The sequence below is a fragment of the Onthophagus taurus genome, chromosome 6 (assembly GCF_036711975.1).
Source record: "Onthophagus taurus isolate NC chromosome 6, IU_Otau_3.0, whole genome shotgun sequence".
In the NCBI taxonomy this organism is placed as follows: Eukaryota; Metazoa; Arthropoda; class Insecta; order Coleoptera; family Scarabaeidae; genus Onthophagus; species Onthophagus taurus.
The window spans coordinates 26,573,586-26,645,674 of NC_091971.1; the positions used below are offsets into that span (position 1 = coordinate 26,573,586).

Consider the following 72,089-nt stretch of genomic DNA (forward strand, 5'->3'; position numbering starts at 1 on the left):
ACTCTTCTATTTTACACATTCTTGAAAAATTCTCGATATTGATGCATCTGGGAGCAAAAATGTTACAGACCATTACGTTACGGGTACAATTTGCTACAATTTTTGTTGTACAAGTTTTTCTGTATTATGCTCCGGATACCGTTTTTTTTCAACACTCTTCTATTTTACACATTCTTGAAAACTTCTCCACACTGATGCATCTGGGAGCAAAAATGTTAGAGACCATTACGTTACGGGTACAATTTGCTACAATTTTTGTACTACAAGTTTTTCTGTATTATGCTCCGGATACCGTTTTTTTTCAACACTCTTCTATTTTACGCATTCTTGAAAAATTCTCGATATTGATGCATCTGGGGGCAAAAATGTTACAGACCATTACGTTAAGGGTACAATTTGCTACAATTTTTGTAGTAAAAGTTTTTCTGTATTATGCTCCGGATATCGTTTTTTTTCAACACTCTTCTATTTTACACATTCTTGAAAAATTCTCGATATTGATGCATCTGGGAGCAAAAATGTTACAGACCATTACGTTAAGGGTACAATTTGCTATAATTTTTGTAGTAAAAGTTTTTCTGTATTATGCTCCGGATATCGTTTTTTTTCAACACTCTTCTATTTTACACATTCTTGAAAAATTCTCGATATTGATGCATCTGGGAGCAAAAATGTTAGAGACCATTACGTTACGGGTACAATTTGCTACAATTTTTGTAGTACAAGTTTTTCTGTATTATGCTCGGGATACCGTTTTTTTTCAACACTCTTCTATTTTACATATTCTTGAAAAATTCTCGATATTGATGCTTCTGGGAGCAAAAATGTTACAGACCATTACGTTAAGGGTACAATTTGCTACAATTTTTGTACTACAAGTTTTTCTGTATTATGCTCCGGATACCGTTTTTTTTCAACACTCTTCTATTTTACACATTCTTGAAAAATTCTCCACACTGATGCATCTGGGAGCAAAAATGTTAGAGACCATTACGTTACGGGTACAATTTGCTACAATTTTTGTACTACAAGTTTTTCTGTATTATGCTCCGGATACCGTTTTTTTTCAACACTCTTCTATTTTACGCATTCTTGAAAAATTCTCGATATTGATGCATCTGGGGGCAAAAATGTTACAGACCATTACGTTAAGGGTACAATTTGCTACAATTTTTGTAGTAAAAGTTTTTCTGTATTATGCTCCGGATATCGTTTTTTTTCAACACTCTTCTATTTTACACATTCTTGAAAAATTCTCGATATTGATGCATCTGGGAGCAAAAATGTTACAGACCATTACGTTAAGGGTACAATTTGCTACAATTTTTGTAGTAAAAGTTTTTCTGTATTATGCTCCGGATATCGTTTTTTTTTCAACACTCTTCTATTTTACACATTCTTGAAAAATTCTCCACACTGATGCATCTGGGAGCAAAAATGTTAGAGAACATTACGTTACGGGTACAATTTGCTACAATTTTTGTAGTACAAGTTTTTCTGTATTATGCTCGGGATACCGTTTTTTTTCAACACTCTTCTATTTTACATATTCTTGAAAAATTCTCGATATTGATGCTTCTGGGAGCAAAAATGTTACAGACCATTACGTTACGGGTACAATTTGCTACAATTTTTGTAGTACAAGTTTTTCTGTATTATGCTCCGGATACCGTTTTTTTTCAACACTCTTCTATTTTACACATTCTTGAAAAATTCTCGATATTGATGCATCTGGGAGCAAAAATGTTACAGACCATTACGTTACGGGTACAATTTGCTACAATTTTTGTTGTACAAGTTTTTCTGTATTATGCTCCGGATACCGTTTTTTTTCAACACTCTTCTATTTTACACATTCTTGAAAAATTCTCCACACTGATGCATCTGGGAGCAAAAATGTTAGAGACCATTACGTTACGGGTACAATTTGCTACAATTTTTGTACTACAAGTTTTTCTGTATTATGCTCCGGATACCGTTTTTTTTCAACACTCTTCTATTTTACGCATTCTTGAAAAATTCTCGATATTGATGCATCTGGGGGCAAAAATGTTACAGACCATTACGTTAAGGGTACAATTTGCTACAATTTTTGTAGTAAAAGTTTTTCTGTATTATGCTCCGGATATCGTTTTTTTTCAACACTCTTCTATTTTACACATTCTTGAAAAATTCTCGATATTGATGCATCTGGGAGCAAAAATGTTACAGACCATTACGTTAAGGGTACAATTTGCTACAATTTTTGTAGTAAAAGTTTTTCTGTATTATGCTCCGGATATCGTTTTTTTTTCAACACTCTTCTATTTTACACATTCTTGAAAAATTCTCCACACTGATGCATCTGGGAGCAAAAATGTTAGAGACCATTACGTTACGGGTACAATTTGCTACCATTTTTGTAGTACAAGTTTTTCTGTATTATGCTCGGGATACCGTTTTTTTTCAACACTCTTCTATTTTACATATTCTTGAAAAATTCTCGATATTGATGCTTCTGGGAGCAAAAATGTTACAGACCATTACGTTAAGGGTACAATTTGCTACAATTTTTGTACTACAAGTTTTTCTGTATTATGCTCCGGATACCGTTTTTTTTCAACACTCTTCTATTTTACACATTCTTGAAAAATTCTCCACACTGATGCATCTGGGAGCAAAAATGTTAGAGACCATTACGTTACGGGTACAATTTGCTACAATTTTTGTAGTACAAGTTTTTCTGTATTATGCTCCGGATACCGTTTTTTTTCAACACTCTTCTATTTTACACATTCTTGAAAAATTCTCGATATTGATGCATCTGGGAGCAAAAATGTTACAGACCATTACGTTACGGGTACAATTTGCTACAATTTTTGTTGTACAAGTTTTTCTGTATTATGCTCCGGATACCGTTTTTTTTCAACACTCTTCTATTTTACACATTCTTGAAAACTTCTCCACACTGATGCATCTGGGAGCAAAAATGTTAGAGACCATTACGTTACGGGTACAATTTGCTACAATTTTTGTACTACAAGTTTTTCTGTATATGCTCCGGATACCGTTTTTTTTCAACACTCTTCTATTTTACGCATTCTTGAAAAATTCTCGATATTGATGCATCTGGGGGCAAAAATGTTACAGACCATTACGTTAAGGGTACAATTTGCTACAATTTTTGTAGTAAAAGTTTTTCTGTATTATGCTCCGGATATCGTTTTTTTTCAACACTCTTCTATTTTACACATTCTTGAAAAATTCTCGATATTGATGCATCTGGGAGCAAAAATGTTACAGACCATTACGTTAAGGGTACAATTTGCTACAATTTTTGTAGTAAAAGTTTTTCTGTATTATGCTCCGGATATCGTTTTTTTTCAACACTCTTCTATTTTACACATTCTTGAAAAATTCTCGATATTGATGCATCTGGGAGCAAAAATGTTAGAGACCATTACGTTACGGGTACAATTTGCTACAATTTTTGTAGTACAAGTTTTTCTGTATTATGCTCGGGATACCGTTTTTTTTCAACACTCTTCTATTTTACATATTCTTGAAAAATTCTCGATATTGATGCTTCTGGGAGCAAAAATGTTAGAGACCATTACGTTACGGGTACAATTTGCTACAATTTTTGTACTACAAGTTTTTCTGTATATGCTCCGGATACCGTTTTTTTTCAACACTCTTCTATTTTACGCATTCTTGAAAAATTCTCGATATTGATGCATCTGGGGGCAAAAATGTTACAGACCATTACGTTAAGGGTACAATTTGCTACAATTTTTGTAGTAAAAGTTTTTCTGTATTATGCTCCGGATATCGTTTTTTTTCAACACTCTTCTATTTTACACATTCTTGAAAAATTCTCGATATTGATGCATCTGGGAGCAAAAATGTTACAGACCATTACGTTAAGGGTACAATTTGCTACAATTTTTGTAGTAAAAGTTTTTCTGTATTATGCTCCGGATATCGTTTTTTTTTCAACACTCTTCTATTTTACACATTCTTGAAAAATTCTCCACACTGATGCATCTGGGAGCAAAAATGTTAGAGAACATTACGTTACGGGTACAATTTGCTACAATTTTTGTAGTACAAGTTTTTCTGTATTATGCTCGGGATACCGTTTTTTTTCAACACTCTTCTATTTTACATATTCTTGAAAAATTCTCGATATTGATGCTTCTGGGAGCAAAAATGTTACAGACCATTACGTTACGGGTACAATTTGCTACAATTTTTGTAGTACAAGTTTTTCTGTATTATGCTCCGGATACCGTTTTTTTTCAACACTCTTCTATTTTACACATTCTTGAAAAATTCTCGATATTGATGCATCTGGGAGCAAAAATGTTACAGACCATTACGTTACGGGTACAATTTGCTACAATTTTTGTTGTACAAGTTTTTCTGTATTATGCTCCGGATACCGTTTTTTTTCAACACTCTTCTATTTTACACATTCTTGAAAAATTCTCCACACTGATGCATCTGGGAGCAAAAATGTTAGAGACCATTACGTTACGGGTACAATTTGCTACAATTTTTGTACTACAAGTTTTTCTGTATTATGCTCCGGATACCGTTTTTTTTCAACACTCTTCTATTTTACGCATTCTTGAAAAATTCTCGATATTGATGCATCTGGGGGCAAAAATGTTACAGACCATTACGTTAAGGGTACAATTTGCTACAATTTTTGTAGTAAAAGTTTTTCTGTATTATGCTCCGGATATCGTTTTTTTTCAACACTCTTCTATTTTACACATTCTTGAAAAATTCTCGATATTGATGCATCTGGGAGCAAAAATGTTACAGACCATTACGTTAAGGGTACAATTTGCTACAATTTTTGTAGTAAAAGTTTTTCTGTATTATGCTCCGGATATCGTTTTTTTTTCAACACTCTTCTATTTTACACATTCTTGAAAAATTCTCCACACTGATGCATCTGGGAGCAAAAATGTTAGAGACCATTACGTTACGGGTACAATTTGCTACCATTTTTGTAGTACAAGTTTTTCTGTATTATGCTCGGGATACCGTTTTTTTTCAACACTCTTCTATTTTACATATTCTTGAAAAATTCTCGATATTGATGCTTCTGGGAGCAAAAATGTTACAGACCATTACGTTAAGGGTACAATTTGCTACAATTTTTGTACTACAAGTTTTTCTGTATTATGCTCCGGATACCGTTTTTTTTCAACACTCTTCTATTTTACACATTCTTGAAATATTCTCCACACTGATGCATCTGGGAGCAAAAATGTTAGAGACCATTACGTTACGGGTACAATTTGCTACAATTTTTGTAGTACAAGTTTTTCTGTATTATGCTCCGGATACCGTTTTTTTTCAACACTCTTCTATTTTACACATTCTTGAAAAATTCTCGATATTGATGCATCTGGGAGCAAAAATGTTACAGACCATTACGTTACGGGTACAATTTGCTACAATTTTTGTTGTACAAGTTTTTCTGTATTATGCTCCGGATACCGTTTTTTTTCAACACTCTTCTATTTTACACATTCTTGAAAACTTCTCCACACTGATGCATCTGGGAGCAAAAATGTTAGAGACCATTACGTTACGGGTACAATTTGCTACAATTTTTGTACTACAAGTTTTTCTGTATATGCTCCGGATACCGTTTTTTTTCAACACTCTTCTATTTTACGCATTCTTGAAAAATTCTCGATATTGATGCATCTGGGGGCAAAAATGTTACAGACCATTACGTTAAGGGTACAATTTGCTACAATTTTTGTAGTAAAAGTTTTTCTGTATTATGCTCCGGATATCGTTTTTTTTCAACACTCTTCTATTTTACACATTCTTGAAAAATTCTCGATATTGATGCATCTGGGAGCAAAAATGTTACAGACCATTACGTTAAGGGTACAATTTGCTACAATTTTTGTAGTAAAAGTTTTTCTGTATTATGCTCCGGATATCGTTTTTTTTCAACACTCTTCTATTTTACACATTCTTGAAAAATTCTCGATATTGATGCATCTGGGAGCAAAAATGTTAGAGACCATTACGTTACGGGTACAATTTGCTACAATTTTTGTAGTACAAGTTTTTCTGTATTATGCTCGGGATACCGTTTTTTTTCAACACTCTTCTATTTTACATATTCTTGAAAAATTCTCGATATTGATGCTTCTGGGAGCAAAAATGTTACAGACCATTACGTTAAGGGTACAATTTGCTACAATTTTTGTACTACAAGTTTTTCTGTATTATGCTCCGGATACCGCTTTTTTTCAACACTCTTCTGTTTTACACATTCTTGAAAAATTCTCCACACTGATGCATCTGGGAGCAAAAATGTTAGAGACCATTACGTTACGGGTACAATTTGCTACAATTTTTGTAGTACAAGTTTTTCTGTATTATGCTCCGGATACCGTTTTTTTTCAACACTCTTCTATTTTACACATTCTTGAAAAATTCTCGATATTGATGCATCTGGGAGCAAAAATGTTACAGACCATTACGTTAAGGGTACAATTTGCTACAATTTTATTAGTAAAAGTTTTTCTGTATTATGCTCCGGATATCGTTTTTTTTCAACACTCTTCTATTTTACACATTCTTGAAAAATTCTCCACACTGATGCATCTGGGAGCAAAAATGTTACAGACCATTACGTTACGGGTACAATTTGCTACAATTTTTGTTGTACAAGTTTTTCTGTATTATGCTCCGGATACCGTTTTTTTTCAACACTCTTCTATTTTACACATTCTGAGAAAAATTCTCCACACTGATGCATCTGGGAGCAAAAATGTTAGAGACCATTACGTTACGGGTACAATTTGCTACAATTTTTGTAGTACAAGTTTTTCTGTATTATGCTCGGGATACCGTTTTTTTTCAACACTCTTCTATTTTACATATTCTTGAAAAATTCTCGATATTGATGCTTCTGGGAGCAAAAATGTTACAGACCATTACGTTAAGGGTACAATTTGCTACAATTTTTGTACTACAAGTTTTTCTGTATTATGCTCCGGATACCGTTTTTTTTCAACACTCTTCTATTTTACACATTCTTGAAAAATTCTCCACACTGATGCATCTGGGAGCAAAAATGTTAGAGACCATTACGTTACGGGTACAATTTGCTACAATTTTTGTAGTACAAGTTTTTCTGTATTATGCTCCGGATACCGTTTTTTTTCAACACTCTTCTATTTTACACATTCTTGAAAAATTCTCGATATTGATGCATCTGGGAGCAAAAATGTTACAGACCATTACATTAAGGGTACAATTTGCTACAATTTTTGTAGTACAAGTTTTTCTGTATTATGCTCCGGATACCGTTTTTTTTCAACACTCTTCTATTTTACACATTCTTGAAAAATTCTCCACACTGATGCATCTGGGAGCAAAAATGTTAAAGACCATTACGTTACGGGTACAATTTGCTACAATTTTTGTAGTACAAGTTTTTCTGTATTATGCTCCGGATACCGTTTTTTTTCAACACTCTTCTATTTTACACATTCTTGAAAAATTCTCCACACTGATGCATCTGGGAGCAAAAATGTTAGAGACCATTACGTTACGGGTACAATTTGCTACAATTTTTGTACTACAAGTTTTTCTGTATTATGCTCCGGATACCGTTTTTTTTCAACACTCTTCTATTTTACACATTCTTGAAAAATTCTCGATATTGATGCATCTGGGAGCAAAAATGTTACAGACCATTACGTTAAGGGTACAATTTGCTACAATTTTTGTAGTAAAAGTTTTTCTGTATTATGCTCCGGATATCGTTTTTTTTCAACACTCTTCTATTTTACACATTCCTGAAAAATTCTCCACACTGATGGATCTGGGAGCAAAAATGTTAGAGACCATTACGTTACGGGTACAATTTGCTACAATTTTTGTAGTACAAGTTTTTCTGTATTATGCTCCGGATACCGTTTTTTTTCAACACTCTTCTATTTTACACATTCTTGAAAAATTCTCGATATTGGTGCATCTGGGAGCAGAAATGTTACAGACCATTACGTTACGGGTACAATTTGCTACAATTTTTGTTGTACAAGTTTTTCTGTATTATGCTCCGGATACCGTTTTTTTTCAACACTCTTCTATTTTACACATTCTTGAAAAATTCTCGATATTGATGCATCTGGGAGCAAAAATGTTACAGACCATTACGTTAAGGGTACAATTTGCTACAATTTTTGTAGTAAAAGTTTTTCTGTATTATGCTCCGGATATAGTTTTTTTTCAACACTCTTCTATTTTACACATTCTTGAAAAATTCTCCACACTGATGCATCTGGGAGCAAAAATGTTAGAGACCATTACGTTACGGGTACAATTTGCTACAATTTTTGTAGTACAAGTTTTTCTGTATTATGCTCCGGATACCGTTTTTTTTCAACACTCTTCTATTTTACACATTCTTGAAAAATTCTCGATATTGATGCATCTGGGAGCAAAAATGTTACAGACCATTACGTTAAGGGTACAATTTGCTACAATTTTTGTAGTACAAGTTTTTCTGTATTATGCTCCGGATACCGTTTTTTTTCAACACTCTTCTATTTTACACATTCTGAGAAAAATTCTCCACACTGATGCATCTGGGAGCAAAAATGTTAGAGACCATTACGTTACGGGTACAATTTGCTACAATTTTTGTAGTACAAGTTTTTCTGTATTATGCTCGGGATACCGTTTTTTTTCAACACTCTTGTATTTTACATATTCTTGAAAAATTCTCGATATTGATGCTTCTGGGAGCAAAAATGTTACAGACCATAGTAGTATAGATTCGCCGATTCAAGAACCTCCTCCTCGAACCTGCGTTCTAGGAGGAGGTTCTTGAATCGGCAAATTTTTTGGGGGTCAGAGGAGGTTCGATGAGGAGAGGAGGTTCTTGAATCGGCGATTCTTTTGAGGGTCGGAGGAGATTCGATGAAGAGAGGAGGAGGTCAATTAACTTGAGAAGGTCATGTTATTTTGACGAAATTATTAAAAATTTATCTTTATTAAAAATGTATCTTTATTTAGGTTATGTTATTAAAAATTTATCTTTATATGTAACCTGTTTACCTAGATGAAAACAATTACTATGTTTATCCTTCGACGCTTCTCAATGAACTGTTAATGTTTTCGATATATCTCTTAATTTATTATTATACACAAAGGTATTCGGTTTTGAGATATGTAGGTATACAAATAAGTGAGTCATAACTTACCTGCGAGATATTTTTTATTTTATTATGTAAAGGTGTACGGGTATTTAAGAATATGCGAGGAGGTTCTTGAATCGGCAAATTTTTTGGGAGGACAGGTTTGAGGAGGAGGTCAACTAACTTGTTAGTAGTAGATGAGTCATGATCCACCTGCGAGATATTTTTTAAGAGCTTCTTAATAAATTTGTCATGCGTTTTGTCTGACGTCTCACGATATAATGACATGTTAGAACATGTATAATAGATATATTCGGTAATGATGTGAAATATTACTCCCCCCACCAGCAACCTTATGTATTGCTATAAATACAAACGTTGGTCGAAGTTGTACCGCAGAGTGTTGTGCTTCAGAGTAAGGTTTTTGTGTATTTAGTACATATTAAAAATATCGTGTAGATTTTTGGTGCATTTAGTACAGAGGATTTTTAACGTAACGAGTAAGTAATTCAAATGTAATACAAGTAGATAATGTACTAATGTAAACAATAATATTGATGTTTAGTGGCAACCAGACCGAACCCCAAATGTCCAACTAAGAGAGCTGCTGTAAATTCATTTGAAAAGGGTGAAAATAAAAAACCTGCCCGAAACATCAAAATGGAGGGTAATTGTAATGAGACAACTGCAACAAATGTGTCGCTAGGAAGTGATAATCAAAGAAAAAAGGATGTGGTATTCGATGGAATTAATTTGTTGGCTTCCGACTTAGCGGAGTACGTATTTCCTAGCAATCAACAACATTATGTAGAAAATTGTGGAAAGTTACCTTTCACAAGTAACGTAGTATTAAATGAAGCAGTGAAAAATAATCTAATCAAAAAGGTAATCAAGCGCCATTATTCTCCGAGAGTACATATTATTTAAATAAAAGTCGAACGAAATGGATATCGGTTGGCATGTCTGCCAATCTACATTTTGATCCGGTTATAAGATTAATGGGAAAAGGACAATGCATAACTTTTACCGAAGACGAATGGAAAAATGTGATTAATAGCAGACAATTGATTATGAATAGTTTTGTTGGTGATTTATCGGCACCACCACATTTCGTTGTAAGCGGCGTGACCTGCAGCAGCCAATGGATAGAAAATGTACGAAAAGTGTTGAAAATGGAAAGGGGGTCAGAAATATTTTACCTGGCTTACGACTCGTTACACGAATTGTGGAAACTTAGCGATTTAGTTTCGAGTAGGGTAGAAGTATTAAAGTGTATGGAATATAAAAATTATTACGATAGCGTGATCGATGTGGTATCAACAATGCAAGGTGATATAAAATCGAATATATTGGTTGCTTCAAACGGTGCACCAAGTGAACATTTGTGCGTAACTAAAGAACTGCTCGTATACGGTATGGATAAGGTATTACTGGATTTAGATTTGCACGCATTAATGAAGATGTGAAGTGAATAAAATGGAAAAAAAAGTGACGTTTTGCGAATCGAAAAATAGAGTGTACCGAATGCACACTTGGACGTTTGCTTACAGACAATCAAGGATAAGTGACTGGGAAGAAAAGATGTTGGACGGAATTAGATTTAAGACTAGGATAAGAAACGTAAATAAGTTATTAGAAAAATATTTAGATGTAGATTATAGATTAAATATATATCAAGAACGTTTTAGCATTGTAGAGTAATCGAAATGTTTTTAACTGAGTAACAATTAATTTTTAGGATATTAGTAGATTTAAGTGTAGCTGAATAATAATAATATTAATAGATTTAAGTATAAATTAAGAGCAAAACTGTTTTTGTAAAATATTTAAAAGGAATAAAAGCTTAAAGCACAACAGCAGAGCTTCATTTCTAGTTTTTAACTGTGAAGAAAAGGAAGAAGGAGTGAAATTATAAAATGAATTTGTTAGAACCTAATCGTAACAGTTATCGTTTGACAGGCAAACGAATTGGTCGAGGATTTTTTAACAAGTTGATAGATAAACTTCCGATAGAACTTCATTTGCCAGGATATAATTTTTGTGGACCGGGTACCAAGTTGGAAAAGAGATTATCGAGAGGAGATCGAGGCGTGAATCCATTAGACGAAGCGTGTAAGAAACACGATATAGCATATACGGTCAGTTCAAATTTAAAATTTAGACACGACGCAGACAGAGCATTATATAAAGCAGCGAAAGAACGAATACGAAATAAAGAGTCTACTCTTGGAGAAAAAGTGGCATCGTCCGCAGTTGCCGCCTTAATGAAAGCAAAAGTAGCGGTCGGTATGGGCGTAGGTAGAAAAAGAAATCGTACGGGTCGACGACCTTTAAAAAAAGTCCGAACGCGTGTAAAGCGTGGTGGAGCTATATCTTTTGTAGATGCACTTCGATTCGCTCGCAACGCAATATCGAGATCAGGTGCTAAGAATTTGTTGACAAACGTTAAAGCGGCGTACGGAGCTTTGAAAAAGATAAGAAAAAGAATTTCCGAACCTAGAGGTCGAGTTATTCGAATTCCGAAAACGGGAGGATTTTTACCTTTAATTCCCCTGTTCGCAGCTTTAGGTGCCCTAGGTAGTATCGGCGGTGGTGCTGCCGCTATTGCAAGAACTATAAACAACGCGAAAACAGCTAGAGAGCAATTAGATGAAGAACGAAGACATAACAAGGCTATGGAAGCAAAGGCCGTAGGTAGCGGATTTTATATAAAACCATATAAGAAAGGGGAATAATGTTGGCGGCACAGGTTACTTCAATAAGCCCTATAAGAAAGGTTGCGGTATAACCACTAGTTCAAAAAACTAGTTCGAATACCTCGTCGTGCGTTAACTAACGTCGAGTTGGAAAAGTTTGCGAAAGTACTAAAAATTCCACATTTTCGGGGTATATTTATGAGAGACAATCTCCCGAGTAAGATTAAAAAGAAGGAAAGAGGTATTGTTAACTTGGATAACTTGAAAGGACGAGGGACTCATTGGGTCGCCTATAAGAAAGACGACAAGGACATATACTATTTCGACAGTTACGGTGATTTAAGACCGCCATTAGAAATTGAACAATATTTGCTGTCAGACGGTAGGGGTGGTCAAGTAAAGTATAATTACTGTCGATATCAAAGAGAAATAGATCAAAATTGCGGACAGTTGTGTCTGAAGTTTCTAAGTAATAAAAGAACCTATTAGAGTCTAGAGACGTTTAGACGTTCAGAAGTAATGGAGAAAGAAGCAATACACACGACATATACATTTACGTTGACTGGAAAGTCATCTGAATTGACTTGTAATTTTAATCCTCCGATCTATTTGAACGAATTTGGTAGTTACGAGTTGGCTCTTTTGAATTTCGAAACGTTTAATAGTTTAGCAAACGTTAATAAAAACAACAACGTAATCCAATACGAAGATAAGACAGGACATTTTAAAAACAATATAATAGTACCTGTTGGAACGTACGATATTGATGATATTGCCGAGTTCGTGAATGAACAGCTAGACAAAAGACACGCTAAAAGTGTCGTAATAAGGATTAAGGGGAATAATAACACACAACATTCTTTAATAAAAAGTACCCGTCGAATTAATTTTGCATGCGATAATTCTATAGGGCCGTTACTTGGCTTCAAGCCTCAAATATTACCTAGAGATACGGAAGTGGAATCCGATTTCGTAGTAAACATAAATAAAACGAACGCCTTACAAATTTATTGTAATTTAGTGACGGGATCGTATAATAACGGAGTTCCCGTGCACGTTTTATATCATTTTTTCCCAAACGTTCCGGCAGGTTTTAAAATAATCGAATCACCACAACTACCTATTTATTTACCGGTTTTAACGAACGTGATTAGTAGCTTAACAGTACGTATACTTGATCAGGACGGAAACTTGGTAGACTTCAGAGAAGAAGAAATAACAGTGAGAGTTCACCTGAGATCGATAAATTGAATTATTTAAATTTGACTAACGTTATGACAGTGTTATATCAAAACAAAAGAATGCGGTGGTCAAGAAGAGACAGAGCGAGAAAATTGTTTAATGGAGAAAACTATAAAGCGCGCGTCATCAGTCAACGTAGCGGCAGACGATCCATTCATCGATTATCACCAGTCAATCGAAGGTATTTAGTTCAGTTAGGATACGAAGTGTTAAAGTAATGGACATTTTAAAAGTAACGGATAAGATAAAAACAGATCACTCTATCGTAAGTTATGAATTCCATTCGCATCAACCGTTTGGATCGACCACGTTCGATAACAATGACGAAATTAGAATTTCAATTCCGGAAATAGATAATTATACTTTACCGAGCGAGAGTTACCTATACGTCGAGGGTAGCGTTCGTAAGTTAGCCGCGGACGGAAGTATAACAAAAGATGCTAGCGCAACGGGGCAATTGGTTAACAATCCCGTTGCATTTATGTTTAGCGATATTCGATATCTTATTAACGGAGTACATGTTGATGGTGTGCGGAACGTCGGTATAAGCTCATGCATGAAGGGTTATTTCTCATCTACACAGAACGAGGTGGTGAAATTAGAGAACGCCGGTTGGCACATAAAACCTTGGAAAGATGATATAGCGGGTGTTTCAAAGGCTTTAGATAAAAATGGAAATTTCGGTCTTAGCGTTCCGCTAAAAACGTTGCTAGGATTCGCAGAAGATTTCAGAAAGATCATGATGAACGTTCGACAGGAACTTGTGCTAATTCGCGGACACGATGATACGGACGTCATCTTTCAACCAGCAGCCGCTCCGAACGACGAAAAATTGAAATTGATCATTAATAAAATTATATGGAGAGTTCCTCACGTGGCGGTAGGATTGCGCGAACAGTTGGCATTAACAAAACTATCAGAAAGAAACGTAGACATTCACGTTCCTTTTCGATCGTGGGAAATACACGAGTACCCTCAATTACCTCAAACTACGAAGCAATCTTGGTCCGTCAAAACTGCTCCACAATTGGAAACGCCTAGATTTATAATCATCGGATTTCAAACAAATCGAAAGGGTATATTTAAAGGAAACATGGCATTATTTGATAATATAAACTTAACGAACGTAACCGTTTTCTTGAATGGAGAACGTTTTCCGTACGATAATTTGAATGTGGATTTTGATAACAATCACTATGCGATTTTGTATGATATGTATTCAAGATTTCAGCAAGCATACTACTATCAAGAAAGCGAACCTTTGTTTTCACCGGAAGAATTTAAAACTTACGCGCCGTTAATTGGAATCGATTGCACGTATCAACAGGAAGCAATACATAAAACCGGAGTAGAAATAAAAATCGAGTATTCAACGAAAAATCCAATTCCGGAAGGTACGACAGCTTACGCATTAATTCTGCATGACAGAGCATTTGTGTATTCGCCTCTTACGAAAATGGTTAAGCAATTAATATAGTGGTACTGTTGAAGCAACGTCATTTAGTGTATCTCTAAACATCGAAGGAAACGTTTGCATATAGTGGTATATTATGGATATTATGGTTTTTCAAAGGGATTTTATTATTTTGGACATTCAAGGTTTCACGATAAACGATGAAGAATTTATCCCAAAGGAACTGGCTTCTTACGACAGTAATCATTGTATAAGTCATTACGTGTTTCAACCTAGTCGAAGCTTTTCTTCACTATCTACCAAATTTCGCAATACGGCGAATTGGTTAATGAGTCATCATCATTGTATTGATTGGAACGACGGGTTTGTTCCTGCGTCTCGTTTCGATGAGATCGTTTGTTATTTGTGTCGTTCGACAAAAGTAGCGTACGTAAAAGGACGTGAGAAAGCTACATTTTTAAGAAGAATTTTAACAATACCGGTAAAAGAATTGCCGGAAAATGAATGCAAATTGGAGGTTGGTGCGCCGATGTGTCCCTATCATAAAAAGAGACCAAGTATGTGCTCCTTATCGAATGTTTTTTATTTATTTTCATACGTATTCAGACATCTATAACTATATGTAAACGAATTGAGAAAGGCAGACGGGTAGTAGCGGTAGAGCAGTTCAAGATGGAACGTCTTTGGCGGTTAGTTACCAGATTGGGACTTTCAACTTTTATAATTAATAAAGTGTGGGATATTATGGAAAGATACGAATCTGATTTATCTTTTGCGAATATTAAAAACTACGAATTATGTTATTTACCAATCGATTATTATATCAATAAAGTAAAGCCATTAGATTTGGCGGCGGTTTGGTTTAAATTACCGTTGAAGTATAGAAACGATGAGCGATTACAAAGCAAGCTGCCCTGTTTTGAACATTATAATTTGCCTCATTGGGAAACGCATATTGATGGTCCACCATCGGCAAGAAAGGATTGTTCTTTATGTATGGTTTAGTATATAAACATTGTCAGTTATAGATTGTAAATTAATAATAATAAAAGATTGTAAAAAGTGTAAAAAGTTGTTTTAATTTAAAAGAAAAAATAGTTAATCTAAATGAATACATGGTATGTATACATTGGGTTGGGTTGGTATGACTTGGGTTGTACATTGAAAAAGTATTAAATTGGAAGAAAAAAAGGAAGAAAGAAAGGGGAAAAAAAGGAAGAAAAAAGGAAGAAAAAAAAAAAAAAAAAAGAAAAAGGGAAAAGGATTGTTTATTGAAGCTCCTCCTATGCTCCTCCCATGCTCCTCCTCAGGCTCCTCCCAAAGTGGAGATGGAAGAGTGGGGATGGGAGTGGGGGAAATCTAAAATTCCCCCCACCCCCCCCCCCCCGGTTGCCAGGAAAGTAGAGCCAGAAAAAAAGTACCCCCACTCTAACTCCGCCCATTCCCCACTCCTCCCCCTTGTCACGCCCCACCCCACGCCCCCCTTCATTACTCTAGTATAAGAAGGCACCTCCCAGCCTTTGAAAGTCACTTAAGTGTTTGTGTTCTTCAGTTTTTTGGTAAGTACAACCTTCTTTATTATCATGTTTATATAACGTTCATTTTCTCTCCATCACTACAGCTCTTTCTACAACTTTCTCTTTTTTGGTGAGTATAACTATATTTGTTTTGCATGTTTATATAATATTTAAAATTGTTTTTTCCACTCCTAGACATCCTTGCTCATTCAGCTTTCTCTTTTTTTGCTGTGTTTTATTTGGTAAGTAACCTTTTCTACTTCCATGTTTATATAATATATTCTTGCTTTATTTCATCATGACAGCTCGTTCTACTTTGTTTTTGTGAGTACAACTTGTTTATTTGTTTGTTATGTTAAATTGATATTTTTTTCCCAATTCCTACAGGAGCTTACTGCTGATCAGTTCGATTAGACCGATCAGTTTTTAACATCGTAATTTCAGCAACTTTTTTCTGGTAAGTATAGTCTCCTTTCTTGACATATATTGTTTTTAATCTTGTGTTTTTCATTCCTATAGCTCCTTCTATTTTTTCAAGTTAACTTTTATTGGTAAGCATAACTTTATTTTTTCGAACGTTTTATCATTCATATCCTATCATTCAGCACTTTGTTGACAAGCACCCTCTGCAGTTAGATTTTAACGTGCAACTGTATTTTTCATCAAGCGATGTAAGTATACATGTTTTTTTTATTAAAATAAAATTAATTAATTTTCTTTTCTTATCAAGATGTCTCAAGACGGTTTTAGTCAAATTGATTTAACTGCTCCGGGTTTCGCCAGCCAGGAATCCTTTCTGTTAAACAGTTTTGACATAAACCTGTTGAACATGTCGACTGTTGAGAAGGCTCTGGATCCAAACGTGCAGCCTAATGAGCAGCCGATGGATCCAAACGTTGAATCTAATGTGCAGCAAGCTACGGCGCTTCCAAACATCGCAGGTTCCTCGAAAGTCGACGATAAGAATGTGAAACACCTTTCACTTTCACTTCGTCGAAAGTCGGGGAACCGTGAACACCGGAAGAAGGGTGCAGGTGTGTGGTTACCGCCAGATAAGTATAGAGAGCTTCGACGGGAGACCCGTGCTCGTTCGCGAAGTACCAAACACAAGCGTGTGTCAGTTGAACCTGCGACTCTGTCAAAGGTTGAAGTGACACACTCGGAAGTGGCTAGCGGCGATGAGTCCAACGACTCTCTTTCTTTAATGGCGGTATCCCAACACTGCACCGAAAACCGGACATACCTTAAAGCTATTAATGCAGCTTTTGTTTCTAAGGCTTCTTCTTCTAAAGCTTCTTCTTCTAAAGCTTCGTCGATTCCCACTCCCCCTACTAACATAAACATTCCTACCATAGAAGTTCCCTCATTAAGCCCGAAAGTACAAATCTTAAGGGTGGACACAATTCCCGCTACTTCAGTCATTTCCGATGTACCTGCCAGCCTTTTTTCAAATGCAATGTGTGCAGCAGTAGAAACAACCAAAGAGGAGATTTTGACCGAAATTAATATTTTGTATCAAAATTTTTATAAAGACCTTCATGCAAAGGTACTTCAATTGCAGACCTCTTTGAGAGAACTTGCACAGTTTAGGGAAGGGCTGGCGTCGAGTTCTAACCACTCTTTAACAACGTCACTCGACATCACCGTTGCAACATTAACCGTTGAAATGAAAAAAGCAGAATTCATTTTGTCTTCTTTACATACTAATAACTTCCCTTCCTAGCTAAAAAGATGTCCGGTAGCAACAACTTCGGGAGGGTGCTCACGTTGGAGCGAAGAGTTGCGTCATTGGAGGTCAAAGTAGATACCCTGTTTCAGCTGGTAGGCTATATCTATAATCTTTTTTGCACGTTTTTAATTTCATAATCTTCTTAGGTAAACAGTATTGTCTCAGAGTCGGCAGTGGTGAGAGGGCAGGTGCATGTTCAAAACATGCACATACACCATTGTTCGACTGGGATAGAACCTCCGACACCGACACCTGCAGCGCCTCCGCCCCCGTATGAAGTGCGGGATGAGCAGGAAGAGGAGGAGGAGTGGTAACCATTTTTCCTCCTCTTCCTTAGGTTAGGTTAGGTTAGGTTATGTTAGGTTAAATGGTTAAGGTATTATACTTATTATTATTATTATTATTATTATTATTATTATTATTATTCTTAAATATATGTATATATAGTTTCTTTTGCTATATTTTCATTCAGTCTTATCCAATTCATTTAGTACGAGAATCATGATCGACGAGAAATTAAAATGTTTACCGCAACTTCTAACACTGCCTATAGTAAATTTTAGTAATGGTTCGGTCGAAGAACACTTTACAAGACACAGCAATTTATTTGGTGGAAAATGTAAGCGAGGTTTAATTGTAGGACCCTCAGGTGTCGGAAAAACAAATGCTATGTTATCGCTTTTAGTTGCACGTAATGGGTTGCGCTTCCTAAACTTGTACTTATGCTCTAATTCGTTATACCAAAATAAGTACGATTTTTTAAGACGTTTAATTGAACCTATAAAAGATTGCGGTTACTATGAATTTTCTAATATAGACGAGTTCATTCGACCGGAAGATGCGAAAGAATATTCGGTAGTCGTATTTGACGATGTTTCCTGTACAGGTCAAAATGTCATTAAGGAATTTTTTTCGTATGGTCGACATAAAAACATTGATTGTTTTCTAATTTGTCAAAGTTATAGTGCAATTCCAAAACAATTAGTTCGCGATAATTGTAACTTTTTGGTGTTATTTAAACAAGACTTAACAAATTTAAAACACGTATTTGAAGATCACATAATGAGCGATATGGAGTTTCATCGGCTAAAGGAAATTAGCGATGCTTATTGGGAGAATAGACACGGCATCCTAGTTATTGATTTAGATTGTAGTGTATCTAAGGGACGTTACCGTAAGGGTTTTGATAAATTCATTGAAGTTTAAAACTAACGACTTCAGCTGTACAGTTCGTAGTAACTTCACATACATCATACAATGAACAAGACGATAGCTGCAGAACTTATCGCGGCACGAGAAGTTGTGAGAGACAAAATTCGTTCTTTAAAAGAAGACTTAGAGGAGTCAAGGATTCGGTCGGAAACCGCATATGCACCCATCGCAAGGCCCTTACAGGATATTGTCGCAAAACTTGACACTGCGCCTTTACTATCCATTCCAAAACGAAGTTTATCTCCAAAAGAAGAAAAATTGATATCTAAGATACAACGCTACTCGCCGGATATTTCTGACGTACCAGCTAAAACCGAGACCGAATATTTTATTCGAAAACCGAAAGTTCCATTAAAAGAACAACGACGAAAATTTGCTACATCGACTCCTGAAAAAAGGTTGGTATCTTCTCCCACGTCTTCTCCTCTTGGTCCATTAGCTCATGCAGAAGAAGAAGTATATGAAGTTCCGCCGGGCGAAGAAGAAGAACTCCTCGATTCTAGCGAGGATACCGGAGCTCTTATTTCGGACGCACATAATCGAATAGAACGACTTAAAGATGAAATAGAAGAAAGATTGGAGTCTCCAGAGGTACAAGCCGCTTTGAGTCAGTTTCATCCTTTGCCCAGAACGTATATTGTTGGTTTAACAACTGATTTAAAAGATGATTATGATCGTTTATACGGTGTTCGCGAAACTCCCGAAGGTTTCTACATTGGAGTCAGTCCTGTTCACTTTGAGGATCAGGATATTCACGTTGGAAACTTCAAATATACGGGAACCGTTGGTTTATATGATTTACTATTTAAAAACGAACCGGGCAAATTTACAATTCAGGACATGCGCAACTACAAAGATATCTTACTACGTTCAAATGCTCCGTACATTAATTACATTCCAGAGGCAGGTATGACTACTGAGGACGACAGTGGGAAATTTCAGAATATTATCAAGCCTATCGTTGAAGGTAACAAACCCAAGGTGCATTGGGCTAAATACTGGCCGAATCCGAAGAAAAAAGTCGGTGGTGCATTACAAAAACAAGTCGTTCCTGGGGCTCTTATCGAATACGAGTATTGGGACGATCCCAACGAACTTGTCGACAGACTGCGTTTGTTGATGGCCTCGCAAACTGCAGGTCATTCTGCACATGTCAATGAAATATCATCAATAATATCGGAGCTAACAGAGGCCGAGATTATACGTTAAAATATTATCATAAATATACGACTCTCACATTTTTTGTTTTAAAACACCGACGTTTGTGAACTAGAGCAGATGAGTTTAAGCAAGTTCGGAAAACATTCGTCTAGTATGACGATCGATAAGTTTGGTAAACACGTACACGGACACAACATTGCTGCTCATTTTAATAAACGTGAAAACTTACAACGATATTTCAAACAACCAACTATACTTACGTTTAGCGGAGATGGAACTACGGATACAACGGATAATTATTACATTATTCAAAATTTAGGTTACGTAAGTAAATATATAAACTTTTTATATATTGGTGAAATAGTGAAATACCGATTTGAAGGAGACGTTGAAATGATTATTAACGGGAGTATCTTCGATCCAAATAAAAAGTTAAATGTTCTCTTCTTTGGAGATAAAATAGTTTGCAAACCCACAACGAAGACCACTTTACTCAAGAAACCATTTATGGTAGAACTGCTCATTGAAATATCCAGAAAATGAGCGATATTAAAAGGTCCGTCGTAAACGAGTTGCACGCGTCCGCGAGGAAAAAGTATAAACGCAGACGTGTTATTATAAAAGGTTTAACGGACTTATTTCAAGCTGATTTAGTGGAGATGATACCTTATTCAAAAGCAAATGGTAATTTTAAATATATTCTAACAGTTATTAATGCTTTCTCAAAGTATGGATGGGCTGTACCACTAAAAAACAAAACTGGCAAAGAAGTTACGCGAGCTATGGAAACAATTCTATCGGAAAAGCGGAAAAACATACCGAAGAATCTGCAAACGGATAACGGAAAAGAATTTTACAATGAGGATTTTAAAAAGCTCATGTCACGATATCACATCAATCACTACAGTTCATTTTCCAATTTAAAGAGTTCTATTGTTGAACGGTTTAATAGAACAATAAAAGAAAAAATGTGGAAAGAATTTAGTATGCAAGGTAACTATCGTTGGTTGGAATTGCTTCCCAAATTAATTCTGGATTATAACAACCAAGTTCACAGGACGATAGGAATGAAACCTAGCGAGGTAAATAACAGAAACGCATCGACACTGTTAAAAACTGTATATAATTACATAAAAATTGTCGATCCTTATACCAAAAAATTTAATGTCGGTGATCACGTCAGAGTGAGCAAGCATCGACACGCCTTCACCAAAAACTATACTCCCAATTGGTCTAACGAAGTGTTTACAATACATTCTGTTCGTAATACTTTCCCAACAACATATCTGCTCAAAGATGCATCCAATGAAAAAATTATGGGTGGTTTTTATCGAGAGGAATTACAAAAAGTTAAATATCCTGACGTCTACTTGGTGGAAAAAGTGCTACGGCGAAAAGGAAATCAAGTGTTTGTGAAATGGTTAGGATTAGGTCCGTCTCATAATTCTTGGATCTCAAAAACTAACGTTCTTTAAAACGTATAAAGACCTATTTAAAAGTTTACAAGACTTTATTAACAATCGAACATTACAAATACATTATTATTATTATTCTTTACAATTTTTTTTAAATTAAATTCATTTATTCGCATTCAATCTTTTTATCAACCAATGACCCCACGCCAAAGTATTACATCCGTTCGGTAATATGTATCGTTTATCATCGCACGATGAAAGAGCAATTTTATTCTTTAATTCGGTATACATAGTATGAAATTCTGACTTAAAAATGTACATTTTTTTATGAACCGATCCGCCACATTCAACCACACGTTTATAATCGGTCACGCTTAAATGTTTATCTATAACATATTTCTTTACTCCTTTAGCCTTCTTTACATTATCATTCAACAAGGTGATGCAGTACGCCTTAGCTCCTGTTCCAACAAATGACGTTATGCACCTGTTTGGATATTCATCTTTCATTCTTCCCAACACAGATCGACCGCGAGGTATATTGTGTATATTCTCTAACGGATAATTGGACGTGTCAAAAAATTCAATATTTTCTTTTATATCCTCATATACATTGGGAGTAGTAATTTCTAGGATTAGGGAATCAGTATCGGTGTATAAAAGTGTTATGTTATTTCCATATTTAACTTTTAAGTAATCATAGAAGAAGCTGTACATTACGGTTTTCGAAAGCTCTAATATACTGAAACCCACATACAGCGGTTTGCAATAACGAACTTCCGCGACGTTCAATTGAACGGCTATCAAATTATCGCAAAATATTTTCGAAGATTTAAAATTTGGTTTAGCTATTAGGGCTTCCACGCCCGGTTTCTTATGACGACATTCCCAGTGGGTAACTAGTCTTATATCCACTCGCTTTTCCACATTTTCCATTGTCTTACCGTATACGATGTTATTCATTGCTTTGTAATGATTTTTTTCAAATTCATTCTTAGCTTTCGCACGTTTATCGGAATTGAAATCGATGTAGCTCCGCATCCAGTTGGATTGTTTAAATTCTAATACTCTGTAAATCTTCGTTAGTTTCAATCCGAACTTGATACACTGCTTTAGATTCACGTAATGAATGATGTATTTTGTTTTATTTTCCAAATTTGCTATTAACTTTGCATTTTTTGAACCTGGGGGTACAATCCGTTCTGGACAAAATGGCAAATCGTTGTGTTCATCATGTATTGCTTCCGGATACTCTAAATCTACCTCGAACACGTAACCCTTTTCGGAATCGTCTTCCGTATTGTAAATATCTAACTTTTGAATCTCTTCATCTGATAGCCATCGAAATCCCCCCGTCGGTAATTTTCGTCTCATTGCGTGTCCATACAAATTCGTAGCGTCGAGATACAAAATATAAGATGGGTCTTTGGTTTCATCAAATTCCATCATTAATTTATTGTTAGCCTTCGCACTGCGTTTAGTGCACATACTTAATCCACCGCGAATACCATTTTTAAAGAAGTGTAACATGTCTATGTCCGTTAATAATTCTAATTTTACCCCTGTCATTCGTCATAATGCATCCCAACCGAAGCCCGGCGCTGTGAAGTAATGACATGGATCTAAAGAGTAATACTTCATCGAGATGGTTCGGAAATTCTCAAATACGTCCGCCAAAAGTAAAACGTCAGACGTTAAATAAATGTCGCTATATTCGCCTAAAGTGCGACAGTTAAATAAGTTCCACACCGTTTGTGCACGACAATAATTTTCTTCGGTTATACTATCGTCGCATAAAGTATTGTAAAAACTACTTCGATCTGGCAGAGCGGTAAGATTCAGCTTTTCGAATGAATCCACAAAGGAATACGGAAAAACTCCTTTCTGACGTATAAGTCGAAACTGTTCTTCGTTCCTAAAATATTTTCTGATTTGAACGCATTGGTTGTCTTCCAAAAATGAACCCAACTTCTCTAGCGATAAAGCCATAAACCTAAATGAATCCACAAATCTCAATTTCATATGAACCCGCCTTAGCTTTCCCTTGCTGTCAATGTTTTCTCCTACGATAATTTTTTTCGAAAATGATATATACTTTTCTTTATTCTGTGCTATAACGTCCACGTCTTCTTCTTTTAATGCCATATCTTTCACAAACATATGACAATCGTAGTTCGAAAGATTGTGAAAGAATATCGGTATGAACTTTGGTAATTGATAATTGATGTTACATACAGCATGTGCGGGTCCTCTATACAACCCAGTTAGGTGATCATGATCGCACACTTTATTACCTTCTTTTATTTTGTGCGAACAAATGTGACAGATATCCTGCATCTCATGTATTAATCTATCAATAGGTGGTAATGGGAGCATTTCTTTTGGTTGGCTTAAATAATTTTTGTATATATTCAGAACGTCATGTTCCAACTTGCTCATGAAAATTTGAGCAGCATTACATCCGCGATATATTTCAAACTTCGACAATGATTCGTCATATGAACATTTTATATAATATGCAAATGCATAAGGTTCGTGTTTGAAACATTTGACGGAGTATGAATTATCATCGTTAAGTTCTGTTGCTTCCGCATCGGCGATCGGTTTCTGTAATGCTTCAAAATCTGCATACACCACGAACGGTATTTTTAATTGTCGTTCAAAATTTTCGAACTGTAGTATATTTTCCTTTTCTTCATTTCCATATTTATTTATTTTTAAATTTGTTGTTGGTAAAATTGCCCTTACCTTGCTGCAATCGTCACTTTGATGACGGATAAGTTTATTTTCTGACGTAAAGAATACCAAGCATCCGTCGCAAATATACTTTTCATGACCATTCTGCGATGCTTGCGATGATAGTAATCGAGACAGATTTTTTATCCAACAATAGTGACTATTCCCGGAATCATTTGTAACCAATAATAAATTTATATGTCTTTCTTCTTTTTGTCGACATATATACATTGTAATTATGTCATAATTCATAACACCGTCTTTAAAATACTCATTTATTCCATATACATTAATAGATAGTTTGTTCTGCTTTTCAAATACAGGTATATCTCGTAATTTAACTGGAAAAACAATATTTGAATAGTCTAAGCCGCAGTCTAGGTAATTCGGATACGAAGATGTCCTCTGTGGTAAACCGTTCGGTTCATGTAGTGCGGATGTTACAGCCCATGCAAAACATGCATCATCCGCGTTTTGTATATTTATCACAGCACGCTTTGCTTTTATTTGCGATGGTAGATCGATGTAATTAGATGCTCTGATAGGATTATATTTGTTTAAATTTAACTCCATATAGAGAATTTGCATTAAAGTCCATCCTAAATAAAATATTGAAACATTTATTTTTTAATATATAGGTATATTATGTCACATTACGCTTACCTGAATCTCGTTCCTGGAATTCTGACATTTTTGATGAAATTTCATCAATAAATTCCTTATATATTTTATACAGATCCGACGCTAATGATACTACCTTATTTTTCGTATTGAATGATTTTATTTCACAGTCTTCCTTTGATTGTAAAAAATACAAACCAAAACATTCCATATTTAATTTTACATTTCGGTGAATATCGATTGCGCTTTGTATTAGATTTAGTATTTTTTCTCGAATTCTATGAGAAAATTCATCCAAATCCACAAAAAACCTTCTTCACTTATTCGATAACTGACAATTTTGTCACCGAATGCTCCAGCTATTCTCTCCACTCCGTCATCGATTATAACAAAAGCGTTACGCTTGTGTGCGTTGCTTCGTAAATGTGCAGAGTAACATTGTCTATTTACATAATCATCGCAAGCCTCACATTTTACTGCTTTTGGAATTTGCGGTGCGTCAAGCTTGATTCTCTTGCCAATACAAGATAATCGTTGATGTCTTTTTAAATTGTCAACTCGAGTAAAACTTTTTCCACAATCCTCACACACGACCATTTTACAATTTAATGTTGTACACTTCTACTTGTTATGAAAGAACTACGTCAATACCACATTTCGCAGGCGTTTATAAACCCTCACCGCTCCTGAAACTTATTGGGGAGGAGGAGGATGCATGGAGTGCGTTTGTATACATGTATATTTATAACTCCGTATACCTCTGCATAATAAATTAAAAAAATATCTCGCAGGTAGATCATGACTCACTTACTAGTATTAAGTTAATTGACCTCCTCCTCGAACGTATCCCCCCAAAAAATTTGCCGATTCAAGAACCTCCTCGCATATTTTAAAGCTCCGTATACCTTTACACAATAAATTTTAAAAAATATCCCGCAGGTAGATCATGACTCACTTATTTGTATACCTACATGTCCCAAAACCGTATACCTTTGTGTACAATAAGTTAAGAGATATATCGAAAACATTACCAGTTCATTGAGAAGCGTCGAAGGATAAACATAGTAATTGTTTTCATCTAGGTAAACAGGTTACATATAAAGATAAATTTTTAATAACATAACCTAAATAAAGATACATTTTTAATAAAGATAAATTTTTAATAAAGATAAATTTTTAATAATTTCGTCAAAATAACATGACCTTCTCAAGTTAATTGACCTCCTCCTCTCTTCATCGAATCTCCTCCGACCCTCAAAAGAATCGCCGATTCAAGAACCTCCTCTCCTCATCGAACCTCCTCTGACCCCCAAAAAACTTGCCGATTCAAGAACCTCCTCCTAGAACGCAGGTTCGAGGAGGAGGTTCTTGAATCGGCGAATCTATACTACTCTCCACACTGATGCATCTGGGAGCAAAAATGTTACAGACCATTACGTTACGGGTACAATTTGCTACAATTTTTGTAGTACAAGTTTTTCTGTATTATGCTCCGGATACCGTTTTTCTTCAACACTCTTCTATTTTACACATTCTTGAAAAATTCTCCACACTGATGCATCTGGGAGCAAAAATGTTAGAGACCATTACGTTACGGGTACAATTTGCTACAATTTTTGTAGTACAAGTTTTTCTGTATTATGCTCCGGATACCGTTTTTTTTCAACACTCTTCTATTTTACACATTCTTGAAAAATTCTCGATATTGACGCATCTGGGAGCAGAAATGTTACAGACCATTACGTTAAGGGTACAATTTGCTACAATTTTTGTAGTACAAGTTTTTCTGTATTATGCTCCGGATAACGTTTTTTTTCAACACTCTTCTATTTTACACATTCTTGAAAAATTCTCCACACTGATGCATCTGGGAGCAAAAATGTTAGAGACCATTACGTTACGGGTACAATTTGCTACAATTTTTGTAGTACAAGTTTTTCTGTATTATGCTCCGGATACCGTTTTTTTTCAACACTCTTCTATTTTACACATTCTTGAAAAATTCTCGATATTGATGCATCTGGGAGCAAAAATGTTACAGACCATTACGTTAAGGGTACAATTTGCTACAATTTTTGTACTACAAGTTTTTCTGTATTATGCTCCGGATACCGTTTTTTTTTCAACATTCTTCTATTTTACACATTCTTGAAAAATTCTCGATATTGATGCATCTGGGAGCAAAAATGTTACAGACCATTACGTTAAGGGTACAATTTGCTACAATTTTTGTAGTAAAAGTTTTTCTGTATTATGCTCCGGATATCGTTTTTTTTCAACACTCTTCTATTTTACACATTCTTGAAAAATTCTCCACACTGATGCATCTGGGAGCAAAAATGTTAGAGACCATTACGTTACGGGTACAATTTGCTACAATTTTTGTAGTACAAGTTTTTCTGTATTATGCTCCGGATTCCGTTTTTTTTCAACACTCTTCTATTTTACACATTCTTGAAAAATTCTCCACACTGATGCATCTGGGAGCAAAAATGTTAGAGACCATTACGTTACGGGTACAATTTGCTACAATTTTTGTAGTACAAGTTTTTCTGTATTATGCTCCGGATACCGTTTTTTTCAACACTCTTCTATTTTACACATTCTTGAAAAATTCTCGATATTGATGCATCTGGGAGCAAAAATGTTACAGACCATTACGTTAAGGGTACAATTTGCTACAATTTTTGTAGTAAAAGTTTTTCTGTATTATGCTCCGGATATCGTTTTTTTTCAACACTCTTCTATTTTACACATTCTTGAAAAATTCTCCACACTGATGCATCTGGGAGCAAAAATGTTAGAGACCATTACGTTACGGGTACAATTTGCTACAATTTTTGTAGTACAAGTTTTTCTGTATTATGCTCCGGATTCCGTTTTTTTTCAACACTCTTCTATTTTACACATTCTTGAAAAATTCTCCACACTGATGCATCTGGGAGCAAAAATGTTAGAGACCATTACGTTACGGGTACAATTTGCTACAATTTTTGTAGTACAAGTTTTTCTGTATTATGCTCCGGATACCGTTTTTTTCAACACTCTTCTATTTTACACATTCTTGAAAAATTCTCGATATTGATGCATCTGGGAGCAAAAATGTTACAGACCATTACGTTAAGGGTACAATTTGCTACAATTTTTATACTACAAGTTTTTCTGTATTATGCTCCGGATACCGTTTTTTTTCAACACTCTTCTATTTTACACATTCTTGAAAAATTCTCGATATTGATGCATCTGGGAGCAAAAATGTTACAGACCATTACGTTAAGGGTACAATTTGCTACAATTTTTGTAGTAAAAGTTTTTCTGTATTATGCTCCGGATATCGTTTTTTTTCAACACTCTTCTATTTTACACATTCTTGAAAAATTCTCCACACTGATGCATCTGGGAGCAAAAATGTTACAGACCATTACGTTAAGGGTACAATTTGCTACAATTTTTGTAGTAAAAGTTTTTCTGTATTATGCTCCGGATATCGTTTTTTTTCAACACTCTTCTATTTAACACATTCTTGAAAAATTCTCCACACTGATGCATCTGGGAGCGAAAATGTTAGAGACCCTTACGTTACGGGTAGAATTTGCTACAATTTTTGTAGTACAAGTTTTTCTGTATTATGCTCCGGATACCGTTTTTTTTCAACACTCTTCTATTTTACACATACTTGAAAAATTCTCGATATTGATGCATCTGGGAGCAAAAATGTTACAGACCATTACGTTAAGGGTACAATTTGCTACAATTTTTATAGTACAAGTTTTTCTGTATTATGCTCCGGATACCGTTTTTTTTCAACACTCTTCTATTTTACACATTCTTGAAAAATTCTCGATATTGATGCATCTGGGAGCAAAAATGTTACAGACCATTACGTTAAGGGTACAATTTGCTACAATTTTTGTAGTAAAAGTTTTTCTGTATTATGCTCCGGATATCGTTTTTTTTCAACACTCTTCTATTTTACACATTCTTGAAAAATTCTCCACACTGATGCATCTGCGAGCAAAAATGTTACAGACCATTACGTTAAGGGTACAATTTGCTACAATTTTTGTAGTAAAAGTTTTTCTGTATTATGCTCCGGATATCGTTTTTTTTCAACACTCTTCTATTTTACACATTTTGAAAAATTCTCCACACTGATGCATCTGGGAGCAAAAATGTTAGAGACCATTACGTTACGGGTACAATTTGCTACAATTTTTGTAGTACAAGTTTTTCTGTATTATGCTCCGGATACCGTTTTTTTTCAACACTCTTCTATTTTACACATTCTTGAAAAATTCTCCACACTGATGCATCTGGGAGCAAAAATGTTAGAGACCCTTACGTTACGGGTACAATTTGCTACAATTTTTGTAGTACAAGTTTTTCTGTATTATGCTCCGGATACCGTTTTTTTTCAACACTCTTCTATTTTACACATTCTTGAAAAATTCTCGATATTGATGCATCTGGGAGCAAAAATGTTACAGACCATTACGTTAAGGGTACAATTTGCTACAATTTTTATAGTACAAGTTTTTCTGTATTATGCTCCGGATACCGTTTTTTTTCAACACTCTTCTATTTTACACATTCTTGAAAAATTCTCGATATTGATGCATCTGGGAGCAAAAATGTTACAGACCATTACGTTAAGGGTACAATTTGCTACAATTTTTGTAGTAAAAGTTTTTCTGTATTATGCTCCGGATATCGTTTTTTTTCAACACTCTTCTATTTTACACATTCTTGAAAAATTCTCCACACTGATGCATCTGGGAGCAAAAATGTTAGAGACCATTACGTTACGGGTACAATTTGCTACAATTTTTGTAGTACAAGTTTTTCTGTATTATGCTCCGGATACCGTTTTTTTTCAACACTCTTCTATTTTACACATTCTTGAAAAATTCTCGATATTGATGCATCTGGGAGCAGAAATGTTACAGACCATTACGTTACGGGTACAATTTGCTACAATTTTTGTAGTACAAGTTTTTCTGTATTATGCTCCGGATACCGTTTTTTTTCAACACTCTTCTATTTTACATATTCTTGAAAAATTCTCGATATTGATGCTTCTGGGAGCAAAAATGTTACAGACCATTACGTTAAGGGTACAATTTGCTACAATTTTTGTACTACAAGTTTTTCTGTATTATGCTCCGGATACCGTTTTTTTTCAACATTCTTCTATTTTACACATTCTTGAAAAATTCTCGATATTGATGCATCTGGGAGCAAAAATGTTATAGACCATTACGTTAAGGGTACAATTTGCTACAATTTTTGTAGTAAAAGTTTTTCTGTATTATGCTCCGGATATCGTTTTTTTTCAACACTCTTATATTTTACACATTCTTGAAAAATTCTCCACACTGATGCATCTGGGAGCAAAAATGTTAGAGACCATTACGTTACGGGTACAATTTGCTACAATTTTTGTAGTACAAGTTTTTCTGTATTATGCTCCGGATACCGTTTTTTTTCAACACTCCTCTATTTTACACATTCTTGAAAAATTCTCGATATTGATGCATCTGGGAGCAAAAATGTTACAGACCATTACGTTAAGGGTACAATTTGCTACAATTTTTATAGTACAAGTTTTTCTGTATTATGCTCCGGATACCGTTTTTTTTCTACACTCTTCTATTTTACACATTCTTGAAAAATTCTCGATATTGATGCATCTGGGAGCAAAAATGTTACAGACCATTACGTTAAGGCTACAATTTGCTACAATTTTTGTAGTAAAAGTTTTTCTGTATTATGCTCCGGATATCGTTTTTTTTCAACTCTCTTCTATTTTACACATTCTTGAAAAATTCTCCACACTGATGCATCTGGGAACAAAAATGTTAGAGACCATTACGTTACGGGTACAATTTGCTACAATTTTTGTAGTACAAGTTTTTCTGTATTATGCTCCGGATACCGTTTTTTTTCAACACTCTTCTATTTTACACATTCTTGAAAAATTCTCCACACTGATGCATCTGGGAGCAAAAATGTTAGAGACCCTTACGTTACGGGTACAATTTGCTACAATTTTTGTAGTACAAGTTTTTCTGTATTATGCTCCGGATACCGTTTTTTTTCAACACTCTTCTATTTTACACATTCTTGAAAAATTCTCGATATTGATGCATCTGGGAGCAAAAATGTTACAGACCATTACGTTAAGGGTACAATTTGCTACAATTTTTATAGTACAAGTTTTTCTGTATTATGCTCCGGATACCGTTCTTTTTCAACACTCTTCTATTTTACACATTCTTGAAAAATTCTCGATATTGATGCATCTGGGAGCAAAAATGTTACAGACCATTACGTTAAGGGTACAATTTGCTACAATTTTTGTAGTAAAAGTTTTTCTGTATTATGCTCCGGATATCGTTTTTTTTCAACACTCTTCTATTTTACACATTCTTGAAAAATTCTCCACACTGATGCATCTGGGAGCAAAAATGTTAGAGACCATTACGTTACGGGTACAATTTGCTACAATTTTTGTAGTACAAGTTTTTCTGTATTATGCTCCGGATACCGTTTTTTTTCAACACTCTTCTATTTTACACATTCTTGAAAAATTCTCGATATTGATGCATCTGGGAGCAGAAATGTTACAGACCATTACGTTACGGGTACAATTTGCTACAATTTTTGTAGTACAAGTTTTTCTGTATTATGCTCCGGATACCGTTTTTTTTCAACACTCTTCTATTTTACATATTCTTGAAAAATTCTCGATATTGATGCTTCTGGGAGCAAAAATGTTACAGACCATTACGTTAAGGGTACAATTTGCTACAATTTTTGTACTACTAGTTTTTCTGTATTATGCTCCGGATACCGTTTTTTTTCAACATTCTTCTATTTTACACATTCTTGAAAAATTCTCGATATTGATGCATCTGGGAGCAAAAATGTTATAGACCATTACGTTAAGGGTACAATTTGCTACAATTTTTGTAGTAAAAGTTTTTCTGTATTATGCTCCGGATATCGTTTTTTTTCAACACTCTTCTATTTTACACATTCTTGAAAAATTCTCCACACTGATGCATCTGGGAGCAAAAATGTTAGAGACCATTACGTTACGGGTACAATTTGCTACAATTTTTGTAGTACAAGTTTTTCTGTATTATGCTCCGGATACCGTTTTTTTTCAACACTCTTCTATTTTACACATTCTTGAAAAATTCTCGATATTGATGCATCTGGGAGCAAAAATGTTACAGACCATTACGTTAAGGGTACAATTTGCTACAATTTTTATAGTACAAGTTTTTCTGTATTATGCTCCGGATACCGTTTTTTTTCTACACTCTTCTATTTTACACATTCTTGAAAAATTCTCGATATTGATGCATCTGGGAGCAAAAATGTTACAGACCATTACGTTAAGGCTACAATTTGCTACAATTTTTGTAGTAAAAGTTTTTCTGTATTATGCTCCGGATATCGTTTTTTTTCAACTCTCTTCTATTTTACACATTCTTGAAAAATTCTCCACACTGATGCATCTGGGAACAAAAATGTTAGAGACCATTACGTTACGGGTACAATTTGCTACAATTTTTGTAGTACAAGTTTTTCTGTATTATGCTCCGGATACCGTTTTTTTTCAACACTCTTCTATTTCACACATTCTTGAAAAATTCTCCACACTGATGCATCTGGGAGCAAAAATGTTGAGACCCTTACGTTACGGGTACAATTTGCTACAATTTTTGTAGTACAAGTTTTTCTGTATTATGCTCCGGATACCGTTTTTTTTCAACACTCTTCTATTTTACACATTCTTGAAAAATTCTCGATATTGATGCATCTGGGAGCAAAAATGTTACAGACCATTACGTTAAGGGTACAATTTGCTACAATTTTTATAGTACAAGTTTTTCTGTATGATGCTCCGGATACCGTTTTTTTTCAACACTCTTCTATTTTACACATTCTTGAAAAATTCTCGATATTGATGCATCTGGGAGCAAAAATGTTACAGACCATTACGTTAAGGGCACAATTTGCTACAATTTTTGTAGTAAAAGTTTTTCTGTATTATGCTCCGGATATCGTTTTTTTTCAACACTCTTCTATTTTACACATTCTTGAAAAATTCTCCACACTGATGCATCTGGGAGCAAAAATGTTAGAGACCATTACGTTACGGGTACAATTTGCTACAATTTTTGTAGTACAAGTTTTTCTGTATTATGCTCCGGATACCGTTATTCTTCAACACTCTTCTATTTTACACATTCTTGAAAAATTCTCGATATTGATGCATCTGGGAGCAAAAATGTTACAGACCATTACGTTAAGGGTACAATTTGCTACAATTTTTGTAGTACAAGTTTTTCTGTATTATGCTCCGGATACCGTTATTCTTCAACACTCTTCTATTTTACACATTCTTGAAAAATTCTCCACACTGATGCATCTGGGAGCAAAAATGTTACAGACCATTACGTTACGGGTACAATTTGCTACAATTTTTGTAGTACAAGTTTTTCTGTATTATGCTCCGGATACCGTTTTTTTTCAACACTCTTCTATTTTACACATTCTTGAAAAATTCTCGATATTGATGCATCTGGGAGCAAAAATGTTACAGACCATTACGTTAAGGGTACAATTTGCTACAATTTTTATAGTACAAGTTTTTCTGTATTATGCTCCGGATACCGTTTTTTTTCTACACTCTTCTATTTTACACATTCTTGAAAAATTCTCGATATTGATGCATCTGGGAGCAAAAATGTTACAGACCATTACGTTAAGGCTACAATTTGCTACAATTTTTGTAGTAAAAGTTTTTCTGTATTATGCTCCGGATATCGTTTTTTTTCAACTCTCTTCTATTTTACACATTCTTGAAAAATTCTCCACACTGATGCATCTGGGAACAAAAATGTTAGAGACCATTACGTTACGGGTACAATTTGCTACAATTTTTGTAGTACAAGTTTTTCTGTATTATGCTCCGGATACCGTTTTTTTTCAACACTCTTCTATTTTACACATTCTTGAAAAATTCTCGATATTGATGCATCTGGGAGCAAAAATGTTACAGACCATTACGTCAAGGGTACAATTTGCTACAATTTTTATAGTACAAGTTTTTCTGTATGATGCTCCGGATACCGTTTTTTTTCAACATTCTTCTATTTTACACATTCTTGAAAAATTCTCGATATTGATGCATCTGGGAGCAGAAATGTTACAGACCATTACGTTACGGGTACAATTTGCTACAATTTTTGTAGTACAAGTTTTTCTGTATTATGCTCCGGATACCGTTTTTTTTCAACACTCTTCTATTTTACATATTCTTGAAAAATTCTCGATATTGATGCTTCTGGGAGCAAAAATGTTACAGACCATTACGTTAAGGGTACAATTTGCTACAATTTTTGTACTACAAGTTTTTCTGTATTATGCTCCGGATACCGTTTTTTTTCAACATTCTTCTATTTTACACATTCTTGAAAAATTCTCGATATTGATGCATCTGGGAGCAAAAATGTTATAGACCATTACGTTAAGGGTACAATTTGCTACAATTTTTGTAGTAAAAGTTTTTCTGTATTATGCTCCGGATATCGTTTTTTTTCAACACTCTTCTATTTTACACATTCTTGAAAAATTCTCCACACTGATGCATCTGGGAGCAAAAATGTTAGAGACCATTACGTTACGGGTACAATTTGCTACAATTTTTGTAGTACAAGTTTTTCTGTATTATGCTCCGGATACCGTTTTTTTTCAACACTCTTCTATTTTACACATTCTTGAAAAATTCTCGATATTGATGCATCTGGGAGCAAAAATGTTACAGACCATTACGTTAAGGGTACAATTTGCTACAATTTTTGTAGTACAAGTTTTTCTGTATTATGCTCCGGATACCGTTATTCTTCAACACTCTTCTATTTTACACATTCTTGAAAAATTCTCCACACTGATGCATCTGGGAGCAAAAATGTTACAGACCATTACGTTACGGGTACAATTTGCTACAATTTTTGTAGTACAAGTTTTTCTGTATTATGCTCCGGATACCGTTTTTTTTCAACACTCTTCTATTTTACATATTCTTGAAAAATTCTCGATATTGATGCATCTGGGAGCAAAAATGTTACAGACCATTACGTTAAGGGTACAATTTGCTACAATTTTTGTACTACAAGTTTTTCTGTATTATGCTCCGGATACCGTTTTTTTTCAACATTCTTCTATTTTACACATTCTTGAAAAATTCTCGATATTGATGCATCTGGGAGCAAAAATGTTACAGACCCTTACGTTAAGGCTACAATTTGCTACAATTTTTGTAGTAAAAGTTTTTCTGTATTATGCTCCGGATATCGTTTTTTTTCAACTCTCTTCTATTTTACACATTCTTGAAAAATTCTCCACACTGATGCATCTGGGAACAAAAATGTTAGAGACCATTACGTTACGGGTACAATTTGCTACAATTTTTGTAGTACAAGTTTTTCTGTATTATGCTCCGGATACCGTTTTTTTTCAACACTCTTCTATTTTACACATTCTTGAAAAATTCTCGATATTGATGCATCTGGCAGCAAAAATGTTACAGACCATTACGTTAAGGGTACAATTTGCTACAATTTTTGTAGTACAAGTTTTTCTGTATTATGCTCCGGATACCGTTTTTTTTCAACACTCTTCTATTTTACACATTCTTGAAAAATTCTCGATATTGATGCATCTGGGAGCAAAAATGTTACAGACCATTACGTTAAGGGTACAATTTGCTACAATTTTTGTAGTACAAGTTTTTCTGTATTATGCTCCGGATACCGTTTTTTTTTCAACACTCTTCTATTTTACACATTCTTGAAAAATTCTCGATATTGATGCATCTGGGAGCAAAAATGATACAGACCATTACGTTAAGGGTACAATTTGCTACAATTTTTATAGTACAAGTTTTTCTGTATTATGCTCCGGTTACCGTTTTTTTTCAACACTCTTCTATTTTACACATTCTTGAAAAATTCTCGATATTGATGCATCTGGGAGCAAAAATGTTACAGACCATTACGTTAAGGGTACAATTTGCTACAATTTTTGTTGTAAAAGTTTTTCTGTATTATGCTCCGGATATCGTTTCTTTTCAACACTCTTCTATTTTACACATTCTTGAAAAATTCTCCACACTGATGCATCTGGGAGCAAAAATGTTAGAGACCATTACGTTACGGGTACAATTTGCTACAATTTTTGTAGTACAAGTTTTTCTGTATTATGCTCCGGATACCGTTTCTTTTCAACACTCTTCTATTTTACACATTCTTGAAAAATTCTCCACACTGATGCATCTGGGAGCAAAAATGATAGAGACCCTTACGTTACGGGTACAATTTGCTACAATTTTTGTAGTACAAGTTTTTCTGTATTATGCTCCGGATACCGTTATTCTTCAACACTCTTCTATTTTACACATTCCTGAAAAATTCTCGATATTGATGCATCTGGGAGCAAAAATGTTACAGACCATTACGTTAAGGGTACAATTTGCTACAATTTTTATTGTACAAGTTTTTCTGTATTATGCTCCGGATACCGTTTTTTTTCAACACTCTTCTATTTTACACATTCTTGAAAAATTCTCCACACTGATGCATCTGGGAGCAAAAATGATAGAGACCCTTACGTTACGGGTACAATTTGCTACAATTTTTGTAGTACAAGTTTTTCTGTATTATGCTCCGGATACCGTTATTCTTCAACACTCTTCTATTTTACACATTCTTGAAAAATTCTCGATATTGATGCATCTGGGAGCAAAAATGTTACAGACCATTACGTTAAGGGTACAATTTGCTACAATTTTTGTAGTACAAGTTTTTCTGTATTATGCTCCGGATACCGTTATTCTTCAACACTCTTCTATTTTACACATTCTTGAAAAATTCTCCACACTGATGCATCTGGGAGCAAAAATGTTACAGACCATTACGTTACGGGTACAATTTGCTACAATTTTTGTAGTACAAGTTTTTCTGTATTATGCTCCGGATACCGTTTTTTTTCAACACTCTTCTATTTTACACATTCTTGAAAAATTCTCGATATTGATGCATCTGGGAGCAAAAATGTTACAGACCATTACGTTAAGGGTACAATTTGCTACAATTTTTATAGTACAAGTTTTTCTGTATTATGCTCCGGATACCGTTTTTTTTCTACACTCTTCTATTTTACACATTCTTGAAAAATTCTCGATATTGATGCATCTGGGAGCAAAAATGTTACAGACCATTACGTTAAGGGTACAATTTGCTACAATTTTTATAGTACAAGTTTTTCTGTATGATGCTCCGGATACCGTTTTTTTTCAACACTCTTCTATTTTACACATTCTTGAAAAATTCTCGATATTGATGCATCTGGGAGCAAAAATGTTACAGACCATTACGTTAAGAGCACAATTTGCTACAATTTTTGTAGTAAAAGTTTTTCTGTATTATGCTCCGGATATCGTTTTTTTTCAACACTCTTCTATTTTACACATTCTTGAAAAATTCTCCACACTGATGCATCTGGGAGCAAAAATGTTAGAGACCATTACGTTACGGGTACAATTTGCTACAATTTTTGTAGTACAAGTTTTTCTGTATTATGCTCCGGATAACGTTTTTTTTCAACACTCTTCTATTTTACACATTCTTGAAAAATTCTCGATATTGATGCATCTGGCAGCAAAAATGTTACAGACCATTACGTTAAGGGTACAATTTGCTACAATTTTTGTAGTACAAGTTTTTCTGTATTATGCTCCGGATACCGTTTTTTTTCAACACTCTTCTATTTTACACATTCTTGAAAAATTCTCGATATTGATGCATCTGGGAGCAAAAATGTTACAGACCATTACGTTAAGGGTACAATTTGCTACAATTTTTGTAGTACAAGTTTTTCTGTATTATGCTCCGGATACCGTTTTTTTTCAACACTCTTCTATTTTACACATTCTTGAAAAATTCTCGATATTGATGCATCTGGGAGCAAAAATGTTACAGACCATTACGTTAAGGGTACAATTTGCTACAATTTTTATAGTACAAGTTTTTCTGTATTATGCTCCGGTTACCGTTTTTTTTCAACACTCTTCTATTTTACACATTCTTGAAAAATTCTCGATATTGATGCATCTGGGAGCAAAAATGTTACAGACCATTACGTTAAGGGTACAATTTGCTACAATTTTTGTTGTAAAAGTTTTTCTGTATTATGCTCCGGATATCGTTTCTTTTCAACACTCTTCTATTTTACACATTCTTGAAAAATTCTCCACACTGATGCATCTGGGAGCAAAAATGTTAGAGACCATTACGTTACGGGTACAATTTGCTACAATTTTTGTAGTACAAGTTTTTCTGTATTATGCTCCGGATACCGTTTTTTTTCAACACTCTTCTATTTTACACATTCTTGAAAAATTCTCCACACTGATGCATCTGGGAGCAAAAATGATAGAGACCCTTACGTTACGGGTACAATTTGCTACAATTTTTGTAGTACAAGTTTTTCTGTATTATGCTCCGGATACCGTTATTCTTCAACACTCTTCTATTTTACACATTCCTGAAAAATTCTCGATATTGATGCATCTGGGAGCAAAAATGTTACAGACCATTACGTTAAGGGTACAATTTGCTACAATTTTTATTGTACAAGTTTTTCTGTATTATGCTCCGGATACCGTTTTTTTTCAACACTCTTCTATTTTACACATTCTTGAAAAATTCTCCACACTGATGCATCTGGGAGCAAAAATGATAGAGACCCTTACGTTACGGGTACAATTTGCTACAATTTTTGTAGTACAAGTTTTTCTGTATTATGCTCCGGATACCGTTATTCTTCAACACTCTTCTATTTTACACATTCTTGAAAAATTCTCGATATTGATGCATCTGGGAGCAAAAATGTTACAGACCATTACGTTAAGGGTACAATTTGCTACAATTTTTGTAGTACAAGTTTTTCTGTATTATGCTCCGGATACCGTTATTCTTCAACACTCTTCTATTTTACACATTCTTGAAAAATTCTCCACACTGATGCATCTGGGAGCAAAAATGTTACAGACCATTACGTTACGGGTACAATTTGCTACAATTTTTGTAGTACAAGTTTTTCTGTATTATGCTCCGGATACCGTTTTTTTTCAACACTCTTCTATTTTACACATTCTTGAAAAATTCTCGATATTGATGCATCTGGGAGCAAAAATGTTACAGACCATTACGTTAAGGGTACAATTTGCTACAATTTTTATAGTACAAGTTTTTCTGTATTATGCTCCGGATACCGTTTTTTTTCTACACTCTTCTATTTTACACATTCTTGAAAAATTCTCGATATTGATGCATCTGGGAGCAAAAATGTTACAGACCATTACGTTAAGGCTACAATTTGCTACAATTTTTGTAGTAAAAGTTTTTCTGTATTATGCTCCGGATATCGTTTTTTTTCAACTATCTTCTATTTTACACATTCTTGAAAAATTCTCCACACTGATGCATCTGGGAACAAAAATGTTAGAGACCATTACGTTACGGGTACAATTTGCTACAATTTTTGTAGTACAAGTTTTTCTGTATTATGCTCCGGATACCGTTTTTTTTCAACACTCTTCTATTTCACACATTCTTGAAAAATTCTCCACACTGATGCATCTGGGAGCAAAAATGTTGAGACCCTTACGTTACGGGTACAATTTGCTACAATTTTTGTAGTACAAGTTTTTCTGTATTATGCTCCGGATACCGTTTTTTTTCAACACTCTTCTATTTTACACATTCTTGAAAAATTCTCGATATTGATGCATCTGGGAGCAAAAATGTTACAGACCATTACGTTAAGGGTACAATTTGCTACAATTTTTATAGTACAAGTTTTTCTGTATGATGCTCCGGATACCGTTTTTTTTCAACACTCTTCTATTTTACACATTCTTGAAAAATTCTCGATATTGATGCATCTGGGAGCAAAAATGTTACAGACCATTACGTTAAGGGCACAATTTGCTACAATTTTTGTAGTAAAAGTTTTTCTGTATTATGCTCCGGATATCGTTTTTTTTCAACACTCTTCTATTTTACACATTCTTGAAAAATTCTCCACACTGATGCATCTGGGAGCAAAAATGTTAGAGACCATTACGTTACGGGTACAATTTGCTACAATTTTTGTAGTACAAGTTTTTCTGTATTATGCTCCGGATAACGTTTTTTTTCAACACTCTTCTATTTTACACATTCTTGAAAAATTCTCGATATTGATGCATCTGGCAGCAAAAATGTTACAGACCATTACGTTAAGGGTACAATTTGCTACAATTTTTGTAGTACAAGTTTTTCTGTATTATGCTCCGGATACCGTTTTTTTTCAACACTCTTCTATTTTACACATTCTTGAAAAATTCTCGATATTGATGCATCTGGGAGCAAAAATGTTACAGACCATTACGTTAAGGGTACAATTTGCTACAATTTTTGTAGTACAAGTTTTTCTGTATTATGCTCCGGATACCGTTTTTTTTCAACACTCTTCTATTTTACACATTCTTGAAAAATTCTCGATATTGATGCATCTGGGAGCAAAAATGTTACAGACCATTACGTTAAGGGTACAATTTGCTACAATTTTTATAGTACAAGTTTTTCTGTATTATGCTCCGGTTACCGTTTTTTTTCAACACTCTTCTATTTTACACATTCTTGAAAAATTCTCGATATTGATGCATCTGGGAGCAAAAATGTTACAGACCATTACGTTAAGGGTACAATTTGCTACAATTTTTGTTGTAAAAGTTTTTCTGTATTATGCTCCGGATATCGTTTCTTTTCAACACTCTTCTATTTTACACATTCTTGAAAAATTCTCCACACTGATGCATCTGGGAGCAAAAATGTTAGAGACCATTACGTTACGGGTACAATTTGCTACAATTTTTGTAGTACAAGTTTTTCTGTATTATGCTCCGGATACCGTTTTTTTTCAACACTCTTCTATTTTACACATTCTTGAAAAATTCTCCACACTGATGCATCTGGGAGCAAAAATGATAGAGACCCTTACGTTACGGGTACAATTTGCTACAATTTTTGTAGTACAAGTTTTTCTGTATTATGCTCCGGATACCGTTATTCTTCAACACTCTTCTATTTTACACATTCTTGAAAAATTCTCGATATTGATGCATCTGGGAGCAAAAATGTTACAGACCATTACGTTAAGGGTACAATTTGCTACAATTTTTATTGTACAAGTTTTTCTGTATTATGCTCCGGATACCGTTTTTTTTCAACACTCTTCTATTTTACACATTCTTGAAAAATTCTCGATATTGATGCATCTGGGAGCAAAAATGTTACAGACCATTACGTTAAGGGTACAATTTGCTACAATTTTTGTAGTACAAGTTTTTCTGTATTATGCTCCGGATACCGTTTTTTTTCAACACTCCTCTATTTTACACATTCTTGAAAAATTCTCGATATTGATGCATCTGGGAGCAAAAATGTTACAGACCATTACGTTAAGGGTACAATTTGCTACAATTTTTATAGTACAAGTTTTTCTGTATTATGCTCCGGATACCGTTTTTTTTCTACACTCTTCTATTTTACACATTCTTGAAAAATTCTCGATATTGATGCATCTGGGAGCAAAAATGTTACAGACCATTACGTTAAGGCTACAATTTGCTACAATTTTTGTAGTAAAAGTTTTTCTGTATTATGCTCCGGATATCGTTTTTTTTCAACTCTCTTCTATTTTACACATTCTTGAAAAATTCTCCACACTGATGCATCTGGGAACAAAAATGTTAGAGACCATTACGTTACGGGTACAATTTGCTACAATTTTTGTAGTACAAGTTTTTCTGTATTATGCTCCGGATACCGTTTTTTTTCAACACTCTTCTATTTCACACATTCTTGAAAAATTCTCCACACTGATGCATCTGGGAGCAAAAATGTTAGAGACCCTTACGTTACGGGTACAATTTGCTACAATTTTTGTAGTACAAGTTTTTCTGTATTATGCTCCGGATACCGTTTTTTTTCAACACTCTTCTATTTTACACATTCTTGAAAAATTCTCGATATTGATGCATCTGGGAGCAAAAATGTTACAGACCATTACGTTAAGGCTACAATTTGCTACAATTTTTGTAGTAAAAGTTTTTCTGTATTATGCTCCGGATATCGTTTTTTTTCAACTCTCTTCTATTTTACACATTCTTGAAAAATTCTCCACACTGATGCATCTGGGAACAAAAATGTTAGAGACCATTACGTTACGGGTACAATTTGCTACAATTTTTGTAGTACAAGTTTTTCTGTATTATGCTCCGGATACCGTTTTTTTTCAACACTCTTCTATTTCACACATTCTTGAAAAATTCTCCACACTGATGCATCTGGGAGCAAAAATGTTAGAGACCCTTACGTTACGGGTACAATTTGCTACAATTTTTGTAGTACAAGTTTTTCTGTATTATGCTTCGGATACCGTTTTTTTTCAACACTCTTCTATTTTACACATTCTTGAAAAATTCTCGATATTGATGCATCTGGGAGCAAAAATGTTACAGACCATTACGTTAAGGCTACAATTTGCTACAATTTTTGTAGTAAAAGTTTTTCTGTATTATGCTCCGGATATCGTTTTTTTTCAACTCTCTTCTATTTTACACATTCTTGAAAAATTCTCCACACTGATGCATCTGGGAACAAAAATGTTAGAGACCATTACGTTACGGGTACAATTTGCTACAATTTTTGTAGTACAAGTTTTTCTGTATTATGCTCCGGATACCGTTTTTTTTCAACACTCTTCTATTTCACACATTCTTGAAAAATTCTCCACACTGATGCATCTGGGAGCAAAAATGTTAGAGACCCTTACGTTACGGGTACAATTTGCTACAATTTTTGTAGTACAAGTTTTTCTGTATTATGCTCCGGATACCGTTTTTTTTCAACACTCTTCTATTTTACACATTCTTGAAAAATTCTCGATATTGATGCATCTGGGAGCAAAAATGTTACAGACCATTACGTTAAGGGTACAATTTGCTACAATTTTTATAGTACAAGTTTTTCTGTATGATGCTCCGGATACCGTTTTTTTTCAACACTCTTCTATTTTACACATTCTTGAAAAATTCTCGATATTGATGCATCTGGGAGCAAAAATGTTACAGACCATTACGTTAAGGGTACAATTTGCTACAATTTTTGTAGTAAAAGTTTTTCTGTATTATGCTCCGGATATCGTTTTTTTTCAACACTCTTCTATTTTACACATTCTTGAAAAATTCTCCACACTGATGCATCTGGGAGCAAAAATGTTAGAGACCATTACGTTACGGGTACAATTTGCTACAATTTTTGTAGTACAAGTTTTTCTGTATTATGCTCCGGATAACGTTTTTTTTCAACACTCTTCTATTTTACACATTCTTGAAAAATTCTCGATATTGATGCATCTGGCAGCAAAAATGTTACAGACCATTACGTTAAGGGTACAATTTGCTACAATTTTTGTAGTACAAGTTTTTCTGTATTATGCTCCGGATACCGTTTTTTTTCAACACTCTTCTATTTTACACATTCTTGAAAAATTCTCGATATTGATGCATCTGGGAGCAAAAATGTTACAGACCATTACGTTAAGGCTACAATTTGCTACAATTTTTGTAGTAAAAGTTTTTCTGTATTATGCTCCGGATATCGTTTTTTTTCAACTCTCTTCTATTTTACACATTCTTGAAAAATTCTCCACACTGATGCATCTGGGAACAAAAATGTTAGAGACCATTACGTTACGGTTACAATTTGCTACAATTTTTGTAGTACAAGTTTTTCTGTATTATGCTCCGGATACCGTTTTTTTTCAACACTCTTCTATTTCACACATTCTTGAAAAATTCTCCACACTGATGCATCTGGGAGCAAAAATGTTAGAGACCCTTACGTTACGGGTACAATTTGCTACAATTTTTGTAGTACAAGTTTTTCTGTATTATGCTCCGGATACCGTTTTTTTTCAACACTCTTCTATTTTACACATTCTTGAAAAATTCTCGATATTGATGCATCTGGGAGCAAAAATGTTACAGACCATTACGTTAAGGCTACAATTTGCTACAATTTTTGTAGTAAAAGTTTTTCTGTATTATGCTCCGGATATCGTTTTTTTTCAACTCTCTTCTATTTTACACATTCTTGAAAAATTCTCCACACTGATGCATCTGGGAACAAAAATGTTAGAGACCATTACGTTACGGGTACAATTTGCTACAATTTTTGTAGTACAAGTTTTTCTGTATTATGCTCCGGATACCGTTTTTTTTCAACACTCTTCTATTTCACACATTCTTGAAAAATTCTCCACACTGATGCATCTGGGAGCAAAAATGTTAGAGACCCTTACGTTACGGGTACAATTTGCTACAATTTTTGTAGTACAAGTTTTTCTGTATTATGCTCCGGATACCGTTTTTTTTCAACACTCTTCTATTTTACACATTCTTGAAAAATTCTCGATATTGATGCATCTGGGAGCAAAAATGTTACAGACCATTACGTTAAGGGTACAATTTGCTACAATTTTTATAGTACAAGTTTTTCTGTATGATGCTCCGGATACCGTTTTTTTTCAACACTCTTCTATTTTACACATTCTTGAAAAATTCTCCACACTGATGCATCTGGGAGCAAAAATGTTAGAGACCATTACGTTACGGGTACAATTTGCTACAATTTTTGTAGTACAAGTTTTTCTGTATTATGCTCCGGATAACGTTTTTTTTCAACACTCTTCTATTTTACACATTCTTGAAAAATTCTCGATATTGATGCATCTGGCAGCAAAAATGTTACAGACCATTACGTTAAGGGTACAATTTGCTACAATTTTTGTAGTACAAGTTTTTCTGTATTATGCTCCGGATACCGTTTTTTTTCAACACTCTTCTATTTTACACATTCTTGAAAAATTCTCGATATTGATGCATCTGGGAGCAAAAATGTTACAGACCATTACGTTAAGGGTACAATTTGCTACAATTTTTGTAGTACAAGTTTTTCTGTATTATGCTCCGGATACCGTTTTTTTTCAACAATCTTCTATTTTACACATTCTTGAAAAATTCTCCACACTGATGCATCTGGGAGCAAAATTGTTACAGACCATTACGTTAAGGGTACAATTTGCTACAATTTTTGTAGTAAAAGTTTTTCTGTATTATGCTCCGGATATCGTTTTTTTTCAACACTCTTCTATTTTACACATTTTGAAAAATTCTCCACACTGATGCATCTGGGAGCAAAAATGTTAGAGACCATTACGTTACGGGTACAATTTGCTACAATTTTTGTAGTACAAGTTTTTCTGTATTATGCTCCGGATACCGTTTTTTTTCAACACTCTTCTATTTTACACATTCTTGAAAAATTCTCGATATTGATGCATCTGGGAGCAAAAATGTTACAGACCATTACGTTAAGGGTACAATTTGCTACAATTTTTGTTGTAAAAGTTTTTCTGTATTATGCTCCGGATATCGTTTTTTTTCAACACTCTTCTATTTTACACATTCTTGAAAAATTCTCCACACTGATGCATCTGGGAGCAAAAATGTTAGAGACCATTACGTTACGGGTACAATTTGCTACAATTTTTGTAGTACAAGTTTTTCTGTATTATGCTCCGGATACCGTTTTTTTTCAACACTCTTCTATTTTACACATTCTTGAAAAATTCTCCACACTGATGCATCTGGGAGCAAAAATGATAGAGACCCTTACGTTACGGGTACAATTTGCTACGATTTTTGTAGTACAAGTTTTTCTGTATTATGCTCCGGATACCGTTTTTCTTCAACACTCTTCTATTTTACACATTCTTGAAAAATTCTCGATATTGATGCATCTGGGAGCAAAAATGTTACAGACCATTACGTTAAGGGTACAATTTGCTACAATTTTTATTGTACAAGTTTTTCTGTATTATGCTCCGGATACCGTTTTTTTTCAACACTCTTCTATTTTACACATTCTTGAAAAATTCTCGATATTGATGCATCTGGGAGCAAAAATGTTACAGACCATTACGTTAAGGGTACAATTTGCTACAATTTTTGTAGTACAAGTTTTTCTGTATTATGCTCCGGATACCGTTTTTTTTCAACACTCTTCTATTTTACACATTCTTGAAAAATTCTCGATATTGATGCATCTGGGAGCAAAAATGTTACAGACCATTACGTTAAGGGTACAATTTGCTACAATTTTTGTAGTACAAGTTTTTCTGTATTATGCTCCGGATACCGTTTTTTTTCAACACTCTTCTATTTTACACATTCTTCAAAAATTCTCGATATTGATGCATCTGGGAGCAGAAATGTTACAGACCATTACGTTAAGGGTACAATCTGCTACAATTTTTGTTGTAAAAGTTTTTCTGTATTATGCTCCGGATATCGTTTTTTTTCAACACTCTTCTATTTTACACATTCTTGAAAAATTCTCCACACTGATGCATCTGGGAGCAAAAATGTTAGAGACCATTACGTTACGGGTACAATTTGCTACAATTTTTGTAGTACAAGTTTTTCTGTATTATGCTCCGGATACCGTTTTTTTTCAACACTCTTCTATTTTACACATTCTTGAAAAATTCTCCACACTGATGCATCTGGGAGCAAAAATGATAGAGACCCTTACGTTACGGGTACAATTTGCTACGATTTTTGTAGTACAAGTTTTTCTGTATTATGCTCCGGATACCGTTTTTCTTCAACACTCTTCTATTTTACACATTCTTGAAAAATTCTCGATATTGATGCATCTGGGAGCAAAAATATTACAGACCATTACGTTAAGGGTACAATTTGCTACAATTTTTATTGTACAAGTTTTTCTGTATTATGCTCCGGATACCGTTTTTTTTCAACACTCTTCTATTTTACACATTCTTGAAAAATTCTCGATATTGATGCATCTGGGAGCAAAAATGTTACAGACCATTACGTTAAGGGTACAATTTGCTACAATTTTTGTAGTACAAGTTTTTCTGTATTATGCTCCGGATACCGTTTTTTTTCAACACTCTTCTATTTTACACATTCTTGAAAAATTCTCGATATTGATGCATCTGGGAGCAAAAATGTTACAGACCATTACGTTAAGGGTACAATTTGCTACAATTTTTGTAGTACAAGTTTTTCTGTATTATGCTCCGGATACCGTTTTTTTTCAACACTCTTCTATTTTACACATTCTTGAAAAATTCTCCACACTGATGCATCTGGGAGCAGAAATGCTACAGACCATTACGTTAAGGGTACAATTTGCTACAATTTTTGTAGTACAAGTTTTTCTGTATTATGCTCCGGATACCGTTTTTTATCAACACTCTTCTATTTTACACATTCTTAAAAAATTCTCGATATTGATGCATCTGGGAGCAGAAATGTTACAGACCATTACGTTAAGGGTACAATTTGCTACAATTTTTGTTGTAAAAGTTTTTCTGTATTATGCTCCGGATATCGTTTTTTTTCAACACTCTTCTATTTTACACATTCTTGAAAAATTCTCCACACTGATGCATCTGGGAGCAAAAATGTTAGAGACCATTACGTTACGGGTACAATTTGCTACAATTTTTGTAGTACAAGTTTTTCTGTATTATGCTCCGGATACCGTTTTTTTTCAACACTCTTCTATTTTACACATTCTTGAAAAATTCTCCACACTGATGCATCTGGGAGCAAAAATGTTAGAGACCATTACGTTACGGGTACAATTTGCTACAATTTTTGTAGTACAAGTTTTTCTGTATTATGCTCCGGATACCGTTTTTTTTCAACATTCTTCTATTTTACACATTCTTGAAAAATTCTCGATATTGATGCATCTGGGAGCAAAAATGTTACAGACCATTACGTTAAGGGTACAATTTGCTACAATTTTTGTAGTAAAAGTTTTTCTGTATTATGCTCCGGATATCGTCTTTTTTCAACACTCTTCTATTTTACACATTCTTGAAAAATTCTCCACACTGATGCATCTGGGAGCAAAAATGTTAGAGACCATTACGTTACGGGTACAATTTGCTACAATTTTTGTTGTACAAGTTTTTCTGTATTATGCTCCGGATACCGTTTTTTTTCAACACTCTTCTATTTTACACATTCTTGAAAAATTCTCGATATTGATGCATCTGGGAGCAAAAATGTTACAGACCATTACGTTAAGGGTACAATTTGCTACAATTTTTGTAGTACAAGTTTTTCTGTATTATGCTCCGGATACCGTTTTTTTTCAACACTCTTCTATTTTACACATTCTTGAAAAATTCTCGATATTGATGCATCTGGGAGCAAAAATGTTACAGACCATTACGTTAAGGGTACAATTTGCTACAATATTTGTAGTACAAGTTTTTCTGTATTATGCTCCGGATACCGTTTTTTTTCAACACTCTTCTATTTTACACATTCTTGAAAAATTCTCCACACTGATGCATCTGGGAGCAGAAATGCTACAGGCCATTACGTTACGGGTACAATTTGCTACAATTTTTGTAGTACAAGTTTTTCTGTATTATGCTCCGGATACCGTTTTTTTTCAACACTCTTCTATTTTACACATTCTTGAAAAATTCTCGATATTGATGCATCTGGGAGCAAAAATGTTACAGACCATTACGTTAAGGGTACAATTTGCTACAATTTTTATAGTACAAGTTTTTCTGTATTATGCTCCGAATACCGTTTTTTTTCAACACTCTTCTATTTTACACATTCTTGAAAAATTCTCGATGTTGATGCATCTGGGAGCAAAAATGTTACAGACCATTACGTTAAGGGTACAATTTGCTACAATTTTTGTAGTAAAAGTTTTTCTGTATTATGCTCCGGATACCGTTTTTTTTCAACACTCTTCTATTTTACACATTCTTGAAAAATTCTCCACACTGATGCATCTGGGAGCAAAAATGTTAGAGACCCTTACGTTACGGGTACAATTTGCTACAATTTTTGTAGTACAAGTTTTTCTGTATTATGATCCGGATACCGTTTTTTTTCAACACTCTTCTATTTTACACATTCTTGAAAAATTCTCGATATTGATGCATCTGGGAGCAAAAATGTTACAGACCATTACGTTAAGGGTACAATTTGCTACAATTTTTATAGTACAAGTTTTTCTGTATTATGCTCCGGATACCGTTATTTTTCAACACTCTTCTATTTTACACATTCTTGAAAAATTCTCGATATTGATGCATCTGGGAGCAAAAATGTTACAGACCATTACGTTAAGGGTACAATTTGCTACAATTTTTGTAGTAAAAGTTTTTCTGTATTATGCTCCGGATATCGTTTTTTTTCAACACTCTTCTATTTTACACATTCTTGAAAAATTCTCCACACTGATGCATCTGGGAGCAAAAATGTTAGAGACCATTACGTTACGGGTACAATTTGCTACAATTTTTGTAGTACAAGTTTTTCTGTATTATGCTCCGGATACCGTTTTTTTTCAACACTCTTCTATTTTACACATTCTTGAAAAATTCTCGATATTGATGCATCTGGGAGCAAAAATGTTACAGACCATTACGTTAAGGGTACAATTTGCTACAATTTTTGTAGTACAAGTTTTTCTGTATTATGCTCCGGATACCGTTTTTTTTCAACAATCTTCTATTTTACACATTCTTGAAAAATTCTCCACACTGATGCATCTGGGAGCAAAAATGTTAGAGACCATTACGTTACGGGTACAATTTGCTACAATTTTTGTAGTACAAGTTTTTCTGTATTATGCTCCGGATACCGTTTTTTTTCAACACTCTTCTATTTTACACATTCTTGAAAAATTCTCGATATTGATGCATCTGGGAGCAGAAATGTTACAGACCATTACGTTAAGGGTACAATTTGCTACAATTTTTGTAGTACAAGTTTTTCTGTATTATGCTCCGGATACCGTTTTTTTTCAACACCCTTCTATTTTACACATTATTGAAAAATTCTCGATATTGATGCATCTGGGAGCAAAAATGTTACAGACCATTACCTTAAGGGTACAATTTGCTACAATTTATGTAGTAAAAGTTTTTCTGTATTATGCTCCGGATATCGTTTTTTTTTCAACACTCTTCTATTTTACACATTCTTGAAAAATTCTCCACACTGATGCATCTGGGAGCAAAAATGTTACAGACCATTACGTTAAGGGTACAATTTGCTACAATTTTTGTAGTACAAGTTTTTCTGTATTATGCTCCGGATACCGTTTTTTTTCAACACTCTTCTATTTTACACATTCTTGAAAAATTCTCGATATTGATGCATCTGGGAGCAAAAATGTTACAGACCATTACGTTACGGGTACAATTTGCTACAATTTTTGTAGTACAAGTTTTTCTGTATTATGCTCCGGATACCGTCTTTTTTCAACACTCTTCTATTTTACACATTTTTGAAAAATTCTCCACACTGATGCATCTGGGAGCAAAAATGTTAGAGACCATTACGTTACGGGTACAATTTGCTACAATTTTTGTAGTACAAGTTTTTCTGTATTATGCTCCGGATACCGTTTTTTTTCAACACTCTTCTATTTTACACATTCTTGAAAAATTCTCCACACTGATGCATCTGGGAGCAAAAATGTTAGAGACCATTACGTTACGGGTACAATTTGCTACAATTTTTGTAGTACAAGTTTTTCTGTATTATGCTCCGGATACCGTTTTTTTTCAACACTCTTCTATTTTACACATTCTTGAAAAATTCTCGATATTAATGCATCTGGGAGCAAAAATGTTACAGACCATTACGTTAAGGGTACAATTTGCTACAATTTTTGTAGTACAAGTTTTTCTGTATTATGCTCCGGATACCGTTTTTTTTCAACACTCTTCTATTTTACACATTCTTGAAAAATTCTCCACACTGATGCATCTGGGAGCAAAAATGTTAGAGACCCTTACGTTACGGGTACAATTTGCTACAATTTTTGTAGTACAAGTTTTTCTGTATTATGATCCGGATACCGTTTTTTTTCAACACTCTTCTATTTTACACATTCTTGAAAAATTCTCGATATTGATGCATCTGGGAGCAAAAATGTTACAGACCATTACGTTAAGGGTACAATTTGCTACAATTTTTATAGTACAAGTTTTTCTATATTATGCTCCGGATACCGTTTTTTTTCAACACTCTTCTATTTTACACATTCTTGAAAAATTCTCGATATTGATGCATCTGGGAGCAAAAATGTTACAGACCATTACGTTAAGGGTACAATTTGCTACAATTTTTGTAGTACAAGTTTTTCTGTATTATGCTCCAGATACCGTTTTTTTTCAACAATCTTCTATTTTACACATTCTTGAAAAATTCTCCACACTGATGCATCTGGGAGCAAAAATGTTAGAGACCATTACGTTACGGGTACAATTTGCTACAATTTTTGTAGTACAAGTTTTTCTGTATTATGCTCCGGATACCGTTTTTTTTCAACACTCTTCTATTTTACACATTCTTGAAAAATTCTCGATATTGATGCATCTGGGAGCAGAAATGTTACAGACCATTACGTTAAGGGTACAATTTGCTACAATTTTTGTAGTACAAGTTTTTCTGTATTATGCTCCGGATACCGTTTTTTTTCAACACCCTTCTATTTTACACATTATTGAAAAATTCTCGATATTGATGCATCTGGGAGCAAAAATGTTACAGACCATTACCTTAAGGGTACAATTTGCTACAATTTATGTAGTAAAAGTTTTTCTGTATTATGCTCCGGATACCGTTTTTTTTCAACACTCTTCTATTTTACACATTCTTGAAAAATTCTCCACACTGATGCATCTGGGAGCAAAAATGTTAGAGACCATTACGTTACGGGTACAATTTGCTACAATTTTTGTAGTACAAGTTTTTCTGTATTATGCTCCGGATACCGTTTTTTTTCAACACTCTTCTATTTTACACATTCTTGAAAAATTCTCGATATTAATGCATCTGGGAGCAAAAATGTTACAGACCATTACGTTAAGGGTACAATTTGCTACAATTTTTGTAGTACAAGTTTTTCTGTATTATGCTCCGGATACCGTTTTTTTTCAACACTCTTCTATTTTACACATTCTTGAAAAATTCTCCACACTGATGCATCTGGGAGCAAAAATGTTAGAGACCCTTACGTTACGGGTACAATTTGCTACAATTTTTGTAGTACAAGTTTTTCTGTATTATGATCCGGATACCGTTTTTTTTCAACACTCTTCTATTTTACACATTCTTGAAAAATTCTCGATATTGATGCATCTGGGAGCAAAAATGTTACAGACCATTACGTTAAGGGTACAATTTGCTACAATTTTTATAGTACAAGTTTTTCTATATTATGCTCCGGATACCGTTTTTTTTCAACACTCTTCTATTTTACACATTCTTGAAAAATTCTCGATATTGATGCATCTGGGAGCAAAAATGTTACAGACCATTACGTTAAGGGTACAATTTGCTACAATTTTTGTAGTACAAGTTTTTCTGTATTATGCTCCAGATACCGTTTTTTTTCAACAATCTTCTATTTTACACATTCTTGAAAAATTCTCCACACTGATGCATCTGGGAGCAAAAATGTTAGAGACCATTACGTTACGGGTACAATTTGCTACAATTTTTGTAGTACAAGTTTTTCTGTATTATGCTCCGGATACCGTTTTTTTTCAACACTCTTCTATTTTACACATTCTTGAAAAATTCTCGATATTGATGCATCTGGGAGCAGAAATGTTACAGACCATTACGTTAAGGGTACAATTTGCTACAATTTTTGTAGTACAAGTTTTTCTGTATTATGCTCCGGATACCGTTTTTTTTCAACACCCTTCTATTTTACACATTATTGAAAAATTCTCGATATTGATGCATCTGGGAGCAAAAATGTTACAGACCATTACCTTAAGGGTACAATTTGCTACAATTTATGTAGTAAAAGTTTTTCTGTATTATGCTCCGGATATCGTTTTTTTTTCAACACTCTTCTATTTTACACATTCTTGAAAAATTCTCCACACTGATGCATCTGGGAGCAAAAATGTTACAGACCATTACGTTAAGGGTACAATTTGCTACAATTTTTGTAGTACAAGTTTTTCTGTATTATGCTCCGGATACCGTTTTTTTTCAACACTCTTCTATTTTACACATTCTTGAAAAATTCTCGATATTGATGCATCTGGGAGCAAAAATGTTACAGACCATTACGTTACGGGTACAATTTGCTACAATTTTTGTAGTACAAGTTTTTCTGTATTATGCTCCGGATACCGTCTTTTTTCAACACTCTTCTATTTTACACATTTTTGAAAAATTCTCCACACTGATGCATCTGGGAGCAAAAATGTTAGAGACCATTACGTTACGGGTACAATTTGCTACAATTTTTGTAGTACAAGTTTTTCTGTATTATGCTCCGGATACCGTTTTTTTTCAACACTCTTCTATTTTACACATTCTTGAAAAATTCTCCACACTGATGCATCTGGGAGCAAAAATGTTAGAGACCATTACGTTACGGGTACAATTTGCTACAATTTTTGTAGTACAAGTTTTTCTGTATTATGCTCCGGATACCGTTTTTTTTCAACACTCTTCTATTTTACACATTCTTGAAAAATTCTCGATATTAATGCATCTGGGAGCAAAAATGTAACAGACCATTACGTTAAGGGTACAATTTGCTACAATTTTTGTAGTACAAGTTTTTCTGTATTATGCTCCGGATACCGTTTTTTTTCAACACTCTTCTATTTTACACATTCTTGAAAAATTCTCCACACTGATGCATCTGGGAGCAAAAATGTTAGAGACCCTTACGTTACGGGTACAATTTGCTACAATTTTTGTAGTACAAGTTTTTCTGTATTATGATCCGGATACCGTTTTTTTTCAACACTCTTCTATTTTACACATTCTTGAAAAATTCTCGATATTGATGCATCTGGGAGCAAAAATGTTACAGACCATTACGTTAAGGGTACAATTTGCTACAATTTTTATAGTACAAGTTTTTCTATATTATGCTCCGGATACCGTTTTTTTTCAACACTCTTCTATTTTACACATTCTTGAAAAATTCTCGATATTGATGCATCTGGGAGCAAAAATGTTACAGACCATTACGTTAAGGGTACAATTTGCTACAATTTTTGTAGTACAAGTTTTTCTGTATTATGCTCCGGATACCGTTTTTTTTCAACAATCTTCTATTTTACACATTCTTGAAAAATTCTCCACACTGATGCATCTGGGAGCAAAAATGTTACAGACCATTACGTTAAGGGTACAATTTGCTACAATTTTTGTAGTAAAAGTTTTTCTGTATTATGCTCCGGATATCGTTTTTTTTTCAACACTCTTCTATTTTACACATTTTGAAAAATTCTCCACACTGATGCATCTGGGAGCAAAAATGTTAGAGACCATTACGTTACGGGTACAATTTGCTACAATTTTTGTAGTACAAGTTTTTCTGTATTATGCTCCGGATACCGTTTTTTTTCAACACTCTTCTATTTTACACATTCTTGAAAAATTCTCGATATTGATGCATCTGGGAGCAAAAATGTTACAGACCATTACGTTAAGGGTACAATTTGCTACAATTTTTGTAGTACAAGTTTTTCTGTATTATGCTCCAGATACCGTTTTTTTTCAACAATCTTCTATTTTACACATTCTTGAAAAATTCTCCACACTGATGCATCTGGGAGCAAAAATGTTAGAGACCATTACGTTACGGGTACAATTTGCTACAATTTTTGTAGTACAAGTTTTTCTGTATTATGCTCCGGATACCGTTTTTTTTCAACACTCTTCTATTTTACACATTCTTGAAAAATTCTCGATATTGATGCATCTGGGAGCAGAAATGTTACAGACCATTACGTTAAGGGTACAATTTGCTACAATTTTTGTAGTACAAGTTTTTCTGTATTATGCTCCGGATACCGTTTTTTTTCAACACCCTTCTATTTTACACATTATTGAAAAATTCTCGATATTGATGCATCTGGGAGCAAAAATGTTACAGACCATTACCTTAAGGGTACAATTTGCTACAATTTATGTAGTAAAAGTTTTTCTGTATTATGCTCCGGATATCGTTTTTTTTCAACACTCTTCTATTTTACACATTCTTGAAAAATTCTCCACACTGATGCATCTGGGAGCAAAAATGTTACAGACCATTACGTTAAGGGTACAATTTGCTACAATTTTTGTAGTACAAGTTTTTCTGTATTATGCTCCGGATACCGTTTTTTTTCAACACTCTTCTATTTTACACATTCTTGAAAAATTCTCGATATTGATGCATCTGGGAGCAAAAATGTTACAGACCATTACGTTACGGGTACAATTTGCTACAATTTTTGTAGTACAAGTTTTTCTGTATTATGCTCCGGATACCGTCTTTTTTCAACACTCTTCTATTTTACACATTTTTGAAAAATTCTCCACACTGATGCATCTGGGAGCAAAAATGTTAGAGACCATTACGTTACGGGTACAATTTGCTACAATTTTTGTAGTACAAGTTTTTCTGTATTATGCTCCGGATACCGTTTTTTTTCAACACTCTTCTATTTTACACATTCTTGAAAAATTCTCCACACTGATGCATCTGGGAGCAAAAATGTTAGAGACCATTACGTTACGGGTACAATTTGCTACAATTTTTGTAGTACAAGTTTTTCTGTATTATGCTCCGGATACCGTTTTTTTTCAACACTCTTCTATTTTACACATTCTTGAAAAATTCTCGATATTAATGCATCTGGGAGCAAAAATGTTACAGACCATTACGTTAAGGGTACAATTTGCTACAATTTTTGTAGTACAAGTTTTTCTGTATTATGCTCCGGATACCGTTTTTTTTCAACACTCTTCTATTTTACACATTCTTGAAAAATTCTCCACACTGATGCATCTGGGAGCAAAAATGTTAGAGACCCTTACGTTACGGGTACAATTTGCTACAATTTTTGTAGTACAAGTTTTTCTGTATTATGATCCGGATACCGTTTTTTTTCAACACTCTTCTATTTTACACATTCTTGAAAAATTCTCGATATTGATGCATCTGGGAGCAAAAATGTTACAGACCATTACGTTAAGGGTACAATTTGCTACAATTTTTATAGTACAAGTTTTTCTATATTATGCTCCGGATACCGTTTTTTTTCAACACTCTTCTATTTTACACATTCTTGAAAAATTCTCGATATTGATGCATCTGGGAGCAAAAATGTTACAGACCATTACGTTAAGGGTACAATTTGCTACAATTTTTGTAGTACAAGTTTTTCTGTATTATGCTCCGGATACCGTTTTTTTTCAACAATCTTCTATTTTACACATTCTTGAAAAATTCTCCACACTGATGCATCTGGGAGCAAAATTGTTACAGACCATTACGTTAAGGGTACAATTTGCTACAATTTTTGTAGTAAAAGTTTTTCTGTATTATGCTCCGGATATCGTTTTTTTTCAACACTCTTCTATTTTACACATTTTGAAAAATTCTCCACACTGATGCATCTGGGAGCAAAAATGTTAGAGACCATTACGTTACGGGTACAATTTGCTACAATTTTTGTAGTACAAGTTTTTCTGTATTATGCTCCGGATACCGTTTTTTTTCAACACTCTTCTATTTTACACATTCTTGAAAAATTCTCGATATTGATGCATCTGGGAGCAAAAATGTTACAGACCATTACGTTAAGGGTACAATTTGCTACAATTTTTGTAGTACAAGTTTTTCTGTATTATGCTCCAGATACCGTTTTTTTTCAACAATCTTCTATTTTACACATTCTTGAAAAATTCTCCACACTGATGCATCTGGGAGCAAAAATGTTAGAGACCATTACGTTACGGGTACAATTTGCTACAATTTTTGTAGTACAAGTTTTTCTGTATTATGCTCCGGATACCGTTTTTTTTCAACACTCTTCTATTTTACACATTCTTGACAAATTCTCGATATTGATGCATCTGGGAGCAGAAATGTTACAGACCATTACGTTAAGGGTACAATTTGCTACAATTTTTGTAGTACAAGTTTTTCTGTATTATGCTCCGGATACCGTTTTTTTTCAACACCCTTCTATTTTACACATTATTGAAAAATTCTCGATATTGATGCATCTGGGAGCAAAAATGTTACAGACCATTACCTTAAGGGTACAATTTGCTACAATTTATGTAGTAAAAGTTTTTCTGTATTATGCTCCGGATATCGTTTTTTTTCAACACTCTTCTATTTTACACATTCTTGAAAAATTCTCCACACTGATGCATCTTGGAGCAAAAATGTTACAGACCATTACGTTAAGGGTACAATTTGCTACAATTTTTGTAGTACAAGTTTTTCTGTATTATGCTCCGGATACCGTTTTTTTTCAACACTCTTCTATTTTACACATTCTTGAAAAATTCTCGATATTGATGCATCTGGGAGCAAAAATGTTACAGACCATTACGTTACGGGTACAATTTGCTACAATTTTTGTAGTACAAGTTTTTCTGTATTATGCTCCGGATACCGTCTTTTTTCAACACTCTTCTATTTTACACATTTTTGAAAAATTCTCCACACTGATGCATCTGGGAGCAAAAATGTTAGAGACCATTACGTTACGGGTACAATTTGCTACAATTTTTGTAGTACAAGTTTTTCTGTATTATGCTCCGGATACCGTTTTTTTTCAACACTCTTCTATTTTACACATTCTTGAAAAATTCTCCACACTGATGCATCTGGGAGCAAAAATGTTAGAGACCATTACGTTACGGGTACAATTTGCTACAATTTTTGTAGTACAAGTTTTTCTGTATTATGCTCCGGATACCGTTTTTTTTCAACACTCTTCTATTTTACACATTCTTGAAAAATTCTCGATATTAATGCATCTGGGAGCAAAAATGTTACAGACCATTACGTTAAGGGTACAATTTGCTACAATTTTTGTAGTACAAGTTTTTCTGTATTATGCTCCGGATACCGTTTTTTTTCAACACTCTTCTATTTTACACATTCTTGAAAAATTCTCCACACTGATGCATCTGGGAGCAAAAATGTTAGAGACCCTTACGTTACGGGTACAATTTGCTACAATTTTTGTAGTACAAGTTTTTCTGTATTATGATCCGGATACCGTTTTTTTTCAACACTCTTCTATTTTACACATTCTTGAAAAATTCTCGATATTGATGCATCTGGGAGCAAAAATGTTACAGACCATTACGTTAAGGGTACAATTTGCTACAATTTTTATAGTACAAGTTTTTCTATATTATGCTCCGGATACCGTTTTTTTTCAACACTCTTCTATTTTACACATTCTTGAAAAATTCTCGATATTGATGCATCTGGGAGCAAAAATGTTACAGACCATTACGTTAAGGGTACAATTTGCTACAATTTTTGTAGTACAAGTTTTTCTGTATTATGCTCCGGATACCGTTTTTTTTCAATAATCTTCTATTTTACACATTCTTGAAAAATTCTCCACACTGATGCATCTGGGAGCAAAAATGTTAGAGACCATTACGTTACGGGTACAATTTGCTACAATTTTTGTAGTACAAGTTTTTCTGTATTATGCTCCGGATACCGTTTTTTTTCAACACTCTTCTATTTTACACATTCTTGAAAAATTCTCGATATTGATGCATCTGGGAGCAGAAATGTTACAGACCATTACGTTAAGGGTACAATTTGCTACAATTTTTGTAGTACAAGTTTTTCTGTATTATGCTCCGGATACCGTTTTTTTTCAACACCCTTCTATTTTACACATTATTGAAAAATTCTCGATATTGATGCATCTGGGAGCAAAAATGTTACAGACCATTACCTTAAGGGTACAATTTGCTACAATTTATGTAGTAAAAGTTTTTCTGTATTATGCTCCGGATATCGTTTTTTTTCAACACTCTTCTATTTTACACATTCTTGAAAAATTCTCCACACTGATGCATCTGGGAGCAAAAATGTTACAGACCATTACGTTAAGGGTACAATTTGCTACAATTTTTGTAGTACAAGTTTTTCTGTATTATGCTCCGGATACCGTTTTTTTTCAACACTCTTCTATTTTACACATTCTTGAAAAATTCTCGATATTGATGCATCTGGGAGCAAAAATGTTACAGACCATTACGTTACGGGTACAATTTGCTACAATTTTTGTAGTACAAGTTTTTCTGTATTATGCTCCGGATACCGTCTTTTTTCAACACTCTTCTATTTTACACATTTTTGAAAAATTCTCCACACTGATGCATCTGGGAGCAAAAATGTTAGAGACCATTACGTTACGGGTACAATTTGCTACAATTTTTGTAGTACAAGTTTTTCTGTATTATGCTCCGGATACCGTTTTTTTTCAACACTCTTCTATTTTACACATTCTTGAAAAATTCTCCACACTGATGCATCTGGGAGCAAAAATGTTAGAGACCATTACGTTACGGGTACAATTTGCTACAATTTTTGTAGTACAAGTTTTTCTGTATTATGCTCCGGATACCGTTTTTTTTCAACACTCTTCTATTTTACACATTCTTGAAAAATTCTCGATATTAATGCATCTGGGAGCAAAAATGTTACAGACCATTACGTTAAGGGTACAATTTGCTACAATTTTTGTAGTACAAGTTTTTCTGTATTATGCTCCGGATACCGTTTTTTTTCAACACTCTTCTATTTTACACATTCTTGAAAAATTCTCCACACTGATGCATCTGGGAGCAAAAATGTTAGAGACCCTTACGTTACGGGTACAATTTGCTACAATTTTTGTAGTACAAGTTTTTCTGTATTATGATCCGGATACCGTTTTTTTTCAACACTCTTCTATTTTACACATTCTTGAAAAATTCTCGATATTGATGCATGTGGGAGCAAAAATGTTACAGACCATTACGTTAAGGGTACAATTTGCTACAATTTTTATAGTACAAGTTTTTCTATATTATGCTCCGGATACCGTTTTTTTTCAACACTCTTCTATTTTACACATTCTTGAAAAATTCTCGATATTGATGCATCTGGGAGCAAAAATGTTAGAGACCATTACGTTACGGGTACAATTTGCTACAATTTTTGTAGTACAAGTTTTTCTGTATTATGCTCCGGATACCGTTTTTTTTCAACACTCTTCTATTTTACACATTCTTGAAAAATTCTCGATATTGATGCATCTGGGAGCAAAAATGTTACAGACCATTACGTTAAGGGTACAATTTGCTACAATTTTTGTAGTACAAGTTTTTCTGTATTATGCTCCGGATACCGTTTTTTTTCAACAATCTTCTATTTTACACATTCTTGAAAAATTCTCCACACTGATGCATCTGGGAGCAAAAATGTTAGAGACCATTACGTTACGGGTACAATTTGCTACAATTTTTGTAGTACAAGTTTTTCTGTATTATGCTCCGGATACCGTTTTTTTTCAACACTCTTCTATTTTACACATTCTTGAAAAATTCTCGATATTGATGCATCTGGGAGCAGAAATGTTACAGACCATTACGTTAAGGGTACAATTTGCTACAATTTTTGTAGTACAAGTTTTTCTGTATTATGCTCCGGATACCGTTTTTTTTCAACACCCTTCTATTTTACACATTCTTGAAAAATTCTCGATATTGATGCATCTGGGAGCAAAAATGTTACAGACCATTACGTTAAGGGTACAATTTGCTACAATTTTTGTAGTACAAGTTTTTCTGTATTATGCTCCGGATACCGTTTTTTTTCAACACCCTTCTATTTTACACATTCTTGAAAAATTCTCGATATTGATGCATCTGGGAGCAAAAATGTTACAGACCATTACCTTAAGGGTACAATTTGCTACAATTTATGTAGTAAAAGTTTTTCTGTATTATGCTCCGGATATCGTTTTTTTTCAACACTCTTCTATTTTACACATTCTTGAAAAATTCTCCACACTGATGCATCTGGGAGCAAAAATGTTACAGACCATTACGTTAAGGGTACAATTTGCTACAATTTTTGTAGTACAAGTTTTTCTGTATTATGCTCCGGATACCGTTTTTTTTCAACACTCTTCTATTTTACACATTCTTGAAAAATTCTCGATATTGATGCATCTGGGAGCAAAAATGTTACAGACCATTACCTTAAGGGTACAATTTGCTACAATTTATGTAGTAAAAGTTTTTCTGTATTATGCTCCGGATATCGTTTTTTTTCAACACTCTTCTATTTTACACATTCTTGAAAAATTCTCCACACTGATGCATCTGGGAGCAAAAATGTTACAGACCATTACGTTAAGGGTACAATTTGCTACAATTTTTGTAGTACAAGTTTTTCTGTATTATGCTCCGGATACCGTTTTTTTTCAACACTCTTCTATTTTACACATTCTTGAAAAATTCTCGATATTGATGCATCTGGGAGCAAAAATGTTAGAGACCATTACGTTACGGGTACAATTTGCTACAATTTTTGTAGTACAAGTTTTTCTGTATTATGCTCCGGATACCGTTTTTTTTCATCACTCTTCTATTTTACACATTCTTGAAAAATTCTCGATATTGATGCATCTGGGAGCAAAAATGTTACAGACCATTACGTTAAGGGTACAATTTGCTACAATTTTTGTAGTACAAGTTTTTCTGTATTATGCTCCGGATACCGTTTTTTTTCAACAATCTTCTATTTTACACATTCTTGAAAAATTCTCCACACTGATGCATCTGGGAGCAAAAATGTTAGAGACCATTACGTTACGGGTACAATTTGCTACAATTTTTGTAGTACAAGTTTTTCTGTATTATGCTCCGGATACCGTTTTTTTTCAACACTCTTCTATTTTACACATTCTTGAAAAATTCTCGATATTGATGCATCTGGGAGCAGAAATGTTACAGACCATTACGTTAAGGGTACAATTTGCTACAATTTTTGTAGTACAAGTTTTTCTGTATTATGCTCCGGATACCGTTTTTTTTCAACACCCTTCTATTTTACACATTCTTGAAAAATTCTCGATATTGATGCATCTGGGAGCAAAAATGTTACAGACCATTACGTTAAGGGTACAATTTGCTACAATTTTTGTAGTACAAGTTTTTCTGTATTATGCTCCGGATACCGTTTTTTTTCAACACCCTTCTATTTTACACATTCTTGAAAAATTCTCGATATTGATGCATCTGGGAGCAAAAATGTTACAGACCATTACCTTAAGGGTACAATTTGCTACAATTTATGTAGTAAAAGTTTTTCTGTATTATGCTCCGGATATCGTTTTTTTTCAACACTCTTCTATTTTACACATTCTTGAAAAATTCTCCACACTGATGCATCTGGGAGCAAAAATGTTAGAGACCATTACGTTACGGGTACAATTTGCTACAATTTTTGTAGTACAAGTTTTTCTGTATTATGCTCCGGATACCGTTTTTTTTCAACACTCTTCTATTTTACACATTCTTGAAAAATTCTCGATATTAATGCATCTGGGAGCAAAAATGTTACAGACCATTACGTTAAGGGTACAATTTGCTACAATTTTTGTAGTACAAGTTTTTCTGTATTATGCTCCGGATACCGTTTTTTTTCAACACTCTTCTATTTTACACATTCTTGAAAAATTCTCCACACTGATGCATCTGGGAGCAAAAATGTTAGAGACCCTTACGTTACGGGTACAATTTGCTACAATTTTTGTAGTACAAGTTTTTCTGTATTATGATCCGGATACCGTTTTTTTTCATCACTCTTCTATTTTACACATTCTTGAAAAATTCTCGATATTGATGCATCTGGGAGCAAAAATGTTACAGACCATTACGTTAAGGGTACAATTTGCTACAATTTTTATAGTACAAGTTTTTCTATATTATGCTCCGGATACCGTTTTTTTTCAACACTCTTCTATTTTACACATTCTTGAAAAATTCTCGATATTGATGCATGTGGGAGCAAAAATGTTACAGACCATTACGTTAAGGGTACAATTTGCTACAATTTTTGTAGTACAAGTTTTTCTGTATTATGCTCCGGATACCGTTTTTTTTCAACAATCTTCTATTTTACACATTCTTGAAAAATTCTCCACACTGATGCATCTGGGAGCAAAAATGTTAGAGACCATTACGTTACGGGTACAATTTGCTACAATTTTTGTAGTACAAGTTTTTCTGTATTATGCTCCGGATACCGTTTTTTTTCAACAATCTTCTATTTTACACATTCTTGAAAAATTCTCCACACTGATGCATCTGGGAGCAAAAATGTTAGAGACCATTACGTTACGGGTACAATTTGCTACAATTTTTGTAGTACAAGTTTTTCTGTATTATGCTCCGGATACCGTTTTTTTTCAACACTCTTCTATTTTACACATTCTTGAAAAATTCTCGATATTGATGCATCTGGGAGCAGAAATGTTACAGACCATTACGTTAAGGGTACAATTTGCTACAATTTTTGTAGTACAAGTTTTTCTGTATTATGCTCCGGATACCGTTTTTTTTCAACACCCTTCTATTTTACACATTCTTGAAAAATTCTCGATATTGATGCATCTGGGAGCAAAAATGTTACAGACCATTACGTTAAGGGTACAATTTGCTACAATTTTTGTAGTACAAGTTTTTCTGTATTATGCTCCGGATACCGTTTTTTTTCAACACCCTTCTATTTTACACATTCTTGAAAAATTCTCGATATTGATGCATCTGGGAGCAAAAATGTTACAGACCATTACCTTAAGGGTACAATTTGCTACAATTTATGTAGTAAAAGTTTTTCTGTATTATGCTCCGGATATCGTTTTTTTTCAACACTCTTCTATTTTACACATTCTTGAAAAATTCTCCACACTGATGCATCTGGGAGCAAAAATGTTAGAGACCATTACGTTACGGGTACAATTTGCTACAATTTTTGTAGTACAAGTTTTTCTGTATTATGCTCCGGATACCGTTTTTTTTCAACACTCTTCTATTTTACACATTCTTGAAAAATTCTCGATATTAATGCATCTGGGAGCAAAAATGTTACAGACCATTACGTTAAGGGTACAATTTGCTACAATTTTTGTAGTACAAGTTTTTCTGTATTATGCTCCGGATACCGTTTTTTTTCAACACTCTTCTATTTTACACATTCTTGAAAAATTCTCCACACTGATGCATCTGGGAGCAAAAATGTTAGAGACCCTTACGTTACGGGTACAATTTGCTACAATTTTTGTAGTACAAGTTTTTCTGTATTATGATCCGGATACCGTTTTTTTTCATCACTCTTCTATTTTACACATTCTTGAAAAATTCTCGATATTGATGCATCTGGGAGCAAAAATGTTACAGACCATTACGTTAAGGGTACAATTTGCTACAATTTTTATAGTACAAGTTTTTCTATATTATGCTCCGGATACCGTTTTTTTTCAACACTCTTCTATTTTACACATTCTTGAAAAATTCTCGATATTGATGCATGTGGGAGCAAAAATGTTACAGACCATTACGTTAAGGGTACAATTTGCTACAATTTTTGTAGTACAAGTTTTTCTGTATTATGCTCCGGATACCGTTTTTTTTCAACAATCTTCTATTTTACACATTCTTGAAAAATTCTCCACACTGATGCATCTGGGAGCAAAAATGTTAGAGACCATTACGTTACGGGTACAATTTGCTACAATTTTTGTAGTACAAGTTTTTCTGTATTATGCTCCGGATACCGTTTTTTTTCAACACCCTTCTATTTTACACATTCTTGAAAAATTCTCGATATTGATGCATCTGGGAGCAAAAATGTTACAGACCATTACGTTAAGGGTACAATTTGCTACAATTTTTGTAGTACAAGTTTTTCTGTATTATGCTCCGGATACCGTTTTTTTTCAACACTCTTCTATTTTACACATTCTTGAAAAATTCTCGATATTGATGCATCTGGGAGCAAAAATGTTACAGACCATTACGTTAAGGGTACAATTTGCTACAATTTTTGTAGTAAAAGTTTTTCTGTATTATGCTCCGGATATCGTTTTTTTTCAACACTCTTCTATTTTACACATTCTTGAAAAATTCTCCACACTGATGCATCTGGGAGCAAAAATGTTAGAGACCATTACGTTACGGGTACAATTTGCTACAATTTTTGTAGTACAAGTTTTTCTGTATTATGCTCCGGATACCGTTTTTTTTCAACAATCTTCTATTTTACACATTCTTGAAAAATTCTCCACACTGATGCATCTGGGAGCAAAAATGTTAGAGACCATTACGTTACGGGTACAATTTGCTACAATTTTTGTAGTACAAGTTTTTCTGTATTATGCTCCGGATACCGTTTTTTTTCAACACTCTTCTATTTTACACATTCTTGAAAAATTCTCGATATTGATGCATCTGGGAGCAGAAATGTTACAGACCATTACGTTAAGGGTACAATTTGCTACAATTTTTGTAGTACAAGTTTTTCTGTATTATGCTCCGGATACCGTTTTTTTTCAACACCCTTCTATTTTACACATTCTTGAAAAATTCTCGATATTGATGCATCTGGGAGCAAAAATGTTACAGACCATTACGTTAAGGGTACAATTTGCTACAATTTTTGTAGTACAAGTTTTTCTGTATTATGCTCCGGATACCGTTTTTTTTCAACACCCTTCTATTTTACACATTCTTGAAAAATTCTCGATATTGATGCATCTGGGAGCAAAAATGTTACAGACCATTACCTTAAGGGTACAATTTGCTACAATTTATGTAGTAAAAGTTTTTCTGTATTATGCTCCGGATATCGTTTTTTTTCAACACTCTTCTATTTTACACATTCTTGAAAAATTCTCCACACTGATGCATCTGGGAGCAAAAATGTTAGAGACCATTACGTTACGGGTACAATTTGCTACAATTTTTGTAGTACAAGTTTTTCTGTATTATGCTCCGGATACCGTTTTTTTTCAACACTCTTCTATTTTACACATTCTTGAAAAATTCTCGATATTAATGCATCTGGGAGCAAAAATGTTACAGACCATTACGTTAAGGGTACAATTTGCTACAATTTTTGTAGTACAAGTTTTTCTGTATTATGCTCCGGATACCGTTTTTTTTCAACACTCTTCTATTTTACACATTCTTGAAAAATTCTCCACACTGATGCATCTGGGAGCAAAAATGTTAGAGACCCTTACGTTACGGGTACAATTTGCTACAATTTTTGTAGTACAAGTTTTTCTGTATTATGATCCGGATACCGTTTTTTTTCATCACTCTTCTATTTTACACATTCTTGAAAAATTCTCGATATTGATGCATCTGGGAGCAAAAATGTTACAGACCATTACGTTAAGGGTACAATTTGCTACAATTTTTATAGTACAAGTTTTTCTATATTATGCTCCGGATACCGTTTTTTTTCAACACTCTTCTATTTTACACATTCTTGAAAAATTCTCGATATTGATGCATGTGGGAGCAAAAATGTTACAGACCATTACGTTAAGGGTACAATTTGCTACAATTTTTGTAGTACAAGTTTTTCTGTATTATGCTCCGGATACCGTTTTTTTTCAACAATCTTCTATTTTACACATTCTTGAAAAATTCTCCACACTGATGCATCTGGGAGCAAAAATGTTAGAGACCATTACGTTACGGGTACAATTTGCTACAATTTTTGTAGTACAAGTTTTTCTGTATTATGCTCCGGATACCGTTTTTTTTCAACACCCTTCTATTTTACACATTCTTGAAAAATTCTCGATATTGATGCATCTGGGAGCAAAAATGTTACAGACCATTACGTTAAGGGTACAATTTGCTACAATTTTTGTAGTACAAGTTTTTCTGTATTATGCTCCGGATACCGTTTTTTTTCAACACCCTTCTATTTTACACATTCTTGAAAAATTCTCGATATTGATGCATCTGGGAGCAAAAATGTTACAGACCATTACCTTAAGGGTACAATTTGCTACAATTTATGTAGTAAAAGTTTTTCTGTATTATGCTCCGGATATCGTTTTTTTTCAACACTCTTCTATTTTACACATTCTTGAAAAATTCTCCACACTTATGCATCTGGGAGCAAAAATGTTAGAGACCATTACGTTACGGGTACAATTTGCTACAATTTTTGTAGTACAAGTTTTTCTGTATTATGCTCCGGATACCGTTTTTTTTCAACACTCTTCTATTTTACACATTCTTGAAAAATTCTCGATATTAATGCATCTGGGAGCAAAAATGTTACAGACCATTACGTTAAGGGTACAATTTGCTACAATTTTTGTAGTACAAGTTTTTCTGTATTATGCTCCGGATACCGTTTTTTTTCAACACTCTTCTATTTTACACATTCTTGAAAAATTCTCCACACTGATGCATCTGGGAGCAAAAATGTTAGAGACCCTTACGTTACGGGTACAATTTGCTACAATTTTTGTAGTACAAGTTTTTCTGTATTATGATCCGGATACCGTTTTTTTTCAACACTCTTCTATTTTACACATTCTTGAAAAATTCTCGATATTGATGCATCTGGGAGCAAAAATGTTACAGACCATTACGTTAAGGGTACAATTTGCTACAATTTTTATAGTACAAGTTTTTCTATATTATGCTCCGGATACCGTTTTTTTTCAACACTCTTCTATTTTACACATTCTTGAAAAATTCTCGATATTGATGCATCTGGGAGCAAAAATGTTACAGACCATTACGTTAAGGGTACAATTTGCTACAATTTTTGTAGTACAAGTTTTTCTGTATTATGCTCCGGATACCGTTTTTTTTCAACAATCTTCTATTTTACACATTCTTGAAAAATTCTCCACACTGATGCATCTGGGAGCAAAAATGTTAGAGACCATTACGTTACGGGTACAATTTGCTACAATTTTTGTAGTACAAGTTTTTCTGTATTATGCTCCGGATACCGTTTTTTTTCAACACTCTTCTATTTTACACATTCTTGAAAAATTCTCGATATTGATGCATCTGGGAGCAGAAATGTTACAGACCATTACGTTAAGGGTACAATTTGCTACAATTTTTGTAGTACAAGTTTTTCTGTATTATGCTCCGGATACCGTTTTTTTTCAACACCCTTCTATTTTACACATTATTGAAAAATTCTCGATATTGATGCATCTGGGAGCAAAAATGTTACAGACCATTACCTTAAGGGTACAATTTGCTACAATTTATGTAGTAAAAGTTTTTCTGTATTATGCTCCGGATATCGTTTTTTTTCAACACTCTTCTATTTTACACATTCTTGAAAAATTCTCCACACTGATGCATCTGGGAGCAAAAATGTTACAGACCATTACGTTAAGGGTACAATTTGCTACAATTTTTGTAGTACAAGTTTTTCTGTATTATGCTCCGGATACCGTTTTTTTTCAACACTCTTCTATTTTACACATTTTTGAAAAATTCTCCACACTGATGCATCTGGGAGCAAAAATGTTAGAGACCATTACGTTACGGGTACAATTTGCTACAATTTTTGTAGTACAAGTTTTTCTGTATTATGCTCCGGATACCGTTTTTTTTTCAACACTCTTCTATTTTACACATTCTTGAAAAATTCTCCACACTGATGCATCTGGGAGCAAAAATGTTAGAGACCATTACGTTACGGGTACAATTTGCTACAATTTTTGTAGTACAAGTTTTTCTGTATTATGCTCCGGATACCGTTTTTTTTCAACACTCTTCTATTTTACACATTCTTGAAAAATTCTCGATATTAATGCATCTGGGAGCAAAAATGTTACAGACCATTACGTTAAGGGTACAATTTGCTACAATTTTTGTAGTACAAGTTTTTCTGTATTATGCTCCGGATACCGTTTTTTTTCAACACTCTTCTATTTTACACATTCTTGAAAAATTCTCCACACTGATGCATCTGGGAGCAAAAATGTTAGAGACCCTTACGTTACGGGTACAATTTGCTACAATTTTTGTAGTACAAGTTTTTCTGTATTATGATCCGGATACCGTTTTTTTTCAACACTCTTCTATTTTACACATTCTTGAAAAATTCTCGATATTGATGCATCTGGGAGCAAAAATGTTACAGACCATTACGTTAAGGGTACAATTTGCTACAATTTTTATAGTACAAGTTTTTCTATATTATGCTCCGGATACCGTTTTTTTTCAACACTCTTCTATTTTACACATTCTTGAAAAATTCTCGATATTGATGCATCTGGGAGCAAAAATGTTAGAGACCATTACGTTACGGGTACAATTTGCTACAATTTTTGTAGTACAAGTTTTTCTGTATTATGCTCCGGATACCGTTTTTTTTCAACACTCTTCTATTTTACACATTCTTGAAAAATTCTCGATATTGATGCATCTGGGAGCAAAAATGTTACAGACCATTACGTTAAGGGTACAATTTGCTACAATTTTTGTAGTACAAGTTTTTCTGTATTATGCTCCGGAGACCGTTTTTTTTCAACAATCTTCTATTTTACACATTCTTGGAAAATTCTCCACACTGATGCATCTGGGAGCAAAAATGTTAGAGACCATTACGTTACGGGTACAATTTGCTACAATTTTTGTAGTACAAGTTTTTCTGTATTATGCTCCGGATACCGTTTTTTTTCAACACTCTTCTATTTTACACATTCTTGAAAAATTCTCGATATTGATGCATCTGGGAGCAGAAATGTTACAGACCATTACGTTAAGGGTACAATTTGCTACAATTTTTGTAGTACAAGTTTTTCTGTATTATGCTCCGGATACCGTTTTTTTTCAACACCCTTCTATTTTACACATTCTTGAAAAATTCTCGATATTGATGCATCTGGGAGCAAAAATGTTACAGACCATTACGTTAAGGGTACAATTTGCTACAATTTTTGTAGTACAAGTTTTTCTGTATTATGCTCCGGATACCGCTTTTTTTCAACACCCTTCTATTTTACACATTCTTGAAAAATTCTCGATATTGATGCATCTGGGAGCAAAAATGTTACAGACCATTACCTTAAGGGTACAATTTGCTACAATTTATGTAGTAAAAGTTTTTCTGTATTATGCTCCGGATATCGTTTTTTTTCAACACTCTTCTATTTTACACATTCTTGAAAAATTCTCCACACTGATGCATCTGGGAGCAAAAATGTTACAGACCATTACGTTAAGGGTACAATTTGCTACAATTTTTGTAGTACAAGTTTTTCTGTATTATGCTCCGGATACCGTTTTTTTTCAACACTCTTCTATTTTACACATTCTTGAAAAATTCTCGATATTGATGCATCTGGGAGCAAAAATGTTACAGACCATTACCTTAAGGGTACAATTTGCTACAATTTATGTAGTAAAAGTTTTTCTGTATTATGCTCCGGATATCGTTTTTTTTCAACACTCTTCTATTTTACACATTCTTGAAAAATTCTCCACACTGATGCATCTGGGAGCAAAAATGTTACAGACCATTACGTTAAGGGTACAATTTGCTACAATTTTTGTAGTACAAGTTTTTCTGTATTATGCTCCGGATACCGTTTTTTTTCAACACTCTTCTATTTTACACATTCTTGAAAAATTCTCGATATTGATGCATCTGGGAGCAAAAATGTTAGAGACCATTACGTTACGGGTACAATTTGCTACAATTTTTGTAGTACAAGTTTTTCTGTATTATGCTCCGGATACCGTTTTTTTTCAACACTCTTCTATTTTACACATTCTTGAAAAATTCTCGATATTGATGCATCTGGGAGCAAAAATGTTACAGACCATTACGTTAAGGGTACAATTTGCTACAATTTTTGTAGTACAAGTTTTTCTGTATTATGCTCCGGAGACCGTTTTTTTTCAACAATCTTCTATTTTACACATTCTTGGAAAATTCTCCACACTGATGCATCTGGGAGCAAAAATGTTAGAGACCATTACGTTACGGGTACAATTTGCTACAATTTTTGTAGTACAAGTTTTTCTGTATTATGCTCCGGATACCGTTTTTTTTCAACACTCTTCTATTTTACACATTCTTGAAAAATTCTCGATATTGATGCATCTGGGAGCAGAAATGTTACAGACCATTACGTTAAGGGTACAATTTGCTACAATTTTTGTAGTACAAGTTTTTCTGTATTATGCTCCGGATACCGTTTTTTTTCAACACCCTTCTATTTTACACATTCTTGAAAAATTCTCGATATTGATGCATCTGGGAGCAAAAATGTTACAGACCATTACGTTAAGGGTACAATTTGCTACAATTTTTGTAGTACAAGTTTTTCTGTATTATGCTCCGGATACCGCTTTTTTTCAACACCCTTCTATTTTACACATTCTTGAAAAATTCTCGATATTGATGCATCTGGGAGCAAAAATGTTACAGACCATTACCTTAAGGGTACAATTTGCTACAATTTATGTAGTAAAAGTTTTTCTGTATTATGCTCCGGATATCGTTTTTTTTCAACACTCTTCTATTTTACACATTCTTGAAAAATTCTCCACACTGATGCATCTGGGAGCAAAAATGTTACAGACCATTACGTTAAGGGTACAATTTGCTACAATTTTTGTAGTACAAGTTTTTCTGTATTATGCTCCGGATACCGTTTTTTTTCAACACTCTTCTATTTTACACATTCTTGAAAAATTCTCGATATTGATGCATCTGGGAGCAAAAATGTTACAGACCATTACGTTACGGGTACAATTTGCTACAATTTTTGTAGTACAAGTTTTTCTGTATTATGCTCCGGATACCGTCTTTTTTCAACACTCTTCTATTTTACACATTTTTGAAAAATTCTCCACACTGATGCATCTGGGAGCAAAAATGTTAGAGACCATTACGTTACGGGTACAATTTGCTACAATTTTTGTAGTACAAGTTTTTCTGTATTATGCTCCGGATACCGTTTTTTTTCAACACTCTTCTATTTTACACATTCTTGAAAAATTCTCCACACTGATGCATCTGGGAGCAAAAATGTTAGAGAC

The 72,089-nt window shown here is 34.0% G+C and overlaps 2 protein-coding genes and 1 long non-coding RNA gene across 5 annotated transcripts; 1 reads left to right on the forward strand and 2 right to left on the reverse strand.

Moving 5' to 3' along the window:
- Positions 1-16,195: 16,195 nt before the first annotated feature.
- Positions 16,196-17,329, forward strand: LOC139430049 (uncharacterized). Of its 3 annotated transcripts, none has more exons than XR_011640617.1 (4): positions 16,196-16,496; positions 16,559-16,590; positions 16,645-16,710; positions 16,770-17,329. It is a non-coding gene; the product is annotated as an uncharacterized lncRNA (long non-coding RNA). The 3 variants fall into 3 exon arrangements; XR_011640618.1 differs by having other exon boundaries at positions 16,196-16,363; positions 16,427-16,496; positions 16,559-16,710; XR_011640616.1 differs by having other exon boundaries at positions 16,559-16,710.
- A 4,389-nt stretch (positions 17,330-21,718) lies between these two features.
- Positions 21,719-23,125, reverse strand: LOC139430133 (uncharacterized). The gene has a single exon (XM_071196784.1). It carries the CDS (start codon positions 23,123-23,125, stop codon positions 21,719-21,721), a length of 1,407 nt encoding a protein of 468 aa, XP_071052885.1.
- Positions 23,126-23,128: 3 nt separating this feature from the next.
- Positions 23,129-24,983, reverse strand: LOC139430134 (uncharacterized). Its single transcript, XM_071196786.1, has 2 exons — positions 24,956-24,983; positions 23,129-24,891 (listed from the first exon to the last, which is right to left on the reverse strand). Exons 1-2 carry the CDS (start codon positions 24,981-24,983, stop codon positions 23,129-23,131), a joined length of 1,791 nt encoding a protein of 596 aa, XP_071052887.1.
- Between the last annotated feature and the right edge of the window lie 47,106 nt (positions 24,984-72,089).

Excerpts from the sequence above, each read along its gene's own strand:
- LOC139430133 (XM_071196784.1), bottom strand. The coding sequence starts at position 23,125 with ATGACAGGGGTAAAATTAGAATTATTAACGGACATAGACATGTTACAC.
- LOC139430134 (XM_071196786.1), bottom strand. The coding sequence starts at position 24,983 with ATGTCAGAATTCCAGGAACGAGATTCAG. Across the intron at positions 24,892-24,955 it reads ATTCCAGGAACGAGATTCAG|GATGGACTTTAATGCAAATT; the intron begins GTAAGCGTAATG and ends TATTTTATTTAG.